The sequence below is a fragment of the Neopsephotus bourkii genome, unplaced genomic scaffold, assembly GCF_033783945.1.
Source record: "Neopsephotus bourkii isolate Nb327-2 ecotype Australia unplaced genomic scaffold, CSIRO-AGI_Nbou_v1 NB_369, whole genome shotgun sequence".
Classification (NCBI taxonomy): domain Eukaryota; kingdom Metazoa; phylum Chordata; class Aves; order Psittaciformes; family Psittacidae; genus Neopsephotus; species Neopsephotus bourkii.
Genome location: NW_026900875.1, coordinates 2,215,272 through 2,272,104, shown reverse-complemented (window position 1 = coordinate 2,272,104; position 56,833 = coordinate 2,215,272). Strand labels below are relative to the sequence as shown.

The 56,833-nt window shown below is 44.1% G+C and overlaps 1 long non-coding RNA gene across 1 annotated transcript; it reads right to left on the bottom strand.

Moving 5' to 3' along the window:
* Positions 1-505: 505 nt before the first annotated feature.
* Positions 506-56,614, bottom strand: LOC133209911 (uncharacterized). The gene is made up of 2 exons (XR_009724796.1): positions 55,659-56,614; positions 506-1,010 (listed from the first exon to the last, which is right to left on the bottom strand). It is a non-coding gene; the product is annotated as an uncharacterized LOC133209911 (long non-coding RNA).
* Positions 56,615-56,833: the final 219 nt, after the last annotated feature.

Sequence of the window (56,833 nt, the reverse complement as noted above, 5' to 3'; positions counted from 1 at the left end):
TACAGAAAGCTAAAGCAATTCCTGCACTACCCAAAGCAGAGTAACTGTCTGCTCCAAAACACGGGGAAAAGATATTATCAGCTTTCGTGTTATTTAGCTTGGGTATTTTTTTTTCTCTAATGCCAAAGAGGAAAAGGGAGATATCTGAAACGGATGCCTATAATTAAACAGTAACCTGTTAGAAAGCCAAAAATAATAATAAGCTCCACTGAGCATGAAGAGAGCAGCACATTTTTTCTGCGTGCAGCCCAGCTGCCACCGGATGATAGCAGAAAAGTTAACAATTACACAAGACACTCAGATCAAACCTGTGATAGGAGAGAGTTACGTCACGCTCAGAAACTCACCGCTGGATGCAGGAATCAGGGTAGTACTGCAAGGTGGTGAAAGGTGGTGGTGGTTCAAAATTCATTTCCTTCGAGCCCTTCTTTGGGTACAAACCAAAATAAAATAAATAAATAGATATAAAGCCAGCAGGCTAAAAGCAATAAGGTCAAGTGGTACATGAGGTACAACTTTAGAGATTTATTTTACACTTGCGAATGGGTGGGATCTCCCAGGGCCTTGGCCAATGGGATTCATCAAGTGACCTGAGCATCACCGCCAGTCCCTCCTCACCAGCTGGGCATCTTCTGCACAGATACTTTCCCCTCCTCTCAACATCCTTAATAAACTTTGTTGCACGCCAGCCACACTTGTTGTTGGGAGCTCATCTGGGGCATCTCTGAACTTCTGATCTCACCGGTCATTGGTTGCCTTCCTGCCTGACTTCACAGTTTAATTTTGGCAGCTCTTGCAATTTTACAAACTGCTGTGGCCGCTGGTCATCCTCATCTCCAGATGGCCGGAGTTTCCTCTTCTGGGTGCAGCTCCCGTGCTGCATTTCATTGTGCTTTGAAAGCTTTCCTTGTCAGCTCTGTGGCTAGTACCTGCGCAGAGTTGCCTGGGGAAATGCTCAGTTTCTCTCACACCATAGTTCAAACAGTCTGTTGTGGTCACAGTTTCAAAAGCTGAATGACAAAACATGGGGAAATTCCTCAATTAAAATTAACTCTGAACTTTTGCTCCTCTGCCTCCCCTGTCCTCCTCCCCCCAAGAAAACTTATATTTGTGATTGTCAATGATATTCCCTGTATCTTTTTACTTTATTTTCAAAGAGAATTGAGACAATATAGAAATCTGTCTTTGTTTTAGCGTTCTGTAAATAACATATACATTTTCCATATGAAAAGCAACAATATCTCAGTATCTTCAAATATCTTGAGAAAAATATAAAAGTAAGAAGGAAACAGAAATAAGACATTTTTCAGGCCCCTAAACCTAAAGAAGCAAAAGTGAATCCCACCAAAATAAACTACCAAAGATGAAAAGAAGATTGAATTTTCCTGAAAATAGAGGATAAAAACCAGGAAGAAAGGCTTCAGCTCCTGCCCTCCCACCCCTTTTTTTAAGTATCACAGAAAATTATTCAGGAAAGCAATCTGTTTTATCCCCGTTTTCCCCCCTGCACGGTTCATCCAAATAGTACAGGCTGTAAACCTATCCTGGTTTTGTGGTTTTGGAGAATGAATGAAATATGAATCAGGAGCTAAATTAAAATGGATTCCAGCAGGAAAAAAATAGCGTCCATGTATCTATGCACCAGTGGGATTGCATCTTCAAGCAGATGTATATGTTTGTGTGTACAAAGACAGGGGAAGGGGGTGCCCTAGAGCTCACCTACAGTGCATCTTTCATGCCCGTGTCAGCACAAATGCCAACATCCCAAGCAAAAGCCAGGAGCTGTCCGAGATGGCAGCAGTTGCTTCTTGTTTCCCTCTCTCTGCATTTTCCTTGTAGGAAATTTTGGTTCAAAGAATGTCATGTGGAAACATTTTCTTTGCTGCCTGTGCCAGGGTGGCAGGGGAGCTATTTCAGACTTGACATTCTCCACCCACACTCAGCCTGATAGTTCCCAACATCTGTGAATTGTGAATCCTGTAAACTCGCGGGGCTGATCCCTGGCCAAGTCCAAGCAGCTTTTGCTGGAGTAAGTGGCATTTGCCACAGAAGAGAGGCTGAGAACGAAGTACATATTTATTAACTGAAGTTCAGGGTTCTCTCACTGCTGGACACTGATTCCCCTGCCTGGCCTGTGGAGGAGCAGTAATACGAAACACCTTCCTCCTCTTAGGCTGAGCCCTGGAGTAAACACCATGCCTTGTAGCCTGCATCATTGGAAAAGGAATGTGGAAATGTCCAACACAGGCTGGGCTGCAGAGGGGAGAGGGGGAATCACACCAAGGCTTGTGTACAGACAATACAGCCCAGGGAGCACAGCCACAGAGCAGCTGCATCTCCTTCTGTTGCTGAGATCAGGGCTGTGCTTAACCTTATGCAGCCACCTCTCCTGAGGTGGCAAATATGTCCAGGGAATCGGCAAGGAGGGCTAGGGGCCATCGCAAACTTGTGGCCTACACTGCCAGTCTGGCTCTGGTCTAGGCTTTGGATATCCACCCTTAAGCAAAGACCCAGTGGGCATGTCCTCTCCCTGGACAAACCATTTGAGCAAGAGCTTGGGTTCATGCTCTCTTGCTCCAGGACTCAGTTTCATTATGCACCTGTGGGTGTGAGTATAATCTGCTTGGCTGTGAAGATATATGTAGGCACTAGGCTGAGCTGTGGGTACACTGCTGAGACCTCGTGTTTCCTTCTAGACACAAACCAGAAGTTTGTTGTATTTCTTCTACCATGCCCATGGTGGGACTAGCCATTACCTCTGCAGGCCTATAAAATGACCATTTATTCTGTGCTCTCCCAAAAGCCTGGGAGAGCTCATCTTTTCTGATGGATTTCAGCCTTAAAGGCATGAACCTTATGCAAAAGAAATGCTGTGTTAAAATGGCTCTTCTTGTGAAATCCTGCTCTACCTATTTCTCCATAGGAGCTGGAGAAGGGTCTTTCCCAGCATTGCCAGAGTGCCACAGTCAGCACATTGGAAGCATGGAAAAGCTGGACAACTCCTATCCAGAGGCTCATACCCACTCTCCTGCTTCCATTGTGTTGGCTCTGGCACTCTGGCTGGCCTTTACCTCCAAGGGTGAGCCTGACCTCTGGTTTTCACTACCTCAGCTCTGCACAGTGTATGCTGAACACATCTAGCAACCCTGCAGTCAAGAAGAGGTATTAGTCTCCCTCCAGCTCACAACTCACACCAAAAGAATAACTTCTCCTGAAAAAAAAAACCAACTGAACCCAATTAATTTTAAAAAGAAGCACCACATAATTGTAATGAGAAATAGTTGCTTGGAGCAGCACTCTCACTTACAAGACACTGATGAGAAGGGGTGTCTAGCAAGGACATTTCCATAAAGCTTCAAAAGAGACTACCAACTGCCCAAGATTCTTAAGAGCCCTCATGCCTGGGGCTGGGCAAATGCAAATCTCTCATGGTTTGGCTCATTTTGGCAGCACACACAGCACCTGGCTGCTTTTCCCAGAGAGCTGGACATTTTCAGCCTCCCACAGAAATCTGGACATGTTCTGAAGTAGCTTAGAAGGCCTATGTTTTGGTTTTTCCAGCTGTAAAACAGAGCCATGAAAACCCACTGGTGATAGTGCATTAAAACCACCTGCAAAAGCCAACAAATCTCCTGATTTCTCTCCCCAGCCCCAGCTTCCTTCCTTCCCCATGTGCACAGCCACATTCAGCTGTGGGTTGGTTCACCATAAATTTAGGCAGAGATATCTACCATTGCAGTTAGACTGTGTTAAACTCCTCTCAGCTGCAAGGCACTCCTTTGCATAGCACAGGATGCAGTGGAAATGCAAGCCACAGGGTGTGTGCGTGTGTGAATTGCCAGTACCCCATACATAGCTGGGAGGCTCTCAAGGCTCAGTGGTATTGGGCCAACCTCATTTGCACTGCCTTTAAGAAAATCTACTGAAAATGGAGCCTGAGACACTCAAGATGTGATGACTTCAGAGATGGTCTGTGTGGGTTCATGAGGACTAGCAAACTTTACCATGGCAGCCTGGGAGCACAAGCAAGGGGACTTCCAGTAACAGAACTCAAAGGTAGCCAACTCAAGAGGAAAAGGAGTGTGTGATATCCTCAGTGTCCACTACCCTTCCTAGGAGAGTTTCCTTGATGGTAGCAAGGGTGATGCTAAATGGCAGCAGGCACGTGTCCTGCAGAAGCAGGGCGGAAGCCTGGGTGTCAGGGATCTGTCTGGCTAGCGGATTTACAGCCAAGCCTCTAGTGCCTGTGGTAAGCAGACGGCACGGGGCTATGCAGAGGAAGCATGTGTGTAGGTGGGCAAGAATGCAGGGCATTGCTCTGCCACTGCTGCTTGCACGTCTGGGAGAGAAAAACAGCCAAAGAAACAGCTGTGGACTACTCTCCCATTACTCCTCCTTGCATCCTCTCTACAGCTTCCCATGAAATGACCACGAGCTTATGTTTTAGCAGAGGCAAACGTTTATATCCTTGGGAGGAGACTGCTGGGGATTTATAATGGTCTCACCACCAACAACCAAACCCAGTGCCACTATGCCTGTGTGCCAGCCCATTCCTGAACAAGGGTGAAAGGGAAAGACAGTTTCCTGGCATTTACGTGGCTCCAGTCCTAATCTATGGGCTTGAGGACCTCTGAACAGCTTGGAGCTGGGGAAGACAGGGAAGGGGAGATGCCAGCTTTGCTCTGAGATACCTTTGCAACTGCTGGCTTCATGACTTGCCTGGAATCAGCCCCACCCTTTGCAGCAGGGGATGAAACGTTTCATTCACAGCTTGGGGTTTCCAGAGGAGTGGCTGTGGTCGTTTTGGTTGGGGTTTTTTAAGTTAAAATGATTTTCTTTTAAGAGCAAGAAGCCTGTGGGATATTTGGGGATTTTTTTTTTTTTGTTAGAAAAAGATGATGAGAGGGAAATAATTTTCTCCCACCAGCAATAAAATGTCTTCAGCTTGGCTAACCAAGGGAACAGAAAGACACAATGTCAGTGTTCCATTGAGAATATTTTCCAATTGCAACTAAATATTACAGATGTTTGAAGATATCAAACATATGAAGATTTTAGGAGTTTTGTGAACAGAAGAAAATAGAAGAAAGAAATCTTTTCAGTAACTTCAGTGAAGGGAAAGAGGCAACAGGAGTATGACCCTCACAGTCTTTGGAAGATCTACTTGAATGCTGCAATGGTGGAAAAAGCTTCCATAACAATTCACATCTTGCTTCCAAATGAGCCATTCTCTGATCCCACTGCTCCAGAAGTGCCAGCTTTCTGGCTTTGGGCACATACAAGCTTTCCTCTGCCTCCCATACTGAGAAACAATGGACAGGGAAAATAGCAAACTGAAATAAATTAATAAATATAAATAACACAATTCTACACACCATCTTCCCTATTCCTCCAGCACCTTTTGTCCCTAGTGCAAGCATAAGTCAGTAATAAATGTACTTATACCCCAGCCCCTCCATACTGGCACTGTTGGGCATAGAGGGCTCAGAGCTGCTGGTGGGACACAAAGAGTTGCAGCTCTAGAACAGCATTGTGCAGATGAAGCTGCAATGTCTACGTCTCAGGGCATGTTTGGTCAACAGTGGCTAAGCATGGGCCCAGAACAAGTGACAACTCAGTGAGTGAACAGTCCAGCACAATCCTAAGCACATCTAAAAAGAAGATGACAGGATGTCTTAATGTACCACTCCCTACATCCTCCTCTTCCAGCTAAATTTGAACATATCAGTGCTAACAACTGTGGACTTTAAAATACACACCAGACTCAATCTGCTGTCCACATGTGATACCATGCACCTGGAGCCCTGCGCTATCCTCATCTTGGCCATCAACTGTTATATAGAGCTAGAAAGAAACAAAAGGGATGTTCCAGTCCCATTCAACAGGACAACAGGAACTACTTTCAGAGCTTTCTGGTTGCCTTCGATATCTCCTCCATCACATATGTAGTGATAGAGCATCATCCAGTCACAGTGAAGGACTGTATATTTTGATGTTTTCCTTTGTAAGTATAGTGAATGGTTTCACAAAGCACAAACCTTCTTGAACATTTATCTCCAGAATCTTTTCTCAGCAAGGACTCAGATGACAGGGACTGTAAGACTGGCTACCCTAGAGTGGAAAAGCTGAAGATTTCCATGTCTGCCCCCTCACCATCACCTACTCTGTAGTCTTTGTCTGTCAGGACATGCCATAGTCCTCTGCTTGAGCAACCCTGAAAGTATTCATATTTCCAATTTAGCCAGAACAGCTACAACATGGGTTTCCCACTACTTCCCTTTTAATCCAACCCTGCAGCTTCCAGCAAAGCACTTTTTACTCTTCTCCAGTTCTCCCACACATTTATGGAGAATTCCAGCTCCCACAGGATAGTCAGTGGCTTTCTTTGTTTGCTCCTGGCTTTTCCATTTCCCAGGTCCCAGGGCAGAGGCTGGTGCTAGGAGCAAGCCCAGAACATCCATTTCAGAAGCCTAATTGTGACTGCACTCTAGGCCTCCCACAAGTGCCAACTCTACATGTTTCCTTGGGATCACTCTGAGCCAAAGAGCCTACCTGAGGCTGACTTAATTTCTAATGCACCAGCCTTTACATATAACTGACCGCTCACAAGATACTCAGAGATGCAGTTTCCAACATCACGGTCTGATGGTAAAACCTCAGTACAGCTATGGATGTCCCCTCTTCTGGAGACATTCCCACCAATGAGACTCACATTGGGTCATTTTTTGTTTGTTGGTTTGGTTTGGTTTTGGGTTTTGATTTTTTTTCCCCAAAAGTAGGGGCAGTGGGAAGTTTTGCCCCATGTTTTCATATAGCCAGGAGATGGTATGGAGGCAGGCTTGAAACTGAACACGTGTTTTGGAAGCCGCAGTCCTCATCTTCTCATCCTTGAAGAGCTGGTCAAACAAAACTAACTGTAAGGGTAATATCACAGGTGAAGAGCAGATGTGAACACTGGAGGGATTTCTCTTAGCTGTCGCTAAACACCAGGGCTTTTCTCTTTGTGAAGAGGGAGCAAAAGGAACCAGGCCTGAGGCAAGCACCAGGACACCAACACCGCAAACTAGAACTTTGCTTGATATCCCTGTCATACCACAGGAAAAAAAAACCCAAGCCTTATGGTATTCATGCGCATGTGACGGAAGTAAGACACAGGGAGCAGTGACTATAGTGACAAACCAGAAACAAGGCCAAAAGGAGGCTCCCATCCCGCAGTCAGTTCCCCAACAGTTCTCTGGTCCCAAGAGAGCCTGCCCTGTATTCGAGTGCTGGCAGGACACTGAGCAACTCCCACGGGAAACTCCTGCCACCCAAGGCAGCAGTGAGGGAGCACAAACCTGCAGAGAGAGGGAATTTCCCTCCCCGACGTCAGTCCAGCTGCACCACCGTCTCCAGGCGTTCCCGAGACACAGTGGGGCCACAGCCTGGGCTAAAGCTGGGCTGGAGGCTGGGGCGCCCCGGGACAGGTGGCAACACCCCGCTGTGGGGTCAGGATTGCATATCAAAGGGGTGGCAGGAGCTGTGTAGGTGGAAGGCTTGGCCTCCCCTTACAGCTGCCACACGACATGTCTGGCATTCTGGCAGGAACCACGCCACAAATACACACGGTGTCATCACACCCTGCAGGGTCAAGCCCAGGTTGGGAGCAGAAACACTGGAGACCACATCCTCACGGGTGAAGGTCTGTCTCAGCTCTGCTGTGCAGTGGGGTGGGTGGCAACAGAGGGCAGGACCAGGAGCTCCCTGCAGTTTCCTGTCAGTTTTCTAGCACAGTCTCACACTCATCTTCTCACCACACACCCTTCCCAGAGTGCTCACACTCTGCTCTGAGCTCCCAGGCTTTCACATCGGAATCTTCAGGAGTTGATATATAGGCATTGAGGATATCAGCTTCTGAAGTGCTGGTGACAGCCAGCAACACCAGACCAGAAGTAAATGAAAGAAGAGGTTTACTTTACGTGAAGCAAAGTGAAAGCTTTCAGCAAGCTGTCTGCCTGGAAAGATTCACCCAGAAAGTCACCATGAAGGATGACATTTACTGTCAGCCTCAATGGAGGACACAATTGCAGCAGACAATATGGTTGCATCACTCATCTTTCACTCCCTCTAACTTTTCCTTGTGAGTCAGAGCTGAGCTGAATCATATCAAGGTCCTATTGCTGCTTTCATCCCCTGCTGTCTTCCATCTCCTGCACACTCCACAGAAGCAGAAACTTCTGTCCTTTTGGCAACTTCAGAAAATAATTCCTCAATGCAAAATCATCAGTCTCAAAAGAATTTATTTCCAAACAGGATACAACAAAAACTCACTGCCTGGCTGGCAGAGCCCTAGTTCTCAGCATTGTCTCTCTTCCAATCTGAGGTGCAAGCACAGGTCCTGCAGGCATACCAGCGCTAATGGGATTAAAGCCAGTTCAAGAAGCAGTGGCAATTAAAAATCCCCAAAGCATTAACCACTAGCAATGGAAGCACTGGTTTCAAACCTGTACATCCTCTGCTGAAGCCTGCACTTCCACTCCTTGTCAGCCAGCAGTACCCAGGTCACCATGAACGTGGGTACATGCACACCAGTAATAATTGCCTTCCTGACTGTGCTGGAGATACAGTCTGAGAACGCCTGCATTTAGGGGCATGATGTCCTTTCCCAAGCTCACATCTTGAAAACAGTAAGGATAGGGCATGTTTAGTGCAGTCTGTCTCCCTCAGGATGGAGCACAAAATCCACTTAATCAGTGACAGTAAAGTACGTGGGCATAAAGTAAGGGTTTGGCATCACTTAAGTAATGTGAAAGTTAATAAAACCTTTTTTACTTTGCCTTCTCAAAGTAAAGCTCAGGAAAAGCTGAAAAGCCAGTGTTACATGTCTTTATGGAGAAGATAATGACTTAAGGAGAGTTTCTTGCATTAGCCCCATCCATGTACTTTGATGTTAATAGCACATATATGCATCCTTGAAATAAACCAAGACCTCATATGTGATATGATCAAAACTTCGCACCTCACTTTTTCCAAAGTGAAACAATTTTCTGCTGTGACTCAGTCTAAGCACGTCACACACTGCACCCTTGAAGCAGGCAAAAGATTAACCCTCTGTCCCAAGATCTTAACTCAGCTTTCAGCTTTTCAAACAAAGGCAATTTCCACATTTCCATGGGACAGCAGATGCCAGCATGACTGTTCACTAGGAAGCAGACCTGCCAGAAGAGACATGCCAGCTGGGTAACTGCAGCTACACAAGGTACCTAACACACAGGCGACCCTACACTTTGAGTAACCCAGTGCCTCCTCCTGGGGGATCAAACCTGACCCAAGCAGCAGTGCTGGTACAACGTGCAGCACACAGCGGAAGGACTGACAACCAGTAGTTGATTTCCAGGAACCAACCTCTTTAAAACCTCAGCAATGTAAGATGTTTGGAGGCAGCGCACATCTGCCGTGCAGGAGAGCAAGTTTCTGCGAGCGTACGTAACAGTGCCATCTGGTGATCCCTGACACAGCGTTATTGACAGCTGCCCAGTCGATGGCAGCCACCCAGACTTCTTCGTATTCGTGGGACCGGCTCTGAGGTGCTCAATAGGCACTTCTTTGCAAAGCCTCACTGCCAAATGCTGCTGCTGTCATCTCATGAGGCAGCAGGTCAGAACCACTCAATCTGGGAATAGGAAAAAGGGTGAGGAGGGTTGCTTCCCCCCCGCCACAACCTACCAGTCCTGCAAGCATGCGTTTTAGCGGAGCTGAGCTAGATCCTCTGTTACCATCAATCAGAAGGTTGAGTAAGCCAAATCCTGCCTTTTGCAGTGTCCCTGAAGCCCCCTGACTTTCCACACTCTTTCTGGGGCTATTCCAAATTCACTTAGAGACCATGGTCTCTTGTGTGAAAACAGAGGTCAGCCCTTTCTTGCAAGGGTGCACTAGCCCTGGAGAACGAGGGCATTTTAGTCCATAGGCCCAAATTTCAGACATGTACAGTTGGCAAGCATTAATGCCTTATTTTTTTAAAGTCACCCTTCCTAAGAGTAGAGAGTTGTATAAGTTCCTCGAACAGCAATAGTTTAGAAACCTTAACACTGCCTACCTCCAGCTCAAAGATTCACAGGCATCATCCACAGTCTGCATTACCTCTACTAAAATCAGCAGCTTTTGCAAGTTCTGTGGAGCCCACCTACCATACACAAAACTCCTGCACCCAAACCCACTGCAGCTGAAGACAGCACCAGATGGACAACTGAAAGGCATGGGATGATGCCACACATTAGCCACTGAGCAGTTCTGAGCTGGCTGGCTGCCTGCGTATAATCCACAATAAACATCAGGTAACTGGTAATAATACCAGGTAACAATAAACCTCTATGTAAGAGTGCCACACAAGTCCTCCTGGGACAGGTCCTGGAAGAGCAGGGGCGACCCAAAGCTGATCTCAGCTTTGAGGAAAGCCTGTCACTTAACACAGCTCTTTCCAGCCTGCCAGAAGGGAAGGAGGGGACAGCTGTGAAACCTCTCAGGCAGCTGTAACCCTGGCAAGTGCATCACTAATCTACTAATGGATGTCCCAACATCCCATCTAGATACCTGTGAATCTTCTCAGTAAGTCATCTGAGAAGACAGGGAAGGGGAATGTTCATAATAGCATTTTCTCCTGCATCTTCTCAGTCTCCAGGAATGGTCCTGAACTGTTTGTTCTCCTTCCGGCAGAGCTGGCATCTTGTACATTTGGCAGGTTGTACTACAGACTTCCCTTTGTAGACTCTATGTTAGACTCTACTCTGTAGATCTACATTCATCATCATCATCATGGCTTGACTTCGCGAACGAAAATTTGGGAAGGGCTTTTACCCACGCTTACTACAAGCGCACTGATGACTAAGGCCAATGTGGGATAGGCAAATCCGGCTACAAAAAGCACAGCAGAAGGTCTCCTTGGGTGGAACAGGTGGGACACGATTCTTCCTGCGTTGTCTTTTCTCCTCGAGTCTAGTTCTTCATGAGCTCTCAAAGGAGTCAGCGGCATCTACATTAAGAGTAGGAAAAAAAAAATAAAGCCCAACCCAAACTGAAAACACAGACACACAAAAAAACAAAACAACAACAACAACAAAAAAAACCCAGCCACACCAAACCATCAAAATCCCTAGACATTTGGGTCTGCAAATATCACTGTAACACCTCTCTGTGTTAGCATCTTTGCCTGATACTGACTCCTAGCACTGGCTCCTGGCTCCTAGGAAATGAAAAGCTTATTCAGTGGCTTCCAGTCCTAATGTCATGAGGTCTCTAATGTTCCATACTTGAAAGTGGTGTTAAATATGCATTAAGTGATACTACTGATAGCACCATTTAAAAAAAGTTTTATAAATAAAATGTGTTCCTGTCTAAGAGCACCTAATTCATGCCTCTTTCCAAATATCTTACCCTAAAATGTTAGCAATCAATTATTAGGCAGTCAGGCTTTAAGAATTTCTCTTCTGAAACAGATTGCAACATGCAGATTCTGTGTTGTTAAAACTATTCACATGCCTTTTTCACACATGATTTCAAGTTACTAAGGTAAGCAAGACCACACAATATAACTTAATACATAGCAATCAAAAATTTCCACACAATCCTTTAATATAAAGCCATGTCCCTATGTAATAAGTGATGCAATAGACTTTCCCTGAAGTCCCAATTCCTGCAACTGAAGCTTAAGCCCAGCAAAGAAAGAATTAAAATTCTTTGGTTGCCGCTGAATCACTGGCTGCATTGGGTTATTTTACTGTGCATTAGACTTTAATTATAACTAAGCTCTAGCCATCTGTTCTACTCCCTAATTATAGATGCAACGAATATTTCACAATTCCAACCGTTAAAGAGCTCTAAGAGAGCTGTCTATGGCATGCAAGGTTAGCTGCATTAGGACCCTTTGCACTCTTATTTAAAGCACTGGGGAAGAAGAAAGAATACTCTGCACAGGAAAGAAGCCTGCTGTTGTTATTAATCCCAGGAGGCCTTTGCTGCATCATCTTTTGCACCTCTTGGAAGGACTCCTAACTTCCCTCTGCTTAGGGCACAGAGGGACACACTAGTGCTACCTTGCTAGTGGCCTCCAACCCAGATGTTGCTGGTACTAGCAATGAGAGGGATGAGCAATTCAGATCACCTGCTGAAGACTCATACCCTAAAGCATCAGCATCAGTTCTGAGCTTTTTTGGCTGTGAAGGCTAAAGATGCTTCTACCCTTAGCTGTCCATCTGCTTCTCTTGCTGGGGTTTTTACTACACGACATGCATCCTACTAGGATGAGTCCCTGTGAGAGCCTCAGCTGTATCCCTTCATGGGCCAATGTCTCAATCACATGAAAAAAGGTGTGAGTCTTTAGACATCATATTGTGAACAGCAGCAGCTGAAGACAAAACCCCTTGTCACCTTTATGCCTGCTGCAGCAATAATCATCACAGCATGATGGCCAGGCAGGGAGAAGTATCAAATGAGCCAGCCAGAGCTACCATGCAGCACAGCTTGCTTAGCATGAGCTTTGTTACCAGCTCCCCCTGCAGAGCTGGAGTTGGCTGCCCTTGACCACAGACTGGTGGACAGCCCAACAGGAGAAACTTGCTGCAGACTCTAGAGCCCCTCAGTCACCTTTTCAACAGCTCTGCCCACTGTTACGAGACACAGCTACAGCTGCCTAACTGTGCTGACACCACCACCTCCCTCCCCCATCCACAGCACTGCCCAGTTCAAAGCTTCAAGCACGCTTATAGCTATAGGGTGTGCTTGTGCCTACACAAACCACCTGGACAACTGCCCAGTGTTTTGCAATTACACGCACCACCACTGACCTAGGCAATCCCTTGACCAGGAATAGTCAGATGCCCGGTGAGCTCTAGAGCAGTTAGTCATCACAAACAGATTTTACTTCACGTTGGATATCTGCAACTGCATGCATCCCCAGGTGCAGAGAGGAAGGTACCTCCTTTTCAGGTACATGCCATGGGCTAGTTTTTGATCATCTCTCTGGGGAAAGCATGAAGAAAGTGGAGAGGAGAAAAAAATGTTGAATTCACAGAGCTGAAGTTTGAATGTTTATATTTGTGTAACAGGAAAAATAGAGCTTTGTAGACAAAAGAGAAAGCTAAGAAAGGGTAGGCTAACCCAGAAACACATACTATCTCCTTGGTGGGATTTCACATAGTTATATTTTAAACTATCTCCTTCATCTATAATAAGTTTGCAGATGAAATAAAGTGGCTTCTTACCACAATCATATGTAAGAGTCTCTTTACATTTCAGTCCATTTAGGTATTTGCCCAGACTTTTACTCTGAATGTTAAAATGTAATGCTAAAACTAATTTTAAAAGGTAACCAACCAACGCTTTTCTAGCTGTGCTTTGACAAGGACCCAAAACCACCACGTTTCTTGTGGTTTTCTTCTAAAATCATTATGACAGGGTTGAGTGGAATCACAAGGCAGGTTTGCTGAGTGGTTTGGTTCTGAGAATATAAAGTCCAGAGTCAAAGCATTTATCTCTGGCATCAGGGCAAGGGATCACAGTGTTTCTGTGGGTACTCATAACCATGTGCTTGCATGTTCTAGCCTCTGGGTGATTATGTATCACACAAGGTGATAACATGCACACTGAGAATAACTCTGCAGGAGACACCATGCATGGAAAGAAGTGACTCTCCATTATTTCCTTGAAGTAGTGGAGAATTAAAGTAATGGAAAATCCAGGAATTAAAGCCAGAAAGTCCTGTTCTGTCATTCTAGTTCAACTTCAGCTCATACAGCAGAGCAGTATAGCTTGTTTTCACCTCAAGGAAGAAGCAGACCAAAGTCTCGAATTTTCCAAAGACTTCCTAAAGCTTTCCAGAGCTATATACAGAGTTCTCTTTGTCCTCAGGCAAGCCACAGTCTTACTTACCTCTTCAAGGGCCCTGGAAACTGGTGGCTTTCCTTTCTGCTGCAGTTGCCTGTTTGGTTTAGACTTTGATGTTGCATTCATTAACCACCTGAGAAATGATCAGCGACAACTCCCACAAGGGCAGCTCATGGATGAGAGTGCAGCCTGAAGTTCAAATCCCAAATATAAGTATAGGTTCAAATGACACAAAAGCAATATTAACAGGATACACAGAATCCAAATCTGGGCTCAAACTGTCCTTATTCAAGTCACAACAGAATTCTCACTGACTTAAGTAAGGCTTTTGCCACTGGGATATTATTTATTCAGTTTAATTAACAGGCTACAACTATATCTTTCCCCTTTTGGTATTCTCCTACTTTTCATGCACTGGAGAGTGCTCAAAAAAAAAAAAAAAAAAAAAAAAACACCAAAAAAAACAAAACCAACAAAAACCCTGAGGAGCAGGTATGTAGAAATCCCTTTTAGCACAGGAGTTAGTATTGCAAGCAACTTTCCCTGTACTAAGAGGCTGACATAGATACTGTGAGCAAATGCCTGCGAGGAAGATAGATTAGGGGATCTGCTTAAGGAGATTAAATAATTCACTTTGGCATTCTTCAAGAGCTAAGTTAAAAGGAAAACCATCTTCTTCCCCCTTTATATAAAAGGATAAAAACCTGCTTACTTTTCTTTCCACCAATGATCAATTTTATTCAATGATTTCTGTTTCCGATTTCCCTCTTTGCCATCCAGTCAGTTTCTGTATTCACCCAGAATCAACCAGATCAATACTGTAAGCTCAGAGAAAGGAGGAAAGAGCACAATGAAAGACTGCTGGAGCTGTTTGCTTTGAGTCAGCACATCAGATGTGTGTTTTTACTGACAGACATAGTACAAATTCTGAATCAAAAGCCAGGATTTTCCACACCCACCACTATATATTCACTGAACATCACCAAGCAATAAATTCAACATGTCACGCTGGTAGATTAAGCTATGCTCCCTGCATAGCAAGGACAGCTGCAATGCACTGCGGGTACACTAACAATGTAGAATTTTACTGATTTTGGCTGGTCAACACCGTTGACCTCAAGACATGTGATGCAAGATGAAGATTAATGGTGAGGAATCAGGATGGGCTCAACTATGTTTCTGTAGACACATATGGTATGCCTGTGGGTAGGTATGCTGAGACTCTCTACCCAGCTCTTTTGAGCAGACACATAGCAAGCTCTGCCCTGATCAGATAAGATTCAGCTCAGGACCAAAAGCCATGCAGAAAGCCTGGCTGAAAACCCAGGCCTATATATCCAGCACCAACATAGCCACGGCCATACAGCTTAGACTGGCACTGGCTTTTGTTCAGACCTGACAGGGGCTCACATCTGTCTGCAAGCACTGCATTGCCATTCTCTCCATCCAGAAAGATCTAATCCTGTAAGGGTCTGTGCTTACGGTATGCCTCATACCTCATGATGCATCCAGCATCATCACAACTTGGATCATCTGTAAACTGCAGGAGAACCTCTTGCATTTTACAGTGGTCAAGAACCGTGCTAGCCAGACTTGAGAAACAATCCAGCAGATTCAGGCTATGCTTAGGTGATGCAGCTGACCTAAAGCAAATGATTTGCAGGTGATTGGGTAGTAATAAAGAAGTCATCCTGCCTGCAGGGGCAGAAAACATCACACAAATGCAAGTTACAGTAACTTTCCAGAAAAGGAGAGAAATAAGTGAAGACCTGCTCTGAGATGAGTAACTAGAGTCATCTGTCCTAACCACAGTGCACCTGCTCACAGACTCTCTTGCTCCACCCCTCAGCACCCTCACCTCATCTTCTCCCCACTGCCACATGAAGGTGAGAACAAAACACCTCTCTGTGCCAGAGGCAGTTAAGAATTCTAGTGGTGCAGGAGCATGAGCAAGAAAAGGTGCAGGACTGGGCCAGGGAGCTGGGAAGGTTAAGAGAAGGGGCAAAGAGCCCTGCAGTTGCTGCTTCTGTTGCCACATGGAATGGATCAAAGGGAGGAGCAGCCCCTTTTTGGAAAAGGTCCCTTGCCCAGCAAGAGACATATGGACCAAGGTTTTCCCACAGCAGGCACAGAACTGGCGTGGACGGCAGCATGGCTTTCCAGAACTGCAGCCACAATGAAACAGAGAACAAATCTTGTCAGGACTGCCTTGCCATTTTGGCAGCCACGTAACATAGGCAACTGTCTGTGGTTAGAGAGAGCTCTAGAGGTAAGAACACCAGAATGCCTCTTGCTAGGAGTTTCTGAAGAAAATCAAAAGGATTTGGACACTGAGAGGTGTAGAAATAGATGCATAAGAGCAGGAAAAGATTAATGAATCTGTTAGAGAATAGGAACCCTGAAGAAACCAAAGAAAGCAAGGCATGATTATAGCAGAGATTGCACTCAGCACAAACAGACCCCAGCAGAGGGGATAGGCTGGAGTTCCAGAATTAAGGCTGTAGGAGCTCTCTGAAGGCATGTTTCAGCACAGGTCTCCTCCAAAGTTGACTAAGTAGGTGTAGAGAGTGGGGCTGGCAGAAATGGATCAACACTGAGTTCCCCATTTGTGCAACAGGTCTGAAACGTGCACCGCTCTGCAATCATCCTCTGAAAAGTTTTTGCTATCATCCTAGAAAGACATTGGAATGTGAGAATGGATCACCAAATAGATGAACAAGCAGAAAGAAAAAAACAAAAAAAAACCAAAAAAACCCCAAATAAACAAAAAATCAACCCAGGGGTGTGGCAGGGAAGTATCCTGATGGGGACACACTAACATTGCCCTAGCTTCTGCCTATTGTCAGCATAAACTATTCCTTTTCTTCCCAATAAGGATGGGTCACATAAGAAGTTACAATTTTCATTCTTTCATGTTAATAATAACAATGAGGCAGGGCAAGTGTTGTTGTGTTGGAATTTTTAGTACATAGTCTGTATCAATGACTTAAACTGGTCATACAACCATGATCTTGTATCAACTCGTGACCTTCAAAGAATGAGCTTTTGCAACATGTTTCACCACAGAAAGCACATCTACATGGATGAAGAGTCTTGTAAAAGTCACATGGTTTCCTTACAGACTTATTATGGAAGCACCCACAGGTATACACAATGTACGTAAATGTGCAGTGAGGGAGCAGAGAACCCACAAAATATGCAAAACTAGGAATGTCCCAAGAAAGATCATGAAGAAATATCCTTTCAGCTGTGTGCTAACTCATGTGCCAAGAACCATTAAGCTCTCTGTATTGAACTTCACAAACGAAAAGGATTCATCAGGAACATCTTAAGAAATGCTGGGCTCAGACACCAAGTTTGCTTTCTAATGGAAATTTCCTACTAGGTATTAAACATTGTGGGTTAATTGCTGGTGCCAATGAGGAACAAGTCACACAAGACTACTGCAGAAACATTGGAACTCAAAATATTAATCCATGGCTTGTAAATGAATGCCACTTCAGCTAATGAGATTAATGCAACTTGTGTTTGCAAATGTTGGCACTGCTGAGGCTTTTCTGGGAGTGGGGAACAAAACAGCCAAGCTGTTCCTATCCAGCGCAGCACAGTGGTGCACACAGGGCTACTGCAAGCACAATAAGAGCAGAGAGAATCTCCTCCTTCCAGATACAGGCAGCTAAACTTTGCCATGAAACCATACTGCTTTGGCAGAGCAAAATGAGGAAGCCACATGGAAGTTAACTTTTCTACTCTGGAAAACTTACTGGAGCTGGTATAGTGAAATGCTATCACCTGCCACTCTGCAGTGGCTCCCACTTGGGCACTCTGTTCCTGAGTAGCTTTAGCTCAGAGAAGTTCAAAGGGAACTTATCATCCCTGGGTATCTTGGCTTCTGTGGCATGGTCACAGGTACAAAACAGTGATTCTGGGCTACTGAGTGTCCTTTGGTAGACAAAGTCCTGCTACTTTGACAAAGTCTACTGTTCTAAAGCAATATAATTATACTCAACATCATTAGTAACAAACCAGTTAATTCCTATTTCCAAAGTGCTTATAGAAATGAGGCTGAGATAAGACAGAACAAACCCTTTGCAAATGCAGTAGAGTACAGGGTGTCTGTGTACGCCTCACTTAATTACCTATTCAAATGGAACAAAGCCTCTTTCATACTGCGACTCCAACAATTAATTAGTCTCAGTTCTCATTAAATAATGATCCAATTCAGCTCTAATTAAATTAGGCTGCCTTTAACAATCAGCTTCAGTCTGGCTATTGAAGGTAACTGGCTCCTTTTCCCTGCATCTCTCCCCGGGTGTCAGCAGTCAGGGATGCTGGCAATGTCCTGCAGCCCTGGCTCTGCCGCAGAGCATAGAGTATGACCAGAATGCCCCAGGCCCTGGGAGCAGCCAGCACGCAGGAAACCTCATGGACTTCAGATCTTCTGTTGCAAGAACTAATGCCTCAGGGAGAACTAACTTCTTTGCGGCAAGACTACATGTATTCAGCATTGTGTTTCAGCATGACCTGCTTTTTGTCACTGCTGTGTTCAGCCCCAGCTTCCACATACCCCTGCAAAAACTCCCTTTCTCTGCCTGCTGGAAGACACTCAACCTGGCTCAGCATCTGTCTTCTTCAAGGTTTCTCAAGGACAAACAAAATCCCCTAGGCTCTGGGCTTCAGCTAGAGGATGAAGGACATGGAGGTACTGCTCAGTTGTATACAGCTTCCACTCAAGGATAGGGGAATCTCAATGACAGCAATCTTTCTTGTGAGCTGCTGCCTTTCAAGCCTCATTATCCTGTATCCGAAACAAAACAATTCACCTACCACGTTTTCTGTCTTTCATCTGATCCTGGACAGAAGCTCAAGGGAGAGGGACTAAGCACACCCTTGGGTTAAGGGGGGGTGTTAGAGCACATCAGATTCACTAGGTCCTGCCTGCAGCACTTGGCCAGCCGGTAATTTTTATCCAGCTCTGGGGACACCAAGAGATGTTAATGTTGCATTTAGTATCCCAGTCATGTATCTTTCATTAGTTACCTAAATTCAAACTGGAAGAAGTTTTTTGTGCTGGTAGCTTCCTCTGAGCTGTTACACTGTATAACTTGTTCCCAGTGAGCCAAGAACAGCAACTCGAGTAAGGGGAAAGAAAGTCCAAGTTTTAGACACTGTCTACTTCTATACTCTAGCTCCTGCAAGTGAGCATTAAGGATCTAAATAACCTTCTCCATGCTACTCACTAGTTGGCTGACTCCTAAAATACTTCCTCTCTCCCTCACTTTTTTGAGGCTGGAGTCCTGATCTGCTTAGCTGTTTCGTTTATGGGAACTGCTTTATGTTTTTCTCTTTTCTTTCTTTCTTTTTCTTTCTTTGCTCATCCATTGATTCTTTTGAAGCTTGACAGATATAATCTCCCTGCCTCTATACCTGTTCATAGATCAGCAGTGTCAAACAACAGATAAGCATTTCACGGAGTGTGCATAATAATCTTTTTGTCAATGCACTGCCAATAAAACGTGACTGAATAGCAAACTTGTAAAATAAAATCTAACTGCCCAGCAAATTACTACATCAACTTTCACATACAGCATCACTATTCAGTCCTGTTTAAAATGTCACCTTTTCAAATAAGCACATGCCCATCTCCCTGGAACACTTTAATCTTTATTTCTTCAAGGCAGCTGTTAGGTGCCAACCAATGTCCTTATTTATTCAGTAAATGCCTGCTCTAGGAGAAAGACAAATGGACCTGCTGCCTACCCCGCACACTCATTTCCCAGGCAACACTGAAGCTTCAACCCCACCCCCAAACTCCACACTCACATCTGTGGAAACTTGCAGTGTTCCAACAAGTTAAAATTACCTTTAACTCCCTGCAATCTGAGAGCTCCCAAAGTGTCCCCACATTAAGAAGATTACACAAAAATGTGAAATGCTCAAGTCATTTGAAATTGCCATGTCATCAGCACAGAGCGAAGGGACATTACTAGACTTCTTTGAATGGTTCCATACAGCCCTGTAGCTTGGGATTCAGGCAGCATTAGGAGATGTATACACACCCCTTAAGAGGTATTAGAGAGGGAAAGTAGCAAAGAATAGATGTAGCAGGGAGTTACTTCTTGGCTCAGGTAAGGTCTGTAGGCCAATTGCATCCATATGCTGAAGCTCTTCTTCCTTGATAAGACCTTCTGGGAATCAGCAAATAGAAATCACTCTGTATTAGGCATACATGCAGTGATACTAACGAAGAATGTGTGAACATGAGGAACAGGACAGGGACTGTAAGCCACTAAAGAGAGTCAAACCTGTAATATCTGAGCCATTTCGTCAAGAGCAAAAAAGAAGCATGTTTTCCCACTCATATCCTTATAAGCACACGTAAGGAACCTCCAGAGCTCTGTTAAAATGCCTTTTGTTGGGGGTCTGGTTCACTGCAACAGCATCTGAGTGCTGGGCTCCCATCTCTCCTTGCACAAGTTTCAGCAGGAGGTGGTAGTATCTTTGCAAGAAAGCTTTTAAAAGAAAATGACAGTGTGCTTTTCCTCCTCTCCCCCTACAGCATCCGTATCCTCCTTGCTTTCCGAATTGGCCAGTTCCCACTGCTGCTAATAGTTGTTTAGCAAAATACTCAATACCTTCCTAGGTATTTTATGCTGCCTGGTGGCCAGGTAGATAGAAAACACAAGTGCCCTGTTCTCCTTGAAGGGAAGGTTTCAAGAAGTAGTCTGGGTCTTAGCAGATTTCAGAGAATCTTAATGAGAACATTTATAAAACTGGGATGTAGGAGAAGTATCAGCGGGGGAGACTAGTTTATTAGACAGCATGGAATCCATTCCTTCATCAGGGGATCTCTCTGCTGTGGATTTACAATGTTTATTATTGCATTGCAGACTCAATATAATGCAGTAGGGGAAAGAAAAGTTCTGGCAAAACAAACAAACAAACAAACAGAAAAAAACCAAACCAGCCCTGCATTAACCACCAGACAAAGCCTAGGAAATCTGATTTCTTTGTCTGCCAATCACAGGACTCACTCGCCTGTTGTTAAAACTGAAAAAACTTCATGATCTGTCCCAGCAGAGAAGGAAGAGGTCCTGGGAATACACTCATCTTACAAGCTTTTTTTTCCCACTTGCATGAGAGGAAAATAGCGCTGCCAGTTTTGTTGCAGAAGGAAGTAGCTCTGAGCTCACACCCCACACCCCATGCTGTAAGGGAAGAGCTGGCCTGGTGACTCGCAAAGCAGATGTGTGTATGCAGGGGAAGCCCTCCAAAACCCAAGCAGCGCAAGGTGCTTTCCAGCTTCTCCGCACCTCTGATTGCGTCCATCTGCATATCACTGCAATGAAAGTACATAACAGATCCAGGCTTTTGCAGAGAGACACTTCTGAATAGGAGCTGAACATTGCACCATGCTCCAGGGAGTGGCCACAAGGATGTAACCCAGGGCCTCAGGGACATCCACCCTGTCACTGAAAAAAGTCACCAGTGGGTTGTAGGATTAGTTGCTTTGGAGATGTAAACTTGGATGAGCTTCAGTATGGGTGTGTTATTTTGGATGCCAAATATCTTTTTAAGTTAGTATCATTTCTTACTGTTCCATTAAAGCAAGAGGAGGCAGGGGAAGGAGGAGGCAGAATTCCCCAGTTGAAGTAGAAATACAGTTTCTCAAACTGCAAACAGAAAGAGTGTGCAGTAAGCAGATCCCAAATTCAGAGTGGGCTGGGGGAGCATTGATCCACATGCAGGCTCCTATTTGAGTGGGGTGGAAGATGCACCTGTGAGTGTGCTTCTGTCTTGGTCCATCAGTCAGAGAAAGATTATGTTGCCAAGTAAGCCAGCACACAGCAGAAGCCTTTTCCCTAATAGCAGCTCTTGAATCCAAAGCTTTTTCAAAGCCAAGGAAAGAGGTACCAAAAGCTCACATTTATGCAGTGATGACAAACTGCAAGAGAAGGACTCCACTTCTTACATTGTACACATGAGGACTTCAAGGGCTTTTGACTTTGTCTAATCAAAACCCATTTTTACTACAACATTTCAAGACTTTGTGTGAAATCAAGGTAGTTTCTTTGCCAGATTTTCTCTGGGTAAACTTGCTCCTCACGTGCCAAGTTAGGTAAAAAGAGAGTAACAAGTTTTAACATTTTTCTCTGCCATTAGTCAGAGAGGAGAACTAAACCGCTGAAGCTTAAATGTTCCACAAAAAGTCAGTCTAATTAAAAAGAAATAAGTGCATAGGAAATTTTACCAGCATGCCTGGAAAGAGAGACAGAGGATAGAAAAGCTAAAACAACTCAAGCCAAACCAATGTCCTCTGCTAGAATAAGTTCTGTCTCCGTGACTGAGGTGTGGAATTTGCAGAAGTCCAGTCTGGGCTGCAGACTCTGCAAAGTTCCCACACAGTAGAAACAAAAGCAAGAATCTCTCACGTTGCTTGTGAAGATTTCTGCAAGGCAGTGCCTCACCCAGTTCTTAACAGGAAGCTTTCCTTTAACAATAAGCGAAGGATGACGAATGGATGCTGAAACATTCTCCAAACCCATTCACTTCTAATTGTTTTATGGTATAAACTATGCTAGTCACACAAGTGTTTCAGGGAAGTAGTATTCTGTATGTTCAAAATGAATCAAAATGGTTGTGTGGCGTATCTTGCCCCTGCACTGTACTGCATGTTGCACAAGCTTACCGGAAAATAATCATGGGACAGTGCTCTGGCTGGTTATTACAAGCAGCATACCCAGTCACTGCATAAACTCAAGGACAGATATGCATCCCATAGTCCCCCTTTTAATACAGCTTGTGTCAGGTATTGATAGAAGGGGGAAGTAATCAATCTTCTGTTTCATAGAGATGAATGCAAAGTCACATCTGACTAGCCCCCAAGAGCAACCTTATGCTGAGGGGCTTGTAGGAATTTCCCACTGACCACCTGCACTTTAAACTGCAGGGGAAATCCCACATACTCCGGGATGAAGGGATTTCAGTTAAAAAAAGCCCTTAACGATTACAGCTGCAGGTTACTTTTAATTGAATTCAGATGATGAATGTGAAATAGATGATTTTGAGCAAGATAAGCAGGTAGATTCTTAATCTTGTCAAGAAGAGCACACATTCTCCCATCCAGCTTAGAGAGGAACTTTTATACTACTGAAGAGAGAAGCTATGGGTCCAAACTATCAAGATCTTCAGTGCTCCAAATAGTCCTGGGATGAGTTATCAGGAGGCACTGATTGTTGCCTTTGGCCAGTTACAGAGAGCCCTGAGAAGCTTTGCCCTTCAAGAACTGACTGTGGAGTTCACGCAGCTCTCCCTGTCACATCAATACCATGGCTGTTCTCAGCCCTGGAGAAGGGAGAGGGGGGGATGCTCTCAGACTTACTGAATTGCAGTTCAGAGCTGGCTACAGACCCCTCTCACAACTTCAGATGCAGTGCTGAAACCACCTGGGCAATTATTTTCCCACCAGAAAAAAAACAGGGATGAGACTTCCTCTCTCTCACCATATTTTGTTCATCTAGATGATAAGATTTTACTTGTAAAAGATGCTGTGAAACATCAAGGCAGCTAGGGTTTTTGATAATGTGTGGGTACCAGTAACACAACCGTGAGTTTGGTCCTGTGATGCCAGCTGCTTTTCAGTTATTATTGTGCATTCAGATGGGTAACTGGATGCTGAAACAGAAGCTCTATAGGCATAATGGATGCCTCACAATATTGCCAGACAATAAGAATAGGTTTGATAAGTTTGGGGTGTTTTACATGAAAGCTGCCAAAAACATTCATTAAACTAGAAACACTGCATGTCAGGCAGAATAGCAACAGAGCAACAAGGACATGGGAACAAGCTACTAAATGGACATTTCCCCACACCACATCTTTTATTTAAATTCTGAGCTCATTTTATCCATGCACACGGTGAAACTATTAAAAAACAAAACAAAACACAACACCACCAACAAAAAAACCCACCTGAAACCCCAGAAATACAGAATAAAAGTCTTTTATGGTCTACTGCTACATGGAAATACAAGTAAACTCACTCCAACAGAACTTGATCAACACTCAGTTCTAACTTAGTGAAAAGAGCACACATGCAGCTCCTCCCTTTCCCTCACCCTAGACCTTTGTGGAACTTTATTTCCATTAGAAAAAAATGAACCTCAAATGCATGTGCGCAAAGGAAAATGATGAGCAGAACTGGAAAAAAAAATCATGCCTAAAAACATACACAGTGTTTCACAGAATAATTGCAGAACAAATATAAAGCAGAGTCAGATACACACAGGCAGCTTACACTACATTTTCTCAAGAGCAATGCCCATCTCAAGAGCATTTCAAGGCAAAGGGAAATGGAGTAGATAGATTTCTACTGAGCCATTTCCTGGTATCTCAAAGCTGGCTAAAAATAAAATTTAGAGTAGAAGTACTACTGACTAGGTACAGGTCCTGCATATACTGTGTACATTCAGTGTGAATGCTTGTATGCTTGGAACAAGGCATAGGTCAGCACAAAATAAAACTCAACTAATTCTTAAACACACTCCACAGCTGCCACATGACAAAAAAGCTGTTATGACTCAGCTAAGTGGGATTTGGGCTGGCAAGCCCCCTGCAAATACTTTCACAAACCTTCACTACAGCCTGCCCTACCATTCTCTCTGTGTAAAGACATCCAAGTTAGCTGGATAAGTTTTATAAAATCATGTTAAAAGAATGAAAGGAAATCCAGCAGTTACCTGCCAGAGTTTAAATGGAAAACAAATTTCAGGAAGCCACCACAGGAAGAGACATCCTGAAATAGTGCATCCCATAGAATGACTCCCCCCAGCCCAGCTTCTCTGCTGTGCAGGAGGTTCACCTGCCCAAAGGGACACAGCACCATTGTGCTCCACGCTGTCTTAGCCCTGGATCAAGCAGCTGATTGCTGTTAGCTTCCCAAAACCCTTTCAGAACCAGCAGGCACTGCACTTATACTTGGAGTGTAGGCTGATTTGTTAACTAGCTATTGAAATTAGTAGTCCTCACAGTTGAGTCAACAATTAGGCAGTTGCTTATATCTCCTTACAAGGAAAAAAATATTTACACTCTTATACTGTCAACAGATCTAGAAGTAGGCAAATACAGACACAGATAGAGTAATCAGATAACCTGCCAACCCCTGCCAATTGCAAGCAAAAATATAAACAGAAGGCTTTCTGCTTTATGAAGGTTTGCAGCAGGGCAGCAGCTACATATGGAGACCTGGAAGCATCTTCTGAGCTGAATTTAAGACCAGAGGAGCATTATTTTTGCTATCTCAAGGATTTTTCTGCTCAGAAAACCTGCTGATGTTACATGCTTGAGCAACTGGAAAGTAGTGCCTCTGTCCCCTTTGGCAGAAGGAGCAGAAGTTTACAGATTCAGCTGCAGTTGCCAAGTAACCCAGTAGGTGTGGAGCAATCTGGATATTAAGCCACTTTGAACCAAAATCACTCATTTGATTTAAAACAATTCTTTATGATGTCCTACTCATTGTGGCTTACTGGCAAAATTGACACAGTTATCCTCAGTCTGGAGCCCATCCCAGCTTTCAGGGACATAGTACATATCCCTGCTTTTTATCACTCACTATTTTAACCCAAGGACGATAAGCATTAGAACATCCTGGGCCAGCAAATGCTTCAGATTATCCTGCCTGAAGCTTCTTCTCTTTTCTATACCTTTTATCACTTCTCTGTCCCCTGTAGCCCTTCCTTCCACATATATTCTAGAAGTCATCCTTCAGCTGCTTCCCCAGAGGGTCCTTTCCTTGGGCACAGATTTTATATACCAGAGGGCCATCCTACAGCTTCCCACACCACATGACTTGGGAGATATTGTTGCTTTAACAAGTTACTCCTTTGGAAGGGCCTCTCAGAAGGTTTTCCCTAAAAGGCAAAATGTCTTCTTACAAGATCAGGATAATTTCTCTTTCTCCTATAGCAGCTGGGACAAAGGCTGTGTGAGCAGCTGGTAACCCTTTCAAGCAATGGGTATGGCTAATACAACTGAAAATGGTAGAGCTCCTTGTGTATGGAGGTATAATTGCCAAGATTGTCTTATGAACAAAAAGAACCCACCACCACCACCTCTGCACTCAGCCCCTTGCTCTATTTTATCTGAGTCAACTCAGAGGAAGACTATTAAATTCCTTTCCTCATAAAAACCACACAGACTCTCCAACAATGACAAGTGGCTGCTTAGGCTAACCACATGCTTCCCCACAGCCCCTACTTTCTAATACACTCTTGGCAAAGCCAAAAGGACACATTGGTTTGTGGTCCTGTGGGGAGTAAATCCTAACAGAGGCCTGAAGCCCATTAGCACTCATGGAGTAAATATCGGCTGATGTTCAAATAATTAACCTCAAGGGAGGGTAGAAGTGCAGATGTGCAGAGAAAGATTTTAAGATATCAGCCATACTTTTCACAGTATCAATGAAGGTTCAGCTCTGAGGACAGGCATGTTCAAGGTTTATGTCTGTGAGGTGTGCAAGAAGACCAAATTTAGGTTCAACCCATAAACAAATGGGCAAAGGTTCAGTATGAGCTGCAATTTCTTCCACCTGAACCAGTTTGCCCAACCCTGAAGATGCTACTCAAGATATTAGATTTGCTGAGCTTCTCACCTGACATTTTCAAGGAGGGCAGAAGGGCTTAGAGAACTCCAACTCCACCTTGGCTTATAAACCCGTCAAACACGTTTCTTGGCAAGGTAGAAGAGTCATTCCCCCAAAGGCATGGTGGTTTTGCTGTCTTTTACCAGGTTCTAGCCCTGTGGTGCTAGTTGTTGTCAATGGGAGACAACCAACCAAAAAAGTTCAACACATTAAGACCACAACTACATAAAAAGGACACACTGTTGAGCAGACAAAAGCCAAGATGGATGAAAAAAATGACTCACTTCTTTTCAGAAGTTTTTTGCCTGTTACAAAGTAAAAACAAATGGTGGAACAAGTCATTTCCATTGTGTTTAGTTGCTCTCTGTGGTATTTACCAGTAGCCACAATTGTCTGTGTTGACTTAAGTATTATTTATAAGGTACAAGGAATGAGTTGTGGAAAAGTCAACCAGGGATTTGACAAGCTGCAAGAAGCTTCGAAGTTTTCCTGGTCTTTGCTATGTCTGACACTCACCACCACTGCTCTCTTTCCCTTTTCAGCCCTTGAACACCTCTGGAGGAATACATCTAACACCACCAGTGACATGCACTCTTTCAGCAACCAGAAGGAAAACTCTGGCACCTCAGTTAAGAAAATATTGGAAATAGAAAAGAAGATCAATTCATTCCCAAGGAGAAGACCTACAACCATCCAGGCAACAAGACTGTCATCCCCCTCCACCAAACATGATAGTTACAGAGATTTTTCAATGCAGTAGATGCAGATAACCAAGCAGGCTCTGCACACAGCAGCCTTGGATTACCGGGATCAATAAGAACAGCACAGATACTTCTATACTGATGGCACACAACCAGCTTGAGCCTGGAAATGACCTGGCCCCATTTCCAGGCACTGTTGTGCAAACCCACTTTGTTTCTGGAGAGGAGCAACATGCTGAAATGGCACTTTTCTAGCTGCACTTCCTGGCTCATATCTCCAATTGACAGATCCAGATTTTATGCTCTACCATGGCAAAAAACACCTGGTCTCCCTCTCCTCTTTCTTTCTCTTGCCTGTCTTAGCTCAAATATAATTTGAATTGGAATTTCTAAGCAAAGCAAAAATTTTAACTTTAAACCAACTTTTGAGAACTGATTAAAAATACTTAATACCTGCAGATACAGAAAAATGTTTTATTTCAAGCAAATATATTACAGAAGTTCTATTCAATATTTCCAGGTCAATGGACTATTCGCTTACAAAAAAAACCAAAACCAAAACCAAACAACAAAACAAACAAAAAAACAACACCCAAAAAAACCCAAACAAAACCAAAACAACCAAATCCTCCTTATTTCCTCAGTATCTTGACATAATTTCTCCCTCTTAGGATGAATGCAAACATATTGTAGAGATTCCCAAGGGACAGAAATGTTCTTTCCTCTCCAGTTTTGCTCTGTTAGCCGCCAGAATACACTGTCTGTGTATTGACGTCTGGAGTTGACTATTTATTGGGAAATTAGATATGTTTGTTAAAAGGTGCTTCTCATTCAATCAGGCAAAACAGGATCAGAAGAAAGGAATCCAGACAATATCCTATATTATAAAAATGTTCTGAACCCGAGTATTAGAACATCACAGGCTTGTAGAGATTGTAGGAACCTTTTCTGGTTTTGATTAGCACAAGGTGCCCCAGCTACTTCTTTTGACTCACCTTCGAACATACTGATTTTAGTCTCAAATCAGGGCAGAAGCCAAATACAGGCAACATGATTCATGTGTCTCTCACTTCAACCCACCCTCTTCTTCTTGGAAAATGAATTGTCGTTTGGTTTGAAGTTATATTTCTCTCAAGGTAAATTTTATAGGAAATAAAACCTGCTTGCTGAGTTGTTTTGGCACAAAATGTTCTATCACTGTGGTGATCTCACTACAGAATGCAGCAGGGTGGTAACAAGAAGAGCTTTCCTGCAGCAGAGCCATGTGGGCTTTTTGCGCTCAACTCACCTAGACTTCTTTTATACACAGTACAATAACTGCACTGGCACACAAGCAGAATAGGGCCCCAAACTGTGGCAAGCTTTTGACCTACCCACCTTTGTCTGCTGTAGAACGGTTGACTCTGGATGTCTTAAGACATGACTATAGGCACTGCAAACTTCAATAACCTCAGAGTGGTCCTCATCCTGTGTAAGAACTGCAGCTAATCTCATCTATTGTCAATTAAAACAAAGAAGAGAAAAAGAGGTCCGTCTCCAAAGGCAAGGAAATCTGGACTAGTTAAACACAACAACTTGATCGATTTTGCATCTTGCTGTGTCCATACTGATCCTCTCCTAAGTTGTCTTGGCAAGACATCTCCAATCCTCATTTTAAGTATGTTCTTCATTATTCTACCTTTCTAAAGCAAGATATCCTGCCCCAGGCTACCAACCTCTTTGATTTGTCCTGGTCCATCATCAGAAGGTAGTAACTGTCATCGAAATCCCTGGCTCCCTCAAGCCAGCCCTTGGTACTATAAATCTTTGACTTTCTGAAATTGCATATGAAATCTTCGTTGGCTCAGACACTCTAAGGCATGATTAATAATCAAAATAATAAAATGTAAAAAGAAAAGTTAATTACACCCATGCTGGTAACTAAAGGGAATAGATCTCTTGCACACAAAACAAATCCCTGTACATTGACTTCCTCTGAGTCACGCCCCAATACACCCACGCCTCGCCTCACTAAGGTATTTCTCATGTCATCATAGCCTAAAGCAAACACCTACACTCGCTCAGAGCCTGCAGAGGAGAGAACCCAACCTTGCAGGATTGGGATCAAAGGTGCAAACACCACCATCTTCCCCAGGATGTCCTGCAATTAGCTGGAGATAACATGGAGATGGTGGCTTGGCCTGAGGTCATTTTTCTCTAGGGAGAGAGAGCATGAAGTTTTCTGATGTAGCAGTAAGTTCCAGACACTGGGCCAGGTGCAACAAAGGAGGACTCAGCTCCTGTGGCTTGATTCAGTGTGGCCCCTCTGAGGACCATGTTTTGGATGGAGTGAAATGGGGCTGTCACACAATGTGCCTGATTTCAGACTGGGACTTGCAGAGGTGCGTGGTCAAATGTGCATGGCTCTGCATTCAAAAAGCAGGGAAAAAGAGAGATTGAGAAATAGAGGACAGATGCAGTGGTAAGAGAGGAACAAGGGAGAAATAAAATAAAAAAACAAACAACAACACAAAAAAGATGAAGATGGAAGTGTTGGAAATGCTTTTAAGAAAACAGTCTCTTGTTCCTCTCTGGTCTGTTTTGCTGTGTTTGCATGTGTCAGCACATGCCCATCTGATACCTTCAGTTTGCTGCTACAAAGCAACTCTGGGCTAACAGTTTTGCAGGGTCCCACTGCATGGGCAGGGTGTTTTACAAACGAAAGTTCTTTGCAAAGTGATCTTCCAGAAGGCATCCTTGCATCAAGTCTAGCTCCTGAAGAGCAGTGTTTCCCACCAGACATAGAACATTTAATAAGTATTCATGTTCTTGGGTTAAGAAGGGCAGGTCATGTTACGGTCATGCAGTGCCCTTAGCTTGCTATGAACCAACCTAGTTTGAAAGCCTCAGTAAATCTCAGCCACCACAAAGTGACCTCAGGTGCCTCTGGGCTGCAGCTGGCTCTCCTCACTGCTGTATCACACAGCCTCAGCTCCCAGGCAAGCCTCCTGTCCTCCTGCCAATGCTGCAACATCAGCTCCCAAATGGCTGAACATTCAGTTCCCAAAGCTGACAGCAGAACCCTTGGTCTGACCTACCACCTAGCTCACCCTGTGGTTGCCCCATGCTGGCTGCAGCTCCACCAAGGAGGTTTATACATGCCAATAGCAAGTCCCCACACTGATCCTATCTTCCAAATACTTACTGGAGACAAAGCAGAAGACACTGTGACTGTGTTCTCCCTGGGGGCACCAGGCTTTACTGAGTCACGTGCACACCACCACCATCTTTGAGCTGCTGCAAACCCCTCACCCAGAGCTGGAGCTGACCTTCAGTTCTGACTTACACATGTGCTGCGGGTTAGATGGTGCTTGTCCTGGGCTATTTTCGACAGCCCAATCACTATTTACTCAGGGCAAGACTCTTGTAATATCCAAGGTTAAAGCAACACCTTTCATGCCAGCAGGGTTAGCAGTATAACCAACTCCAGAAACAGGGGCATTAGATATAGAAAGGACACAGTGATCAGTCTTCATGGCAAATGAAGGCTTTCCATCCTCAAAAGTTAGAAACTAGTTAAACCTGAGCTCAACAGGGTGAGTGAAGCAGTATTTTCTTGCCATGCACTACCTTCTCACAGCTGTGACCATCAAAGCAAAGGCTGCGGCTACTGAACTGGATTTTCAACAATTGTTCTCTTGAGACAGACAAGGAGTTGGAATGACCCTCACCTCCTTCCCAGCTCACATGGACATCTACTGCATCCATGAATTTACAATGGCTGAAAATCTCAGGAGACTCAGAGAGGTGATGTGCAGAGCAATTATACCCATGTCAGTAACTGAAGTACTACTGTACTTGTCCATGCCAGCAGTGTCCCTACCTTTCCTAATGGTATAGGAAAGGAACATAATTAGCAGCGTGCAGCATGCTGATGTGTTTCAAACTCTTTGCTGGAATACCAGCACCCAGCCAAACAAACAGTAGAGCATGCTGCAACAAATATCTGCCCCATCTACAAATAAGAGCTCTCCTGATTTCAGTATTAGTAACCTGCAGTGAAGAATTCAGCCTGTGGACCTGCCAGGTCTATGCCAGGCAGACACACACCAGAGCTTCTCTGCAGCAATCAAACAGAGACCCATGAAACGGTGATAGTGATGGCAAAGTTGGATAGTCCCGAAATACCAGTTTCTCCATAAATACGCAAATCAATTAAAGGTTATGAAATGCAGTAATTTTCTATGGGTGTAGCTACATGCTTCTGAATTTAATGAGCAAGTAAATGAAGTTGGGAGAAAGAAAGCAAAACACACTCTGGGCTTCTACCATTTTGTTTCTCAAAACCTATGAAACTTCACAAGCCTTAGATCACAGCTGGTGACCCTTACAGGACCTTCCAGTTCATGTCATCCTGCAAACAGTCACCCCTGCTCATTACCCCCTTGGGCCTAATGATTCTTGGGAGGAAGGAGAAGTAGAATTGCCTGTCAGGCACAGAATATAAGGTGCTTGGATGAGATATAGTTCAACCAATTATACAGATGGTGCAGGGAAAAGAGATAGGAAAAAAATGTCAAAAAAGCAAAGACCTGTGGAGAGCATTAGCACTGGAATGCACTAAGTCCAATATTGCTCATTTTCTGTCCTTTGAAAAAAGTTTTAACATCTTTCATTTTTCAAAGCCAGATAAGATACCTTAAGCATCCAGAGAGGTTTTCTACCTCCTGCAGGAGGAATACTCTAACCCTACAAATGACAGGCATCTGTGTATGCTCCTCTATCTCAAAAAGCAAAAAGAGTTTCCCAGATGAATGTCAGGTGAACCCTTCATAATGCATTAGCTTTGCTTCTTAGCTTATGACCTGATCTGCCCTGTATTCTATGTTTAAACAATTAAACAATGTTTTATGTTTAAACAATTTAAACAATTATCTGGTGCTTTAGGGGCAAATGTTCATATACACCTATGAGTCTTTCGGTTTGTTTCTCTTGCTTCCTTTACACAGTGAAAATTCAGAGCCATGGCTGAGAACTTTGCCCTCATTTCATTCTCTGCTGTATTTTTTGGGGGGTTCATCCTTTGCAGAAGGCCATGCTTTATGAAGAAGTGATATGGTGAGTCATTCCACTGGCTTCCCAAGGCAGGGGGAACAATAAAGACTAGCCCATGCACAGGCAATAAGAAGCTTTCTGAATCATTCTGCAACAATTTCTTGGCATTGCACTTGGGAGATGAGATACACCTCCAGATTTCTCCACTCCTCAAAATAGAAGATACTGCCACTTGGGCACATTTAGTAATAGAAAAAGTAGGAATAGTGCTGCTGTGCCATTAGAGCTGGTCATAAAGTTTCTGTATCTTAGTTCTAGGTGCAAAGTCCCATATTTGTTTGCAATTTGCATCTTGCAAACCCACTCCTGAAACCACATTTGTCATGTTACATGCTTTAGTCCTAAATGTTCCAGCCATGGTTGAGGGCTCTGTCCCGGATTCATTAACTGATGCTTTTACATGTGACCAGATATCTGACATTCCTTCCAGGAGAGGGCAGCAGCTGTTGCTCAGCCGAAGGCCCAGAACTACTAAAATCACTGGTTTCCAGTCACCAGCAGCTTCGATAGTCAAAATAAGACATGTCTGCTGTGCTAGGATGCAGACAGAAGCACGTTTTCATTGAAGAGCAGAGATGGAAAGCAAATATTTCACTTCTGATTGAAATACTTTGGTTAACCAACAAGAGATGGCTTAAAAGAATACAAATGATCAAACTCTACATGTAAACTAAAGTGAGAAGAAAACTGCAGGATTAAATGTTCTTTTAGCCAACCACCGGCAACTTCAGCCCCTTATCTATTACAAGCTTATTAATTTTACAGACTTAAAAATAAACAACATAATTTAATAGAATTGAATGTCACAAACAAGAGGATCTACATTTTTTCATTCAAAAACAGAGGAAAATATTTTGCCTGGCTTTTCAGTCATTGAAAGTATCTGACTTCAAGCACTACTATGTCTGAACAGGGTGTTCAGCTAACAGATGCATCAGCAGGATTAATATTGACAGTTTTCAGTTCCTGGAATAATTTCTGTTTCACTTCAATTACAGAAGAGAGATTGTGAGTGTAATTGTCAACACAAAACCAGTGCTCAGTAGTATTGTGCTCTCCCAAATCAGGTCTCAGCTTTGTACACTGGATTCTTCCTGAGGTCAGCTTACTGCTGCACAACCATCCCCTTCTCAATGCAATGGGGCAAGAAAAATTCATTTTACCTCTAATGGAGAGCCACACCAACAACCCTTATTTTAAATTTGCATTACACAGAAACCTTTAAAAAGAAGGTGTCGTTAGGCCAGAGGAGCTGGCTCTGCAACATGCTTCTTTGGTAATAATATCTTTCACATTCTGTAACTTCTGAAATATAGGTATGACATAAACCCTATGGAGGCTCATATCACCAAGATACTGCTAACTCAAGCCCTGCAGCTCTTCTCATTGGATGCGGAGGGAAAACACTGCAGCCAACCACCCTCCCATAGTAAGCAAAGATGCTTGGATACTGTGCTCTGGAGTCACGTTCTGCCTCCAGTGGTAACCCTAGAAAGACTATCTTTTCAGTTTGCTCATTAGATAATTTACAAAAATATCCTATGCTGTGATCCCAGCACAAAGGGCACACAAGAGCATAGGTGGAGCTCTGCCTTCCCTAGGGAGGATGCTAAGTTAAAACCAAAGTGCAGGTCAATGCTGTTAAGGGTAGTACAACAGCATTTGGCTTTCTGGATAGGGGTCCTGGTGTTTGGAGAACATTTACTGTCACTCTGGGAGACCTGAGCTCAGCTCCCTGCTTTGAGACAGGCTTCTTTTCAATCCAGGCATACGTATGTTGGTTTTGTGCTAGAGTGAAAACTTCTGAGGAAAAATACCTTCAAGATATATTTTCATCTACTGTGATGACACACATCACACAAGGATGCCAGGAAATTATATTGTCTACTTCCTGTCCCACTCCCACACTGGTCAAGACAAGAAGCTCTGGTGCGTGATGCAGTTGCCATTTCCTTATGAGCTATTGCACGTCATCTGACATGGTGCAAGTGATTATGTCCTGGCCTTTGCCTGCAGCAAATGAAACTTGTCTCTCTTTCCTCACACATTAAATGTAATTCTCTTCAAACTAGGTGCTGTTATCATACATCAACAGATACAGTTGAGCTACTGTAACGTGAACAGTGCCTATGCCCTTCCTGGCACAAAGAAAGGCAGGCTTGACCTTACAGAGCACATAAGCACATACTAGCTGAATACAGGATGGCCAGCTGAAGTCAATAAAACTGTTTTTGTGGCCATATGTTTTGCTGGAGCTTAGTCCCTGTGTCAAAGGCATGAACATGAAAGGTGCTAGAACCTGCATTTCACTGGGCCAGGTAACCTTTATGAGAAATACAACCTGGTGATCAATTCAGCAGGAGGCACTAGCCTTATGTACTGTGCAGTTTGTAAATAACTTCAGATTATGGATGCAGCATAGTTTATTCTTTTATTTTTCTTTTCTTTCTCTTCTCTAATTCCAATTTATATTAGGTAAAGAGGTGAACTGGCTGAAAAATATTTCTTGCTTTCCTAGGGAGCTACTGCTTTCCACAGTAAGTTTTCATTTCATTTCTTGAATGAAAACTCTGTAAAATGGTGTTGCTTGTAAAATAGGATGCATTTGGGAAAAAAAAACACAAAACAAAACCAACCAACAAACCAACCAACCAACCAACCAACCAAAACAAAACAAAAAAAAAAAAGAAAGAAAAAACCAAACAAAACAGTGAACACTGTGGGAAAAATAAAGCTTGAAGAGAGCAAAGATCACTGGAAGGTCCTGAAGGAAGGTCCTGAAAATCCAAATAGCAATTAGCTAGAGATTTACTGACAATTGCTTGTATAGTGAGAGTCCTTTTAAGTTAGATACCTGTGCCTTTCTGTGACTCAATCATGGGATTGTGTACCTAATGTCTAAAACTCAGCACTAGCAGCCAGGCTCATGGGCCATTGTTAATCCCAAGTGAGCCAATCCCTCATGATTTTGATCAAAGAAATGGAATCCTGCAAAGCATATGCAAGACTACATGGAAAACCAGATGCAAAAAAGAGGGCAGAAGATCAAGCTGTAATTCCCCAGAGACTTTAAGCTCACAAACTCTTATCTTTTTGTTTACAAAATACTCTAGCTACAAATTAAAATATGGATTAAATAGTATCTCAGAATTGGGCTGTCTTCCAGATTCCATTTTATGTCTCCCAAGAGTCTGACTGACAAACCCCTGGTACTGCAGAACAAGAAATGTTTTAAGGTTGGTGCCTCTGAGTGCTCCTGTGAAGCCTTAAATGCTAAAATACTTTCATCTGTGCTCTTGAATAACTGTTAAATTTCATGGAACAATTTTGCTTCAAGCGCATTTACTTCATGTAGAATGGAGAACATTTTTCCTTACCAAAAAACAAAAAAAGTGCATGTGTGTTTTCATTTTGGAAGGTCCTTGGAAGTAGACAAGGAAGGTCACAAAAGCAAATGTTTGTGTGGGCATCATGAAAACGTGGGATCCAGCTAGCTGGGGAGCAGAAACTGTGTTCTTCAGGCAGGTGACTGATGAGACAGGCACTCCTTGCAGTAGCTGATGACTACTGCATAGTCAGAACAGTCATTGTGGTGAACAATGTCTGAATAACCAGCAGGGTGGATACATGGCCAACAAATTTAGGGTGAATAATTTCTTGCAAACAAATCTGTAAAACTGTCTGCTTGTCCAACATGAGCTCACACTTCAGGGCAAAATTTGGTGAAATATTTTTTCTGCTGAGGTGAAAAGTGATGGTTGCGCTGGATTTCAGAAGCAAAAGGAAATTGTAATAGTCACTTTCCTATTCAATGGCCCCTTTTCCTCTGCTTAGACCCAGCCTCACATACTTCAACCTCAGCCCAGTTCTGATTGCTGTTGGGATGGGAAACAACATGGTCTGCCAGGTAAGAGCCATATTGCAGAGGCACACTGACCGCAGCAGGTCCTGAGAATATTGACTGCCATGGGTGCAGGTGACTACCTAAGTGTCACATCAGGAGAAAGCACACTTTAAATAGCCCGAGTAATGCATGGGGAATTCCTCCCAACTAGACCCAGACATCTGTGAGCTTTATGGACATTTTGGACCTTCACTCAAAGATCACAGATCATCTTTGTCTTGGAAAGGATCAAATCAAAATCACTTACACAATGCAAACTTAGTAGCCAGATTTAGGTGATTAGCTGTTATCGAATCTTGGACTACGCTAGGCAGTAAACAAGCAGAGGAAGAAAAGTAACTGCTTATGAACTTAACCAAGGTGCAAGAGAAGCAATGGCTGGCCACAGGCAGCCAATGGGGATAAGAGTCAGACAGCAAAGACTTCAGCATGAAGAAGTGACAGTCTTCAATGCTTTTAAAGCAAAATGGGTAAGCAGGAAGTAAGATCTCCTCCATCCCCTCTTTTGTCCTATCAGATTAAAAAAGAGGACATGCATGTGCAAAAGGGACTTCTATAATCTCCTCTCCAGAAGAACAGGTAGGTAGTGGCAGCTTTGAATTCTGTGCTTGGGGCAACTGCTCCTCTGATCTCTAGTGATGCCCATTTCCCACCTGTCTGACTCTGGGACTACAGATGACCACACCGTTTTTTCCCTCCTTGTCACATACTCTGTATACTCTTGAGAGGCAGATGTTACCTCTTTCCTGTGATTGGATACTAGTTGCAAATTTCTTTAAAACTGCTTGCCAAGCAGTTATCAGCTTGATTTCTTCCCCAGTATGAAAAGAATTCACCATCACCTTAGAAAAAGTAACCATCTTCTAGTCCAAAATAAAGAAAAATATAGCCTTTGAAGAACAAAATTGTACAGAAAGACAAGAAAGCTCATTAAAAAATCCTCCTCTGATGTGTGCCAAGGAAGATACAAATGGAAGTTATCACCTGCTCACAAGCAGCAAGTAGGGAAAGTACATAGTGTCTCCAGTCTGTGAATGCGAACTAGCCCAGCAGTATGCTGTCTTCCAGCAAAACTGGCCACCACCTGAAAGGAGAGCTATGGACTTTATGTAAACACATGTAAACCTGCAGAGCAAGGGTAGTGGCATGCATTAGGGACATCATAGCTGGCTCTGTGCCATAATGAAGGCTACTGGCATTACAAACCACGGTACTCTTGACCCGGTGGCTTGGAAGGCGTGCAGATGAGCTCTCATTGCATCTTCAGAGAAGCACAGAGGATGACGAGCTGCGAATTCACATGCAGGGAAAACATCTTAATCCTATCACCCAATAGCAGGAAAACACATTGTCTTGCCACTGAGGGACATCTGGAAGAGTAATGTAGCAGGAGACATCAATGCCATGCTTTTCTGGCAGCTCTGCACTAAACACATCAGTGCACTTTCTTGCTGATCAGTTTATTAGGCCCTTTACTGAGCTTGTCAAAAACCTCAAACCCACAAACAAGTATAGATTGTGAGGGTGGCAGGCCTCTGAGGGCCAGCAAGCCTGTTAACACCCCGAGGGACTGTAAGTGCCTTCACTAGCTTTTTTGCCAAGGCTGCTTCTGCAAAGGGTCATCTAGAGAGCAAAGGGAATGACAACATAGTGTGAAAGATGAGAGGGAAGGAGAGGAGGGTACGCAGAGGTGCTTGGGCACTGCTGCCATCCATCAGTCAAGTCAAGCAGCTGCCAGACCCCTGAGCGTAAAGGGAAAGGGACTTGGGTAGCCTATTTGCTTTGCTTTCACCATAGTCCCTACACAGGCTGTCATGGTCCTGTATTGCCATGTACCCTCATCCTTATGAGCTTATCCGGTACCCATTCCTGCAGGATGCAGCCATCCCCCTCCTTATGTTGACTGATTTAGGGTACTTACCCTGGCAAAGCACCTACAAAAGAAAACCTCTGAGCCTGAGTGGCAGGGCCTGGGGGCACAGGAATTGGCATTCCTAGGAGGAGAAAATCCTTTCGGCCCGCAGAGGCCCTGACCTGTACGATGAGCTGGCCAGTTCCCATAGGACTCCAAGGCTCCTAATTCACCCTCAAAACATGGGTCCAGCCCTGGTACTCTTGACATGTAGGTAAGTTCAGTGCAGAAAACAGCACAAAGCTGTCCCATATACCCAGAATTGTTAGAGTGAGGCTTGCAGTCAGCCTAGACAGATTTAGAGTTCATTGAACACTTATTTGTGCAGAAAGCCCACATAGATGTACTTTACAATCCCACATCATGTATGAGGACCTCCTCCGTCACACAAGCACATATGTAAACCCTTCACATAGATACTGGCCTGAATTTAGAATCATAGAATAATAGAATAGTTAGGGTTGGAAAGGACCTTAAGATCATCAAGTTCCAACACCCCTGCCATGGGCAGGGACACCTTGCACTAAACCATCTCACCCAAGACTGTCCAACCTGGCCTTGAATACCACCAGGGATGGAGCATTCACAACTTCCCTGGGCAACCCATTCCAGTGCCTCACCACCCTAACAGTAAAGAACTTATTCCTCATATCCAATCAAACTTCCCCTATTTAAGTTTTAACCCATTACCCCTTGTCCTGTCACTACAGTCCCTAATGAATAGTCCATCCCCAGCATCCCTATAGGCCCCCTTCAGATACTGGAAGGCTGCTATGAGGTCTCCACGTAGCCTTCTCTTCTCCAGGCTGAACAGCCCCAACTTTCTCAGCGTGTCATCATATGGGAGGTGCTCCAGTCCCCTGATCATCCTCGTGGCCCTCCTCTGGACTTGTTCCAACAGATCCATGTCCTTTTCATGTTGAGGACACCAGAACTGCACACTATACTCCAAGTGAGGTCTCACGAGAGCAGAGGATATTTACCTTCTCTATTCACATAAAAATACGGGGTTCCGCATTTTCATGTTTTAAGTAGTGATGGGTGCACAGCATTGGCACAACTCTCTTTACCATCTCTAGCTTCCACATGGATGAAACACTAGAAACTCTGTAGGGCACTGTGGCACTTTGCTGGGACCAGAACAGAGCAGGTTTTTTTTTGTAAGATTGTATATTTTTCAGAATATTGACATCCTTCACCAAATGTAACACAAAATCCAACTTTCACAAAACTTTCCTTGTGTTGGGCAAGTTTCTGTCATCCAGAGTGGGATTTCTGATAACTAGATGAGGGAGAATATTAGGCAAAAAACAAGCAGGCTCCTGCTGCACAATGACAGCATGATCGTGTGCAACACTGGAAACCCAGTTAGGTCATTAAAAGCTTACATGAGTGGAAGTGGTGACTGAACACATTCATGGAATTTGCAGCTATTAAGTACCAAGAAAGTATCATGATGGTCTGGGAAAACACCTGGGGCAATCAGCACTACTTCACCTGTTTTCAGACATATTCCAAGCAATAAAAGGATACAAGCAGAGAAAGGGTTTGGGCTACATAAATCCTTAGCCAGTGCGGAATTTTCTTAGTGGCTCTGTGGCCTCCTGGAGTTTTCCTCTTGGAAAAGCTTCACTTCCATCTAAATGCCTAAATTTTCTTTAGATTAAAGTGCACACATTGGGTGTTATAGTTCACTGGTCAGGGCTGGCAGATGGTACGGAAAGCTTAAACACAAGTTCCCTTATTCTGTCTTGTGTTTCAGCATGTGGAAGCTTCAGCTGTCATTGCAGTTAGAGACCAAATGACACAATCTTGAGAGCTCCCCAAAAATTCTTCTCCCAGCAGCTCCAATTCTATGAAAAGCTGAATTTGCAAAACGTACTACAATATTATAAGCTGATGATATCACTGAAGACACTGGCAAATGGCTCAAAGGTCCCAACCTCTGCTTGCTGGTAACCACGGCACTGCAAATTCTGTTTGCTAAATACTGACCCTTAAAGGGAAAGCAAAGGTGAGAAGCCCGCAGAAGGCAGGCTATGGTGCATGTTGCTAAGCCACTGAGCAATAACATGTTGTGTGTTTCATGGGTGTGATGGCATCAGTCAAACAGGCATGTGACTCAGCTCTACCAACATTGAATTGAACCTTGTAAAGCACATAGCTAAATTTCATTTCAACCTCTTCTCATCTGTAGGGATACCAGAAGAACAAAATAAAACCCCAGCAAGAAAACCTTTTCAATTTAGGGCTGTTCACAGAAACATCAAAACATCAAACTTCCAACCAGGCTAATTTTGAAAATGCTGGATATTTTTTTGATGCAAGATAGACAGGTCTTTTTGAGTTCACCCCTCAATACTTAGTCAGTATGAGTACAATTAAGTTTCTAGTCACCAGAACCACCATTCTGAACCATCCCAAGCTTTGGAGATGAGGCTGGTGTTTGATGTGAGAGTGAGTAGCAAGCTGGGTACTGAACCCTTGGTGTCTTAGGAGCCCAACTTCCACTAATGTCACACTGAGAAGCAAAGAGCTTTGCTATCTCTTAATAAAACGCAGCACAGAGATGTCAATGTTTGTGGAATAACCAACTACAAGCGGCCCAGCGAGGCTATGCCAGTACTGGAACATGCCCAACAGCATGGTAGCTGGTTCAGTCTCCCTAAAACTCTGCACTGCTCAATGATGACTGTCCTTTGGCCAAAAAATACCATGCCTTTGAAAATGTTACCTGTCTGTACTACAGACTAAACATCATTCAGGGAAAGAGGGGAAAGGAAAGCAAACAGCCATGCAGTGTTTCAGAGTAGGTATAGTCAGCAGCCACTCTGCTGAGTCATTCCTATTCTCTCCAGCATGTTGGGGTTTTAGGGCAGGATAAGGCTGTCTCTGTTCACCTTTCCTGGCCACTCTATACAGGTGTTTCTTCAAGTATGAGTATTGAAGAGCCCCAAGTGCTTCTGCAGGCACTAAACTGAATGTGGTTAGTCCAAGTCATAATTTACCAATACCAGCTGACTCCTGGGATAAGCAGAAACATGCTGGAGTCAGGATGTGTAAAATAACCCTATTAAACTATTTTCCCTGGCTGCCTGTGCTCGTGAATGCAGTTTGCACATAACTCATGAAAGGAGCTGTGGCGAGAGCAGGTGAAAGAGAGGATGAGGTTCATGGGCCCCATGATTGCAGTGTGGCTAGTCTAGGAGGCACCATGGCAGGTCCTTAACTGAGGAGAAACTCCCTCACTGATACTCAGATTGGAGGAGAAAGCTCACAACAGGAATCCTACTTCTGCTAGGAAGTTCTCTGCATTATAGCTTGCAACCTCAAAAGAGACAAGGTCAAGGATCACTGAGTGGATTGGGACAGAATAAAAGCAACCCCTATCACTCCCTTTCCCCACCTCCCTGCAGCACATGAAATTGTGCCTTGGAAAAGTCAAAATTCACACTCTTTAATTCCCTTGATTCCTAAATGTGCCAGCTCTGTCCTTTAGCACCATATAAAGAGCTCCAGAGACCTAGTTGGTTTTGTTTGTGGGTTTGTTTTGGGTTTGTTTTTTTTTCCTTTCCAGAAAGTATGCTCTCACAGTATTTTCAGCTCAGTTTAGGGCACTAACACAACAAATTCCTCTTCTTGTATTCAAACATATTAACTACAAGTTTTCTACCTCACATCTGTGACAGTTTCAGGGACAGGTCAGCACCAACTTCTACTTTGGCAACTGGCCTTTTTCATAACATATGGCTCAGACTCAAAGGCCTGCAAACAGGATCAAAGTGATTTGGCCCCATTGTGTCAGTGGCAGTATTCTCATCATTCATAATAGTTCCCTGAGCCTTCAAATTCAAGTGTACCACCCATTGCATAAAAACTCTGTTTCAGAGACTCATTACATCTGTTACACACCAAATGTTTGAGGTGCACTTACTGAATCTTCCATTAGTGAATGCTAGTAATGTGGGAGAGCACATGTACCACTGTACATATGTGCACTGTTCACAGCTTTTTAACTCCTATTTCTTATTTCAGTCTCTGCCTCAGAAGAGAAGTGGCCTTTACCATCAATAAGTGAAGTGATGCCTGCAGTTCTCTGTACCTTATAGATACTACAGTACTGAGCAGTGTCTGGATGCCTTGAATCAAGAAGTTACTATGGGCTAGAAATGTTTTTTTCAGAAGATACTGTACTGAAGTTTAGATACAGCAAGAGGGATCCATGTGCATTAAAAAGATGGCAAATAGCTTTTCTCAGTGTCTAAGAAAGAAACCATTGGGCCTCTCACCACTCCACTGGCAGCATTTTCTATGGCCACTGCTTGGTCACCTTCTTGCACAGATCCACCTGATGAATTGACTGTTTGCAGAGGGAGGGGTAGTGCAAAAGGAAAGCCCACAGTCTTCCCTCCTAATTTATTTTCAAGACCCAGTTCAACTATAATGCTTGTTACTTTGGACTTTAGGGAGAGAAGTACTTGGCACAAGTTCTGCATATTTTCGTCTCTGAATCTTCTTCATGCTCAGCGGACTGCACCCAGCGTCTGGATCTCTGCAGTCTTTGGAGTAAATGAGGACCTGTTACAAACCTGCTTGGTTTTCCAGTGAGAGTTTCAGCAAATTAGGACTGCAGGATCCGCTCCTGCAATGTATCTTAAACATAGCGTATCTTTCGCTAACCACACAAAGACCTTTTAAAATACAGTTGCTATATGCTAAAAAGCCCTAATTAAGCACACAGCAGCAGAGGCAAGTTTGTTGTATTACCTTGTTGAAGGCACACTCAGTTAATCCTTGTGGAAAGTCCCCTCCAGTCCCCTGAAGTCATTGTAACATACACACAAGTGTGCGTGTATGGGTATAAATAAAAAAATGCATCATGGACCTCGGTCACCAAATCTGACCTTATTTGTAAGTGCTCCTCTTGCCACAGCCTTTTCTAGCCTTGACTTGATGAAGAGGAGGAAGGAGTCACCTGTTGGTGTCCTTGACAGATGTAAGCATGGGCACGTGAGGGGTGGCATTTTAGAAACTGGGAAGGAGGGAAAACTGCTCTCAGCAGCAATGAAGGGTCCAGCAGAGCCTGCTTAAGAAAGGTTCTACAGAGAACAAAAGCTGCTTGGAGTAAAAGGGAATTAGGAGCTGGAGAAAATGCAGAGCAGTGCCTCTCCACTCTGGCAGCAATGGGGAGTGGTACTAATAGCAAAGCCTATCTGCATGCAACCTCAGCCTCCATATAACCTGCTCAGTCTAGGGATGATGAGAGCTAGATAAAAAGTTTTGAAGAAAACATAAGAGAAATATATTTTTGGGGACACATTCATGACGAAGCTCTCACACAATCGCCCCTGTCCTCCATGGAATGCATTTCTCATGTAAGCTGCAAGATCTGAGCTACCTTCTGGTAAAATTTTATGGCAGTTTGGGGGTTTATAATTGTTTGTGCATTCCAAGGGAAAAAAGAAAATCCTGTTTGAATGTAGTGATTTTGCCTGGAAATTTGAAAGAGACAGAAGAATTTGTCTCCTTGTTATGCCTGAAATTACTGAGAGGAAAAACGTTTCCATATCATTTTGAAGATGCTGCTGTCCTCCTTCACCCATTTCATCATCTTATGTTCTCAGGCTTGCATACATGTGTAAGCTTCACTATATACAGCAGTAAGCACGGTCAGACCATCTTGCATTCTGGGCACTGCTGTAATGCAGCCACTAATAAGATTCCGCACAGTTCAGCATCTGGTGTATCATCTGTTCAGGACATCAGCAAAGGAATGGCTCCATGAGCTAATATACGAGTTATTTATCTTTGGCTCCTTTAATGAGGAGCAATTGTATCCTTGAAGCATGGTGAAAGAATATTTATTTAAAGTGTATCTTTATGCACTCATATACACACACACATGCATGTGTACAGAACCTCAAACAGAAGTGCAGTGAGGATGCACACAAACCCTATTCTCCCATGTGTTAGCAGAAGGCCAAAGGGAACAAAAAGCATTCTCTACTTAGCCGAGCACTGAGAACCTGTATTTCAAGTAATTTCTGTTTGCAGAACTAAGCTGAACTCCCCTGCAACCCAGGTGGGAGGCAGAGCAGCCCTTGCTTGCGGCAGGTACACCAGCTGCAGAGCTCCCCATAGCCCCCATGCACGCAGGGGACGGCTTGTAGCACAGCCGGTCCAGAGAAGAGGAAACCTCCACAGCAGGACACGAACATGTGCCAGTTCCCCAAAAGCCTGACCTGCAAAACATCAGAGACAGCAGCTCTGCCAACCCTTGATGAGCTGAAGGTCAGGGAAACAGGACTTTGGGAAGCTGCTGCTTAGGTACCTGAGAGCAGAGACAGGTCCTTCAACCTCCAATGCCAAGAGGCATGAGAAGTGCCCAGTACCTCATTGTTATTTCAGCAGCATTTGGGCAGCCCAGGATGTTCCAGCTTCAAGCAAGTTTGGACAGGAGATTACAAGTGTTCCCAACATGAGGGATGCCCCATTTTCTGCACAACCACACAGTTGCCATACCAGAACTGGGCAGAACTGGAAAATTATACCATATATTAATGTGGCATGTGAGAGGGCTACGGTTTACCTTTTGTTCTTAGTTAATGAGAGGGCGGGAGAGGAGGGGGTTAAGGGAGGGGTGAGATCATGATAGATGAAGAGAACTTGCTTGGCTAACTCTCCATAGCCTGTAGCTACTGCAATATTTATGAAAGGGAAGGTGCACCTTGGCAAGCTAACCTGCCTGAAATTGGAAAGTTTTAGATGAAAGGTAAACCCTATAAAGTAAAACTGAGCTGTGCTCGAGAAGTGCATGATGGCAGGAAAAGAAAAGCTATCTCCTCAGGAAGAGTTTCCATTTCTGAATGCTTTGCTTTGCCCCAGAAACACACAAAGGAAAGCAATCTGGCCAGACCTGCCGGCTCCCAGGGCAGAGGAACCAAAGTGCCTACAAATACCAGACTCCCTCTTCTCCATTTGCCAGAAGTCACCTAGCATGTGCCATCACTGCAAAACTGCACTACCCTCAGAAGTGGAAGGACCCCATCCTGACATTGATTGATTTCTAATGTGTTTTTGCTGAATTTTGAGGTTATTTGCACAGACAGTGCAGGGCTCTTGGGTGTCCATTACAGGTCTGCTTTTTCAAGAGGAAAACCTTGAAGATGCTATCATTAATGGCATTTCCTGCTTCTTGTACAGTTCTTATTGACAAGAGAAAAGGGCAAAAAGGAGAGGAAAAAAAGGGGGGGGCAAAAAAAAAAAAATAAAGAGGCAAAAAAGAAGAAAATTATTTTCTATCAATGTTACCAAGATTTCTTATTTACCAGTTAGTGCATCAGTACAGGACTTGACCTTTTTAGAAAAAAAGATATCATTTAGGTGAGAAAAGTATGACAGTGAAGAACCTGCAAAATATTCTCTTGACTTCTTTTTAGCACAAGACATGGAGACAACTCTGAAAAATTTCAGAAAAAATATGTGATATAATATAGATAAGTTTTAATTAAGATCTTGCCTGTGGGCAGACCCACAGCCCTGGCATCTCTGCTCTTATCTACCAGCACAAGACACTCCCACTATCCTGTGCTCCCATGGAAGAAGCAAGCTCTGTGCATGCAGGGATGGGTTTCTTTAGTTGCCAAACTGTTTCGTCCAGAGAGACAGCTCCACAGGAAGGTAACAAGCCACTGCTGGAATTGAAGAAGGTTCATTTTTCTATTTGGACAAAAAATCTAGATCTTTCTCATTCTCTCCTCCCACCAGGAAGAAGGGGTTCAACTAAGCTCGATGAGCGGCTGTGCTTTCATTTTTTAATTATAATCTCCCTAATTATGATCTCAACCTATCAGTAAAAACAAAAGAGCGGTCTGAAAGATTCAAAAGAATGGTGTGATTTTTCCAGCAGTTTTTCTTATTGTCCCTTCCTTCCCACGCCAGCCCTGGCACACAGGGGCAGGGGAGGAGAGTCCTTGGCACTCTCAAGGTTCTCACACCCCTCTCCTGTCTAGACCAGGGCTACGTCTGATTTTCTATCACCCCAAGGCTACAATTTCCAGTAACAAAATATTAAATTCAAAACCATCTGCCCATCTTGTCTCCTTCCGAAAAGTCAAAACCCATCAGAGGCCATATTCCCACGTCTGGCATCAGAAACTCTGGTCCATTTTGCAGCTTTAACATCATTGTTTCTCAAACCATGACATCAAACGCTCACACAATGTGCTTGGGTCAGGGATAGACATTTGTACAAAGCAAGGATTTCGCAGGGGCATTGAGAAAAGAACAAATATAGCATGGTGTAATGGTGCTGGGAGCTGGGGAGGATTTAACCAATTTAGATTTACTTCTCATCTGAGTTGTACTGCTGTCCTCTGGCCTTTCCCTCCAGAGACCTTCAGCTCAAGCCTGCCTGCTGCCAACCAGACCAGGGTTTTGTTTGCAGCCCTAATTACATGCAGCCCTCCCTGGTGCCTTGGTGGCAAGCTGGGGTCAGTTCTGGTGTGCTGGAAGGGGAGGAGGAATAAGGCTAGTCAGTCAATCTGCTGCCTGGTGTCATGAATGATTTACGGCCTGCTTCAAACACAGCCATTGATCTGTTCTGCTTTCCCCAGCACGCTTGTCAGCATGTAATAAAGACAGTGGGAATTCCTGTGTGTTGAGTCAAAGAACTTAAATATGCTCAGGTTTGCTTATTTAGAAAAACACACCTGAAGTCTCCACATTTGGGAAGCACTCAAGATTTACAATCCTGTAGAAATTTGCAAGGGTAAGAACAAGAAATACAACCCCAACCAGCCCTTCAGGCAGCCAGCCAATTAATCTTTCCTTTGCTGTCTGCTGGTTGTTCACCTTTCTGCCTTCAGCAGTTTTGGAAGATCTAAGCCAGGCAGCGGTGGTGACTTCCTCCTGCCTGGCCTCCAGTGAACCCCCGAGAGCCGTCCTGGAGGTGAACCCAGCAAGTCCCTGGGCTGCATCTCCCATGAAGGCTGCTGTGGAAATCACCTGCCACTCTTGGCGCAGGCTACCCTCGAGGCCAGGCCAAACACTGTCTGCTCTCTGATAAAGCCCAGGGCTGCATAGCCACCTGCAGCTCACAAGCAAATATCTGCACAGCTTGCGGATGGCTTGAACTCAAAGGACCACCAACCTCTCCAGCCCTGGGATGTCGAGACTTTTATAAGAACAGGTCTCTTATCACCTGAGAGTGCTGCAAGGAAGGAGGAGGTACAAAGGTGAGCCAGATCACTCAAAACATATCTGCGCCATTGGCATTGCAGGATGGTGCATGCTAAGGGACAGCATGGAGCACTGATTTCTCTCCCCACTGCTCCCAGAAGGTTGCCTGAAGCAACCTACATGTGGGTTTGAATCCCTGCAATGTAGTTTGAAGGAGAGCATGGGCTCAAGGGCAGACAAGGTGCCTTGCCCAAAAGACAACACAAATGGTGCCACCAGCCACGAAGGGGTTAATATTGTTCTGTCCTTTCAGGATCTGACCTTAATTATAGCATCAGTGACTCCTGCCTTCCATGACCCATCAAGAAGGAAACAGTGCTCTACTGCTTAGCATGGGCTATGCATTCAAAATCCTGAAAAGGTAGCACTTTCCTCCAGTATCATGAAGGAAGAAAGCTTATTCTCTTGTTTGCACTTGATTAAAAAACCCCACCCAAACCAAATAATAAAAAGTCCCAACAAAGCAAATCCGAATTTTCTCATGCAACATTTTAAACAAAAAAATTTGCACCTCAGATCAGAAATATGTTAGCAAACTCCCAAAATTCCACTTGTCCAGAGTAGTTTTTCTAAACATAGCATCTCTCATATATTATTCTTTTACTAATCACAAAACCTTGACTAATGAAGCTAATCAGAAAGAAGTTGATAAGCCCCATCATTTTTTATTCTGACAAAATGTTCACTTTCTCTGCAAAGAAAATTCCTATTAACAATTACTAGGCAGCAGAATAAATGAGATTGCAGAGCAGAGCTGTTTCCACAGATCTCATTAAAACTGCTAAGCCAGGAGCACAGCATGCTCCATTTCAGAGCATTCACAAATACTCGACTCCTCTGGAAAGTCAGGGGTGAGACATTCACATCAGGTATCTAAAAATCACAGAATTCCCATCAGTGTCCATTTAAATGTTGGCCCTGGTTCAATAGAGTTTAAATTTCAGGTACTGTACATGTCATAACAATTGAACTGCATAAAAAGAGACACAGAAAGCAGAGGTTCCTAAGAAATATTATTGCCAAGTCTGGTTGAGTAATGAAGGAAAATGCACCCCTATGGGACTTTCCATAGTTCTTATCAGTTATGAAAAGCCCCCAAGAAACACACAACTCCAGTCTCACTTTTTTCTGGGATGAACTTCTCAGCACTCTTGGAGGGTGGGGGGAGAGGAGCAGGTGAAATACAGAATCCTTATTGAACAAAACACTGAAGTAAATGCAATTAAAACGTTGATACTTAAAACACCCATTCACATATGGACAGCCTGGGAAGGTCTGCCTGCAGTGGTGCTGGATTCCCCAGTCCAGTGCATAAAACAGTTTCTGGTTTTGTCCAGTCAAGCACTACTTCCAATAAAACCTGTCCTCATTATTGTATCTCCCCATTCTGACACACAAAGGGACAGGAAGAATGGGGAAGAGGTGAATACATAGGAAAGGAGGCCATTTTGTAGCCAAAATCATAATTGCTAGGGCAGGAAAAGGGATTTTCTGCTGTCTGTTCTTCAGTTTTTAATTGGCCTCCTCAGTCACAACAGACCTGCCACTCCAAGAAGGACAGAGACATCAAGTACCCCAGCACTGGAATTGCCAGCCTCTCTTGTGTAGATTAGCACCACTAACCCATTCTCCCTTGTGGGGTAGCTTTTGTAGTTTTTCTTGTCCAGAGACAAGTCCCAGAGTAATAAAACCAGCCAGCTTGTCCTATTAGCAACACAGACAGTGCCTTATCTCTGTACGAGGGAAGCTTTTCCCCAACAGACCCTGCCTGGCTAAATCCTACTGTAGCAACCAGCTGCAGTCAGCATGTAAACAACGCATGCATCGAAAAGCAGCTGGGCAGCTTGTGTAAATGCTGGCATTTGCAGTCAAGCACTTGGATCCCTGCCTCAGTGCAATCTGTGCAGTAGAAAGCTCTTAGCTTTGTGATCGACACCAGGAGTGGTTTCCCTGAAAAATCCAGAGACCAACACAGGTTAAAGTTGCTGCAAAGGAAATATTTTCCTGGTACATTTTGGCCCTGAATTAAGTGTTAACATCCTCTCAGCCGAGCAGGAATAGCTCAAGAAATGTGTGGCATCCCCTCAGTGGGAAAAACAGATTTATTGGGATCTAGGGACATCGGTTTCTACTGGCTGAAAATCTAGCCCTAAACATCTTAGAAAATTTGGTAGGAAACTGTGCAGACCACTGCCAAGAGGGATCTTCATTCCAAGGCTTTAGAGAAAAGACAGAGGCAAATATGAACCTATGACTTCCCCCAAATCACCCAGTAGAGGCCCAGCAAGAGAAGTGCTTCATTTGAAACAGGCTTATGCAGTGCTAAACACTCACTCACACTCTTCCAGATAAAGGGAGGAGAGTTGTTCCACCTCCCAGATCAAGCCTTGAACAAGGCAATTAATTTGAAGAGGGCAATTTGATTAGACTCAAATTTGCCTGGGGTAAAAAACATCCATTAACAAACACCAGTTAATGAGAAGGTGTTCAGTTTCCCCTGGGCTTCCAGTCTACGTCAATTGGGAGCATACATTGTGGTCAGTTCATCAGAGCTAAAGGTGACAAATAGGTGTTTAACACAAGACACTGTAAACTTTCAGACTACATGGAGGAAACAACCCCAGGACGCTTAGCTTTTCACAACACTGACAGCATGAAAGGGTGAATGTGCAAATAACACATAGACACCTGCCTATGTCCCTGCCAGCCCAGACACTGCCCCAGAGCAGGAGCTGCCACACCAGCAAACCAAATGTTGAAGTCAGCTCGAACAAACAGCAGCATAAAGCCATCAGTGGAATGTGCCGCGTACTGCCACTGCGGGAGATGTTCCCATGACCAGGCCACAGCTAGCTTGTCTCACTTGTTAAAACACCCACAAATCCCACACCTCTACACTAAGGGATGACCTTATAGACGAAACTTCATTTTACCAGTTTGAATGTGGTTTGTTAAACCTATCTCACCACCAAATAACAACCCTTCCTGGAGGACCGCACCAGGCAGTTACAGAAACAGTGCAGATGCAGAGCCATCACTATTCTGGTGCTGTGCTTGCTCTCACTTGAGGATGCTGGAAAGTGCATAAGTTTCTTGCTCAGTGACCGTGTGTGCATTCTCACCCACTCATGTGGGCTCATTCATCACTCTGCAGTATTTTCTAGGCGCAACCTGATGACGAGTAGTCCACATCGCCACAGCCTGAGGTACACTGCCACCAAGCACATGCATACATGTTAAATCTGGCACCAGAAACAGCAGTGTCTCTTGAGATGTTCAATACAGAGTCACTAAGGGGAAGACCAGCTACCCCAGTCATGCAAATGCCTTTAGGAGCATTTGTTAACATTGTCATAGTATGGTATCTGCTGGTTCATGCACCAGCAGATTCGTTTAGCACTAATAGGTAACATTTTGACCAATTCAGTTGTTTGAACCAAGCTTGCAAAGTACTGCTATTTAACACTGCTACATATCGCTCCCCTATTGCTCTTGAGCTCATAGCAGCCCTCTTGAAAAAACCTGGAATACCAGCTTATTGAGCAAATTTTAACAACAGCTTTTGTGCCCTGCCTTTGTGGTAATGGACTATGTTTAAGCCATTGACAACACTGAGTTCCTTGAAGTTGCTAATGGGTTAAAGCTGGGACATCTGGTGAAACATTAGCCTCAGCTGTTCCTCAAATGACATCTTCTTGGGTCAAATTTATCTCTTCTTGCCAACCCATCTGCTCACAGCCTGTCAATGGTAAACACTTGAGAGCCTCAGAGCAAGTGAGGTGGCATACAGCAGTGAAGGACAGCATCTTGGAGTCTAACTAGATAGTGATATGGGAGCAAAAATAGCTCCCGTGCTCTCCCCTCCCAGTCATCTTCCTCCCTCTGCACTCCAGGGTCAGGGTCAGGCCAGGGAAGCAGTGTGCCGCTCTGAATACAGAGCCCAGACCAGGCCACCCAAGGGCTAACAAGAGACATGCTTGTTCCCTAAGGCAACAAGAAAAAAGCCACCATACACAACTCAACACACTACTGGACTTGCTTGTGTTTCAAATGCCCCAGGGGAGTGGTTCATACCCATGCTGCCAGCTGGTGAATGTTCTTTTCTTTCAGCAAGGCATTCCAGAGCCTTGTGGTCTTTGCTTGCCACCCCTGGGCAGTCCTGCCCACATAGACCAGCTCAGAGCAATGCAGTGGGAGGCAAAGGGGACATGGAAGCTACTAGGGAAGGCACAAAATAAATTTGCTTCTCACTTCCTGAAGAGGCTATTGCCTTCTTGTCCGTGTGTCTAGGAAAGAGACCTTTTTTCAAGAAGGCAATGACTCCCACTTTAGATATGACTATAACCCTGCTCAGATACACACACTCCTCTCCGAAGCAAAACTTCAAGAGCCTCAGATCACCTGAGGCAGCCTGTAAAAACTGTAAGGTGGAAAACATAGATGGCTTTCCCTGTTCCTCCTAATAATGTGTCTGAGGGGGATGGTATAAAACCCATCAAAATGATGAAGTATTGCAAGATTTCCTGGATGTCAACTATCGTACACATGGGCAGGGAGTCCCACAATTAGGGTAACCTGGGAAAAGCAGATTAATCTTCCAATATCCTTGTCAGCTGACCAGCAACCCCCTCTGAAGAGGCATTAACCTGATGGGTTATGGGTTATTAACCTGATCTGGTAATAGATCTTTTGGTTTAAAATGGGCATAAACAGCACAAAGGCCACAGTTTGTCCCATGGGTTACAAGGGCATACTCATGGTTAAAAAAGCAGTCTGTGCTGTTCTGTCTGTCTTGCTACCACAGTGGTGATATCCTGCAACTACTGAGGATCAGTTTCAAGCCAGCCCTTTTCTACGCAATGAGACATTTCTACCTTGAGTCACTCAGATTCTTTCACAGCAGTGTCATAACACTGCACTGTGCTATCGCAGGACACCTGCTCGTGTCCCACTGCTGCCCAAAATGTGGCAAGGAAACATCAGCATGACTCCCATGAAGCAATGAGGCTTCCTTGCATGCTGTGAATACCCCTGAAGAGAAAAAGCTCTTTCACCCTGGCAGTATTTTGCAATTGCTCTAATGAGCCACACGACTGTAAAAAAAGCATTTGCCTTCTCCTTCACAGACTTCTTCATATCCGCAGTTAACTACATTAACATTATAACTATCCCCCATCCCTGGCACATGCTGGCAACTGGCAAGGCCCACGTTTCAAGACATGCTTGATGCATTGTTGCGCAGCGGATCAGGAGACAGACATTCTAGTGTGCGTCAGACACCACATTTCTCCATCCTTGAAACTGATCCTGCCGGAGTGTGCTCTCTGCAGAGCCAGGACTTTAACCCGAGAGCGCAGCTGCATTTTTAAATATCATGTTAATACAGTGTTGTGGTGGGGATTTTGTTCAAGGGAGGATGGCTCTGCTCTGACCTTTGGCTCAAGAGGCATGCTGTAAAATTAAAACCTTGCTTATTGTGTGATCCATCACAGATTTCTCTCCATTCATACAGCAGAGTGATTTTAAGAACTGGTCACATTCTTGTCTGCTAGTGTGCATGGCACTCTGTATGTGCCAGCAGAGGCCAAGAGAAGGGCAGTATGTACTCTAGTATTCTTAACCCAAGAAGTCTTACACAGATGTGTTAACTCACAGAACAGGAAAAGACCTTGGTATTGTTCATCTGACCTGGTTGTATCCCAGACCTGAGCTTAGATTCAGAGCCACAACTCAAGAAATTACATTAAGCCAACAGTAGAGGTAAGTCAAAACGCTCCTATGGGATCCTGAACTCTGGTAAGGAGAGAACAAGTAGGATGGTGGCCAGGAAGAGCAGAAGCAGCACTGGGAGCCCTACTCCTGCTCCCACAAGCTCCTGCTTCACCGTGGCAAGTGCTTCCTCACTATGTGCTTGCTTCTGCTGCTGCACTGCCCCATCCATCCAGCAGCAGGTAGCCTGGAGGCACCCGCATGTCCACAGGTCTGCAGAGGTCTGACCATCTGTGCGGTGAATCCCCCAGCACGGACAGTCTGACTTCAAGAAATAAGACTTCCTTATGCTTTTAATTGTGCTACCCTCTAGTGGCCAATTCCATCCCCTTGAAGCTCAGATCATTGCTCCTTACGGAGGAGAAGAGCTGGACTGCAAACCTTCAAGAGCAGAAACCAGCTTGCTGCTGCGCAAGAATGACTTGCACATCTGAAAGGAGGCAGAGACCTAGTAAGGTCAAGTGCTAGACCAGGCAAAGTGTGCTCCACCACCCTGTCTCTGCTTTGGTTTTGGGAAGGGGAAGATTGCCCTGCCCAGGCTGAGAGGTCTTGGCAAGAGCAGGGTAAAGCCAGCTCAATATCAGCTGCTTGCAACATAAAAACCACCACCAAATTTGGGCTCTAGGCAGCCTCTTCAATAGAACATGCTTCCTTCCACTTCCCTGCTTGCTTCCCCCAGTATCTCACACCAGGCACTCCAGCAGCTTAGATGTGAGGAGAAACATTCCACATGTCAGTAAAAATGGGTTAGAATTCAAGTAACATCCTTGCAATTACTGAGATAATTGCCGCATTTCAGAACCAAACATTACTTAATGGTGCTCAATTATCTTGTGGCAGGACTTGCAATGGTAGCAACTAATTGCTTAACTAAAGACTTTCTTCTTTCCACCCTGTGTCAACATGCACTCATGCAATTAGGTCATTGATGCAGGGAGAAGAGATACCTGTTGTGAAAAGAGGGGTTAAGTAGCAGCCGAAGCCATGTTTTGAAGATCAGAAGACAGGTGTCTTGCCTCAGACGTTATAAGGATGTGAACCAGAACTGGAAAAGCCCAGGAGGGAACAAGGATAGAGATTTTAACTTTCTGTCTCTGAACAGTGAACTCCAATGACTACACAATGCGAGTAGTGCCACTCTTACAAGTCTGTGTGCCCCCAGCTCAGCTGCATGTTAGTAACCTTTTCATAGTTTGTCAGTCTGGAGAATTCACAGATACTAGCAAAAAAAAAAAAAAAAGAAAAAGAAAAAGGATAATTACAAATCAAGACAAAAAAAAAAATCAACTGCCTAAAGAGCTAGATTGAAGACTTTTAGTCTTTTCTTTGGTTATTTTCAAGCTTGTTGAAAACCTGTTTGTTGTTCACCCCTTCGCAGAACATCTGATATGAAAGAGAACAGAAGATATACTTTTCTTGTTATTTGCCATTTCCTCACTTCTTCACAATCCACTTTACTGTCTCAATAACTCTCATAAGTAGTCTTTCACTCTGCTTTGACACAGAGCTACTACCTGGCTTCCAAGCTCCCATCCCTTCTCCCTGGCTTTTTTAGTATTTCCTCCACCCAAGGGAGAGCACAAGATCTCAGAACAGGACATTGCCCTTGTGAAAACATCAGGTCTTAGTTTCTACCCCTCACTACCCATGTTTGGGCTGTTCCTCTGACCAGACAGAGCTCACCACAGAGCCAGCCCCAGGCCTTGTCTCTTGAACATTGGGTACCCTGGATCCAAAAGCTGTGCCTGTTCAGCTTTGCTTATCCTTTCCAGACTCATAATTCTCAGGCACAAATTCTCAAGGCTGCTCTGCTGTTCAATCACCAGCTCAGCTCCCTCCCTTTGAAACCCCTCTTCACTACTCTTAATAACAATGTTTTCTACAATTCATCACAGTTTCCACAGCACTAGTAAACAAACTAGAGTTGACTGTACAGCTCAGAGACCTCCTTGGAGGCCTTCAGCTTTATGGAAAACTGTCTGTTCTCATCCTGGTTTTGTAGGTCTGGCAGTTTCAAATTACAGCAATAATTTACTCTCATCCTTCAAGTTACTGAATTGCCCTGTAAAGATTTGAGACAAAGGCTTCAAGACTCCCAAATCATATCTTTCAAATCTCCTTTTTCATCTTTGTTACCTTAACAGCTCTCATGGACTAAAGAACATAGTTTCCTTTCCAGAACATTGTGGTAGTTTGTCCTCATATTTCTATCATTTAAGTCCTGTGCATGGTCTTTAGACTCATATTTCAGTTACAAATGGGACAGGAACCAGTGACGTATGAAGGTTTTGTGGACTCAAACTGGTCACTCAGAAGAATCATAACTCAGCAAGGGAATAGTTACTACCCCCTAAAACTGAGGGCAGTTTTATAGCAGACACTCCTGGTCACTCAGAAGAATCATAACTCAGCAATGGAATAGTTACTACCTCCTAAAACTGAGGGCAGTTTTACAGCAGACACTCCAGTTTGCTAGCAACGCACCCTCTCCATTTTCACACGCACACACATGGACTAATTGTTTCACAGTAGTAACCTCACCTGCAATTAACCACTGCTTCAAGTCTTTGATCTTTATAACTCTCCAGAGGACAGCAGAATTCCCACATAAAAGCCTTTTATCTTATTTCACATGTAAAAGTGACCCTATGCTCCTGCAGTTATTAAAAAAATAAAAGGTTCTTCCCTGATCTCAGAGGTGCCTACTGAGCTGAGTGAGGCTGTGGCAAGAGGAGAAGAGCATTTTAAGGGATGGCTCTCCCAGGTGCTAAGGATAAGTGATTATAGCCCTAATCTGATGGTCTTCACCCGCTCTCTGAGCAGATTGCTGCTCTACTGGCATTCTGAGCATCAAGCCCATCCTGGACATGGACTTCTTTGAGATGTGCCTTGTCTTACTGATTAAGTTCTGAGGGTCATTTTTATTTGTTTGAGCTATTGTCCATGTCCTGGTTTCAGCTATTCACTGCAGCTAGTGGAGCTCAGCTACATGCCAAGGAGCAGACATCTACATTTGCTCCCCTAGCTCACACTAAAGCAGTAGGGTGCACATGGCGCCTGAAGAGCCAGTTGCTGGATTTTGCCTGGGTGTTTTTTCAGGGAGAGGCTTGCGGCAGAGCAGGTAGCTTAGAGGCCCAAGCCATAGGTCTGGTCCCAAAGAAAACAAAACGTCAGGGCCTTAAGGCTCTTAATTAACTCTATTAGAGTGATAATCATGGCCTGCCCAACCCCAGGGGAATGGAAAAAACCCTCCAGTGTGAGATGCATAAAGGTACTGGACTGAAACATGAATACTTTTTGCCCACTGTCAGTGGTTAGAAGGCAGTATGGGGTAGGGGGAAGGGGAAAAGGAAAGATCCTCAGCTCAAGGAGCTTCTACTTTGGCAGCAAGATGTAGGAAGCAACCTAGAAATCAAAGAGATTTTTTGTGAAGCGCTTTTGCTGTTCTGTTTTCGAAACATCTGAAATATTTAGATTATATCCTTTACAGTTCATTAGTGCACAGTAAAATATGCCCTTAGCCACTTCCTTTTGTTGGTTTTTTTTTTGTTTGGTTGGCTTTTTGTGTTATTTATTTATTTATTAGCTTTTTCTTAAAAAGAAGTCTCTTCTGCATTTCTTTGTAAAGCGGCTGATGGAACAGCTTTAGGAGAGCCAGCATTGCTTCAACACCTGTGTGAAGAGTTAAGCTCCAATAATGATGCTATTACCATCAC